This window comes from Ictalurus punctatus, chromosome 2 (assembly GCF_001660625.3).
Source record: "Ictalurus punctatus breed USDA103 chromosome 2, Coco_2.0, whole genome shotgun sequence".
NCBI lineage: Eukaryota > Metazoa > Chordata > Actinopteri > Siluriformes > Ictaluridae > Ictalurus > Ictalurus punctatus.
The window spans coordinates 17,165,054-17,237,142 of NC_030417.2; the positions used below are offsets into that span (position 1 = coordinate 17,165,054).

The 72,089-nt window shown below is 39.0% G+C and overlaps 4 protein-coding genes across 4 annotated transcripts in view; 1 reads left to right on the plus strand and 3 right to left on the minus strand.

Annotated features, from left to right (window-relative positions):
* The first annotated feature begins 1,664 nt into the window (after positions 1-1,664).
* Positions 1,665-9,424, plus strand: cckb (cholecystokinin b). The gene is made up of 3 exons (XM_017484277.3): positions 1,665-1,747; positions 2,474-2,670; positions 9,009-9,424. Exons 2-3 carry the CDS (start codon positions 2,475-2,477, stop codon positions 9,143-9,145), a joined length of 333 nt encoding a protein of 110 aa, XP_017339766.1. The 5' UTR covers positions 1,665-1,747; position 2,474; the 3' UTR covers positions 9,146-9,424.
* A 10,819-nt stretch (positions 9,425-20,243) lies between these two features.
* trak1b (trafficking protein, kinesin binding 1b) lies at positions 20,244-35,608 on the minus strand. Its single transcript, XM_047160398.2, has 16 exons — positions 35,445-35,608; positions 33,600-33,794; positions 31,331-31,407; positions 30,301-30,417; positions 28,262-28,359; positions 27,949-28,063; positions 26,530-26,608; positions 25,613-25,743; positions 25,452-25,526; positions 25,221-25,358; positions 24,469-24,545; positions 23,826-24,038; positions 23,362-23,591; positions 22,912-23,187; positions 22,623-22,725; positions 20,244-22,479 (listed from the first exon to the last, which is right to left on the minus strand). The coding sequence occupies exons 3-16, from the start codon at positions 31,379-31,381 to the stop codon at positions 21,726-21,728; spliced, it is 2,457 nt and encodes an 818-aa protein (XP_047016354.2). The 5' UTR covers positions 31,382-31,407; positions 33,600-33,794; positions 35,445-35,608; the 3' UTR covers positions 20,244-21,725.
* A 19,673-nt stretch (positions 35,609-55,281) lies between these two features.
* Positions 55,282-69,076, minus strand: LOC108256545 (catenin beta-1). The gene is made up of 16 exons (XM_017453526.3): positions 68,862-69,076; positions 62,856-62,905; positions 61,729-61,953; positions 61,368-61,621; positions 60,804-61,042; positions 60,312-60,513; positions 60,054-60,198; positions 59,327-59,430; positions 58,856-59,194; positions 58,525-58,683; positions 58,291-58,410; positions 58,028-58,178; positions 57,373-57,494; positions 57,233-57,293; positions 56,563-56,806; positions 55,282-56,282 (listed from the first exon to the last, which is right to left on the minus strand). The coding sequence occupies exons 2-15, from the start codon at positions 62,866-62,868 to the stop codon at positions 56,601-56,603; spliced, it is 2,340 nt and encodes a 779-aa protein (XP_017309015.1). The 5' UTR covers positions 62,869-62,905; positions 68,862-69,076; the 3' UTR covers positions 55,282-56,282; positions 56,563-56,600.
* A 701-nt stretch (positions 69,077-69,777) lies between these two features.
* LOC108258503 (piggyBac transposable element-derived protein 4) overlaps positions 69,778-72,089 on the minus strand; it is a 5,900-nt gene continuing 3,588 nt past the window's right edge. The window contains exon 3 of the mRNA XM_017457187.3: positions 69,778-72,089. This exon is cut by the window's right edge and continues 888 nt beyond it. Coding sequence (XP_017312676.1) covers positions 71,345-72,089 — 745 coding nt within the window. The 3' untranslated portion in view covers positions 69,778-71,344.

Consider the following 72,089-nt stretch of genomic DNA (forward strand, 5'->3'; position numbering starts at 1 on the left):
TTGGTCACTCAAAAGAGATCATTAGTATTTCAACAGAATTTAAAATGTATGATATTGTGAATGAGGACTTTATAAAGATTCATATTTGTTGAACAGCTGATCATCCTTATGGACGAGTCATAATGTTTAATGTTGTGGACCATCAGTCGAACAAGTTAGCACTTACATTCTAGCAGCTATAAACAGTCGTTCCCTCATCAACCTATCTTTTTATTTTCTCTTGAAGTTCATAAGACAGAAAATCACAAAACAAGTGATGTTACAGGGAAACCGCACCACATAAACTCCTCTATACTGAAGACTTCCTGTGTCAGAAAACTTCTTTTTTTTTTTAAATTTACAACATAATCACAGCACTGACACTGGAGACTCCTTCCAGGAATGTTAAATAAACATCTCCTCACAGAGAACTTCACCATATCAACAATTACACCTGGGCTATTAACGCGTTTATGTGGCACGTCTGTTGTGCAAGTCCCTGTCTTTCTATGGTTTCTATGGTAACAGTCTGTGTTACTATAGAAACGACAACGTATTACAACATTTATCCATCTCATGTAGCGCTTATCCTTACTGCGTTGTGGGGAACCTGGAGCCAATCCCACGGGGCATGGGGCACAGGGTGGAGGACACCATGGACGGGGTGTCAGTCCATCGCAGGGCACAATCACACACACACTGTGGACACTTTTTTTACATGCCAATCAGCATAAAATGCGTCTTTGGACTGTCAGACTACGCAGAGAAAACCCCCTGAAACGGGGAAAACATGCAACCTCCGCACACAGATGGCGGCGGGAAATGAGCCCTCAACCCTGGAAGTGTGAGGCAAACGTGCTAACCACTACACCACCGTGCCCCTATGTATTACAACAATACGTAAATATTTAAGTAACCCTTGGGGAAAAACTACTATCAGAGCTGCTGTTATAGGAAATTACAACATTCTGACCAATCAGAATAGAGAATTCGACCTAACTACTTAATATCCCAGGACACACTGCTCTAATAAATATAAATCGCAGAATAATTAGTTTGCCTCGCACCTCCGGGGCTGGGGCTTGGAATCCTGTCTCCACTCTGCGTATGCAGAATTTGCATGTTCTCCCCATGCTTCGGGGGTTTCCTCTGGGTAGTCCGGTTTCCTCCTCTAGTCCGAAGCCATGCGCTGTAGGCTGATTAGCATGTCCAAGTTGTCCATAGTGTGTGAGTGTGTGTGATTGTGCCCTGGGATATGTTGAAACCCAGTGATAGGCTCCAGGCTCCCCGTGACCCTGTGTAGGATAAGTGGTACGGAAAATGGATGGATGGATGTAAATACTGGAAAGAAGAAGTCCTTAAGGGAGAGATAAAAGTGGTTTATAGACATTCATAAATTTACCCAGTGATCAAAACACACGTGCCGACCCTCTCCCTCTGTTATACTGCACTTGTCAAGCATATCAATGATTATACAGAGAATTATTGGAGGAGTACATGTTTGCCATTTTCACTGGGCAAACTTTTTTTTTTTATTATTCTCTCAGTTATTTACATGTGCTGACGTACAGAGGGAGAACAGCAATAGAGCAACTGTGTGTGTGTGTGTGTGTGTGTGTGTGTGTGTGTGTGTGTGTGTGTGTGTGTGTGTGTGTGTGTGTGTGATTACGTCACAGCTGGTAGGCTTTATAAATGCCTCTCGCTTTTCTTCATGAGAACAACTGCTTTCACTCCCATACAAGCAGGACACGCTCCTCAACAAGGAAAGGTAAAATCCTTTAACTGTCTGCATGCCTCTCTATCTATCTATCTATCTATCTATCTATTTATCTATCTATCTATCTATCTATATTACATATATTATGCAAATACTGTATGGTTGATGGGAAATATTTCATATCTATAATGTGCTAACTTGCTCAAAAGTCATGATTTTGGCTGAAATTGATAGGAAGCCTTATTTAAAACAAACCGCCTACAGCAATAATGACAGATAGATTTAACTTTTTTAATTAATCTTTTTTTAATGATTAATGTTTTTACTTTACAATTACTTTATTTCTTACTTGTTTATTTTGCAGATGTTTTACACATTTTAGTGATACTTTTGAAATTAGTATTTGTATAAATAGAGAATGAGTATATATATTTTTTTTTTACAAGACAAATTTTGATTAAGTTGTTGATTTTAGTTGTTTTTGTACTTCCTATTTTACCTCTGTTTTATTTTTATCAGATATTATTTTCTTTTTTTTTTTACTTATCATGCAATAAATAATTTTCATGACTCTATCCAGCTATCTATCTATCTATCTATCTATCTATCTGTCTATCTATCTACCTCATTTGCTCAAGTTCATTACTAAATACTCCAATACTTCAATAGGAGATAACATGCAGTAAGTAGAAGAGCTTGTACTTACAATTGTTCTCTTTTTGTATCTCTAATTCCACACACACATACATAAACACACCCACACACACATACACACAGGATGAACTGCGGTGTGTGTGTGTGCGTGCTTCTGGCCGCCCTCTCGGTCACCTTTGCGGCTCGCACCCGCTCCTCTCCAGCGCAGCAAGAGAACGATGCTCTGCCCTTGCAGATGGACTCCAGCGTGAGCGCGGGACACGACGCCAACCCCCGTGCCAACCTCAACGAGCTGCTGGCCAGACTTATCTCCAGGAAAGGTGAGAAACACACACACACACACACACAAACTGTGACCCCATCACTAGGGTTAAACTAACAAGTATGTACTGCTACCTGCAATTAAAATTGTTTCAGGTAGAGAGAGAGAGGGAGAGAGAGACTGAACCAAACAGAGATAGAGGAAGAGAAAGAGAGAGAGCAAGAGAGAGAAACATACAGAGAAAGGACAATACAGAGAGAGGGACAGAGAAACCGAGAGAAAGACAGAAAGAGATCTGAGAGAGAGAGAGAGAGAGAGAGAGAGAGAGAGAGAGAAACTGAGAGAAAGACAAAAACAGACAGAGAGAGCGAGAGATGGAGAAAGAGAAAGATGGGCAGAAAGAGAGAGAGAGATGGGCAGAGAGAGGGAGAGAGAGAAAGAGATGGAGAGATATAGCTTTTATTTGTTAATTATTTGTTACTTGTTTTTTTTCTTTATTAACAGCTTTTATTTGTATTTTTCTACCCAAATATGTTGAAGTTATTAGATGATTAATTCATTTTGTGAAGCTGAATTGTGTTGATTTTATACTGATTCTCAATTATACAGATATTTTTATTAGTTTTATCTAGATTTGAATGACATGTTTTTCATTTTTCTGATTTCTTTTTATTTGTTTTTTTTTTTTTAAATCTGTGTTTTCCTTTTCAACCCATTTTATTCTACTCATTCTTTTTATGAATTTCATTTATTTGATTGTACAGAAATATGAGGGTTGGAATCTAATGAAAACAAAAGGAGAGGGACAAGAGTATGAGGGAGAGAGAGAGAGAGAGAGAGAGAGAGAGAGAGAGAGAGAGAGAGAGAGAGAGAGAAGAAATGCACAAAATAGTTTTATGTCTTAGTAAAGAAAAAACACTTTTAAAAGACTGATTTAAAAATAAACAATTATTCCAGATCTTTTCTTAATTATTTTTTACTCTGTGTCATGAAGTTCCTCAGTTCATTTATTTGATATTCAAAGACCAGTGCAGTCGTATCCCAGGGCAACAGCGCAATTTAGCTTAAAGTGAGACAGTAAAAATGTCCAGCTGCCGTAAACACTGAATAATGAGGTTGCATTATTCAACAACTGATACTATACTGAGAATCAGCTATACCATACATCATAACATGTAACACACAAAAACACACACACACACACACACACACACACACACACACTGCTGCTTTGCTCGACCTTTCAGAATATCACCATTACACCTGCGATCCCTCTGCAGGTACGAGGAAGAGAGACAGCTTTTGTGTTTGTTATTTTGTATGTGATAAATTTGTGTAGTGTTACACATACACACACACATCCTAAGACTGAAATTATATTTAGAGATCATTTCAAAGCTAGAGAATTTTGAATGTGGTGTGTGTGTGTGTGTGTGTGTGTGTGTGTGTGTGTGTGTGTGTGTGTGTGTGTGTGTGTGTGTGTGTGTGATGACTGAATTACTTAAAAATTCAGGGGGGGATACTATACCACATTTCTTATCAATAAAGCCCATTGTGCTTGGATTTTTCTAAATTAATTAATTTGATTGTTTCTCTGTTTTTACATCTATTTAGTGTTTTAATTTTCATTAACTGTCCTTCAGTGTGACTTTCATCAAGTTTGCATAAATGCATAAAGCATTTCAGTGCATTCAGTGCATTTCAGCATTTGTGCATTTCAGTGATAGACGAAGTGTCACTATAGTATGCTGTATTTTGGTAACTGGGAAAAAAGAGGGGTTTTTTTTCATTTTAAGAAAACATTGATGTAAATTGTTTGTTACTAGAAAATGTAATTTACTAGTAACAAACAATTTACATCAATGTTTTCTTAAAATGAAAAAAAAAAACTCTTTTTTCCCAGTTACCAAAATACAGCATACTATAGTGACACTCCGTCTATCACTCCGCCATCTCAAGTATCTATCTGTGTCCTGGCAAATTAACAGATGTTTAATCAAATGCCACATCGGTTTTATTAAATCATTTTTATTTGTTTTTGTCAGCAGAGGATTCAGAAGTCTTTCATTACCCGACTAATAGTTTGCTGAACTTCAGTATAATTGAAAGCTGTTACAGCATTTTGGTGTCATGTGTTAAGCCTTCAGGCTGTTTCCCGAAAACACAGTAACATGAACAGGCCTAAACAGGAACCTCAAACAGCTGGGTGCGCACCTGAGAGCAGGATATCAGCTCAGGGCTTCAGTGCCGTCTAATTGCGAATCCTCCCAGGGCGTAATTCCCTTTGTTCCTTCTCCTTCTTAGCGTGCTAGCATAATCGTGGCTGAGCACGAACTACATGGTGCTTCCGATAAATACCATCGCAACGGTCAACAACAGTAAACACTGAGTTGCATCACATGTGCCGTCGTGGCCCCAGGGCTTCTAAGTGAAGCGCTTAATGCTGTGGTTCTGAGGAATGGCACTACAGTGAGCAGTGCACGGAGCGATTATGTGCATGTGGGTGCAATGCACTTAGACATGAAGCGTGGGATGAAACATAACAGCTAGGCAACATTTAAAAGAAACCAGTTAGCATTAATCTCCTAATAGGCCCAACCACACACACACACACACACAAACACACACACACACACTGGCACACACACGCACATACACATCTCTACACACTTTCCCTGTGTGTGTGTCTGCGCGAATTATTGTGCAAGTGTGGGAAGTGTGAATTTCACACACATCTATAATTTGCACTGAAGCAGACTAGAAATGTGCGTGTTAAGAAGTCTCCCATCTGCTGCATTAGTATCACACCTAAAAGCATTTTCAGCGACTTTCACCAAAACTCACACAAAACACTCACTGTGCCATGACACTGAACAAAGTTGTCATCCATACCTACTAAAATATCACAAATATTATTCACAATTCTTTAGGAACTATTGAAGTTTGGCATTTTAGCATGTTATGTAAACAGAAACAGTATACAAAAAAATTATAACACTAGACAATTTCCCAAACAATTTTATTAGTTTTTATCAAGAATTTAAAAAATAATAATCCGGGAATACCAGAAATTTTGTCTATTGAAATTCCATTAAGTATAGCATAATTTGTAATGATATATAAGTAAATAAATAAAATATGAGGCACACTATTATGCTCTTTTCTACACTTAGAACAAAAAAAAACTCCTACAAACTTTTATGCATTTATTGTAAGGACTTGTGTTTTGTATATTCAATTAATTTATTATTATTATTATTATTATTATTATTATTATTATTATTATTATTATTATTATTATTATTTTAGTTTTCTGTTTTTCTTGTAATATTGTGAAAACATTAATTATACAGTTCCAGCAAGGCCAGTTCTTTTGTTTTGGCTATACACTGAAAACATTTGGGTTTGAGATCAAAAGATTTTTTCCCATAAACAGCTCTCAGGTCTTCATGATGGTTTATCCTTTTAACAACAAATGCAGTCTTCCCAGGCAAATCCTACAGCTCAAACCAAGAGTAGACATCTAGAGCTGTTAATTCTTTAAACAATCAATTTAACAGGGCAAACCTGGGAAGCAAGGAACACCTATCAGTCACATGGTCCAGTATTTTTTGATCACTTGAAAAAATGGGTGGTTTCAAACAAAAGATGCCAGTTCTTCAATGTATAGCGAAAACAGAACTGGCCTTGTTGGTCCAATACTTTCAGGGGGGACTTTATATCTAAAAAGGCAAAAATCTATGGCTCAATATTAAATGCTCCATAGTCAATAAAAGCTAAGTTTAACCAACTAGCTCCAGCTAACTCTGGCTAAGCCTGAAGCCCAAACTTGTGATCACTACTACTATACAACTGCTTGTCTTTTGCATTATTATTAGATGAACCAACATTTTACAATTACATGTTTCTTATAAGACACTCTGGTAGATACTTTCATCCAAACCTACAAGTGAGAATCAATTAAGGAGCTGAGAGTTGACAACTTTGCAGGTGCCTTCAGACAAAAAAGGAGCAAGAACTGAAAAATGTTTCCGTCTGCCATCCTCACAACCAGCGTGAGCTGAAATTAGCACTCTTTCTGCTGTTCATGTTAATTAGGCTTTAATTAATAATGATTAGTCAGACGTTTGCTCATTTTAACTCCCAAACAGGTAAAAAAAACTTCTGCCTACGTCTGCCTACATCGTTTCCTCGAAACCTATGACATGAAATAGAGAAATGATTCCTTATTGTATGTTATATGGTGGAACGATGTACTAATATTCCTTCTTCAACATGAGATGCTACATTCCTGACACATTTGTCATTCAAATGGGTAAATCGCCTAGCATAAGCTAGCTAATGACTGAAGGCACTGATGTACTAGCATGAAGTCTTGTATATACACAATGGAAAGGCGCAGTGACACTGGAAATGTGACAAAAGAGTCTGGAATAACAACATTTCCCTCAGATATCTTGGTACATTACTAAGAAAAGACTCTGTACAGCTAAAATTACAGTGTATTAGCATTAGCCATAGACCTTGTATTTTGCCTTGTGTTCAACTTAGCGGATAGTTGATAGTACAAGACTGGTACATTAATAAGAATCTTCTCATAAACACGTTGAACATGCAATTTAAATGCAGATGGCTTACTTAACACTCTTTAGGAATCATTTCTATGATTTACGTATTATTTATATATTTTATACTCTTAGGAATTCTGAGGTGTAGCTGCAAATCATATACAAAGGAATTTTTTTTTTAAGACCTTAATTGAGGTACTTTGGATATTGAAAACATATTTAAAGTGTTTTATATACAGTATGTTGACATAGTGCATACAGTATATCTGGATATTGAATGTAGACCGTATGTATGTAGGATAAAATAAGAAAAATATGCAGATTTTTCTTCAAAATGAGGAAAGTACAAGTTTAAGGTACCCCGAGACATCTCTAACAATGCATCCGAGCATGAAACAAAACCAGAGATGCAAAAGAAGCTCTTGGATGTGGGTGAAATGAATCAGAGAGAGAACATCTGGAGCAGATACGCATCTGTCATACCAGTTCCGACAGACAAAAACTTACGCTTCGTGCTTCCATGTCTGCCTCTCCTTCTGTCAAAGTCTCATTTACTGACAAGGAGAAACTTTATAAAGCGAGAGCTTTTCAAACAAAGCAAAAGTCTCATTAATGGAGTTGAGTGCAAAAGTTTTCACAACCCATGGAAGAAAATGTACCTCGAAAAAAATTAACTCAAAGAAGTTACCAGTTAAACATAAAGGATAAAGCAAAATCAGAAAAAAAAATTGAAGAAAAAACAACAGGATATCACCAGACCTGATTTGAAGAAGAAACTCTATGACCTCTGAAAGGTTTACAATGTAAATGTCAAGAATAATGTCTCGAAATGTAAATAATGTAATGTATTTACATAGAAAGGAACACATTGGATTATTTTTGCTTAAGTAAATGCTTTATCCTGATCAGGGTTTTGGGAAATAGAACTAACTAAATTCATTAGAATAGGTCACGGGAAGGTACCAACAGGAGTAGGCGGGATTGGGGTTTTTTTTTTGTTTTTTTTTAAACACACAAAAAAAAAACAGCCTTGCATCCCAGTGGAATCCAAAAAGCTGCTAGGAAATTATTTGAGAATATTTATATCACATTCCGAAAGGGCAAAAAGCAAACTAGATATCAGGCAATTTTTTTTACTATTAATATCTTCTAGACTCTTTGGCCATGTGCTAATGAAGGAATAATGTTGGTAACCCAACATTCAAAAATCGGATATATGTTATAAATATGTAAAGATTTTAGGTTTCACTGTAGTAGAGAAACAACCGAATACGAATACATTATATAGAATAAACAGATAATGTTCAAATACAGATATGAATAGGAGATGCACTATTTGGTTTTTGTTTTTTAATCATAGAACAAGTGCAAGTCACACTTAAGGACGGTTTTTACTTTCATGCGGATGCGTGAGTGGTCAGAGGACTCACAGGACAAACAAAATGCATGACTATTAATGTTAACAATGCATTTACAGCATTCCTTCATTCGTCCTTAGTAACTGCCTGGTCAGGGCTGCGGTGGTTTAAATTAGGCTACTAGTTCTACTAGTATATCACTGGCAGGTGTAAACATAAATAATAATTGCGTGAACAGGATTAAGAAAACAGTCCTTTAAAAAAATATATTTTTTTAAACCTTCTGCTTTAAGCCATGCCCACTTCAAGTTTAAATACGAATTCTGATACAGATACAAATAGTGGCATTGCATTACACCTCTACACTCTAGGCTTAACATATCATGCTATACAAATTTCAATATGTGATGTCTTGCATGAAAGTATGCAATTTAAACTTCATTTCATTCTCACTCTGGTCTCTCTCTCAGGTTCTGTTCGTCGGAACTCGATGGCGAACAGCAAGGCGAGCGCTTTGAGCGCTAACCACCGGATAAAAGATCGGGACTACCTGGGCTGGATGGACTTCGGTCGCCGAAGTGCCGAGGAATATGATTACTCCTCATGAGGGGCCATGCCTCACTCCTCACTTTCCCAAATAAAGAATATATTTATTACTATTCACCCTCTTCTTATAATGATGCTGATGTATTTGATGTACATGTTTGTAAATTGACGATGCAATATACACTTATGCCAAATTTTTTCAGAACGTTTTTTTTTTGTCGTTTGCTTTTGTGGTCTTGTGTGTGACTGAGGAAGAGAAAGCTGGTCTGGGTGACACAGTGCTGTAGATGTGTTTCCAATAAACCGGGTCAGAATTCGACTTTGGCCTCAAACCATGCAAGCTCTGTCCTTCAAAATCATTGCTCATGACACTACATTACCTACAAGTCCTAGTGTTAACGGGGGCAGGTGAAATATACAAAAAGGCCTGTGTAATAGGACCTGGGGAAAATGCTAGGAGGCGATAAGTGCTTTGTGGTTAAAGATAGATCATTGACGTGGAAATGAAGTTCTCCACATTAAATGCAACACTCAAGATGGAACACAGATGATGGATATGATGGCACTGCTTTGCAGATAACTATTATGAAAAGCATTTTGCATTTGTTACCAGAAAATGTCACATTATTACCTAATTAATGTTATCATTTTATTATCTGACCAATGGATATACAACATTTTACAATATTTCACAAACACATGCTAGATTCAAAACAGTGTTCACAGTGTTTATGAGGAATCGAATTTTGTTCCTCAAAACTTCCCATATTGGAAGTTTGGTTAGCAGTCAATGCTATGTCTAATTACAGCAATCAGATTTAAGTCTGGTTCAAAAGAGTCATGGGTGCATTTACACTTTAATCATGGATAATCTCCATCCAGATATAATCCTGATAGTCAGTACGGATAAAACAACCAAGAGTAAATAGGTCTTGGTCAAGCTTCAGAATCTTGTGGATGCAATCTGACTGGCTCTCTACACTTAAGTCTTCCAATGGGAAAACAAACATTTGGACACAGCGACACAATAAGCTTTTTTGGAGCAAGATACAGTCTCTGGATTGGAAAGCAAAATCACAGAAAGCCTGTCTTTTTAATGGTTTAAAGAGTTTTGTGAGAGACAATTAGTGGTGAATAAACAGGAAAATCTCACATTTGTGCTCCTCTTATAGCCTAATACAGAAATATGTCAACAATAACATTTTTTAAAGATTTATTTTAATAGTTAATAGTTACATTTAACATTGGGGAATGTCTGAAAAACAAGCCCCTGTTATCATTTATGTTATACTGCAGCAGACTCATTTCCTCAACAATTCAATTCAGCTTAAAGCAGCTTTACAGAAATCCAGATATAAAATTTTTATTTAACTTTATCATCAATCTCTTTAAATAAACAAAACAAAACAAAACACTGAGAATGCACAAAGACCCCAACCTGATGACTTTTCCATGTCGGAAAACTTTTAAGTTACAGCTTTATCTCTGATTGTTAAAAACCACTGACACTGGAGAGTCCTTCCAAACCTCCTCACAGAAAACTTCACCATATCAAAATGTACATATGTTCATTTAGTTTGTGTAGAGTGTCTGACATACTGTACAAGTTGTTACACTAGATAACGATAAAGAATTAGAACAAGCACATTCATGTAGACCGATCTGAATTACAACCCACAATTTTGCTATCACAAAAGATTAATCAAAACCTTCTGACCAATCATACTTGATAACACAACAGCAACATAATACTGATGAAGTTGTACAGATGGTATTGATAATTGCTCTGTTACTTCTGCAATCCCTGTATTTCGTTGCAACTCTTTTATTATATTCAATGAAAGAACACAGTGTACATCTGACCTCAGCAGTAAGCTCACACAAATCACAACCTATACAAGTGTCAGATTTATCAAAATGTGTTACACTAAAAAACACACCATCTAAAGAGGAAAAAATCTTGTAGCCGTTCAGTTGGCGAAAATTGACTACCCAAAGGAGTGAGCTCAATCTCAGAAGGTGTGAAATAGTGAGAGTGCGTGCTATTGGTGCAATTTTATAGCCATGAATCACATGGCCCACATTCACAGCTCTTTTCTATAGCTGACCCTCTAATCCCCCCACCACACACACACACACACACACACACACACACACACACGCATGCGCACACACTGTTCTACTCAAACAATATCGAAGATATTTACAACAGCAGAACTGCATTACCTCTAACCTCTGTTGACCTTTAATAAAAGGAACATCATACAAAGCGGTAATGCAATATGAACAAATGTTAATCTCATCACTGTCCCTATTAACGGATTAGCACATGTATTATACAAAACCATGACAACGTATTGCACCAAATTACCTTCTTATTAGATTGGTTTTAGCTTGACGGAATGATTGGCAGCGCAATTACCTGCCATTGCGCAATCGCCCGCAGGTCGTGAATCGTTTATAGGAATGCGGTTCTGCAGTCTCAAACTCCTACAACAATATAAGGTGCTGGTTCATACCTGTTAATTAGGGACTAAAACATTACTACATAATGTTTATATATGATTCTGAAAATGTTATTTTACATTCACTATATAGGGATTAACAGGCTTTAGTTCTGACAGTAGGGTCCAAAATTCTGAGACCACACTGAAAATCTTGGAGATTATATAAAATATTTTTATAATAATAAATATTTTCTATTTAATTTCAGAACAAATAAAGTAAATGTTCAATATCTTGAGTATTTAATATTCAAGATTCTGCAGTATTCCTAGGTCACTATTCAGTATTTCACTATCTCTGTTTAAAAGCAAATGTGTGATATAGTCCATGTTAACTGCATTGTACAAAAGGCCAGGTTTTCCTCATACCTAATCTCTTCTCTACTGAAGCCTGTGTTCAGTGACACTGTAATGGATTTGGTTTAAAATCACCCAGATGAGGATGGGTTCCTGTCTGAGTCTGGTTCCTCTCAAGGTTTCTTCCTCATATCATCTAAGGGACTTTTTCCTTGCCACCATCACCTATCAGGGATACAGTTATACTTTTAAAAGTTAAAAGCACTATAAAATAAAACTAAATGGAGTTGAATTAAAATTGATCATATTTTTGTACAAACTTGTGGAGTCCATACCAACTCAAGTGCACACTGTCCTTAAATCAAAAAGGTGAGGCACCAAATACCAAAAACTCTGAACTTGTAAAAGGTAAAAGATTCTAATTTTCTTGAAAAATATAGTATAAAATCCAAAAAGAATGTGAATTTAGTAGTCTCAGACTTCTGGACCCCTTTGTATCTAGAGAGTAGAGGGACTATTTCAAGCCCACTAGAAGCCCACCTCATAGATTCATATGCAGTCTGTACGAAGCATGGTTTTAATCCATACAAATCCCTGTGTAAATTGTTTCTATAGAAACAGTAATGTATTTGAATGACCACATTAATATACTATAAACTTTGCAGCTGGAACTACTGCCCAATCCGAATTGAACATTTAACAGCATTAAAGTATAAAAATATATTAGCCAGCTCATACAGATGTGTCCTTTAAGAATGCGTGTTTTGATCACGTGGTATACTGCAGGCACGGTTCTAAGAATTTAAATTCATTTGTTGTGCTTCACACAATAACCACCAGGTGGCGCACTGAACAACATACTGTAGCTGAACACAGTACAATAAAAATGTAATGTGTGGTCAAATGGTTCACAAAAAATATTACGTTTCTCATCAAAATTTATGATAATTTAATCCAGTTTCTAATTACAAGATTATGTAAAATATAAAGTGAGCGTGATGGAGTCCCGTGGTATAGGTACTTAAGGAGGCCACTGTATGTGTGCTAAATTAGTGCAGCAGTAATATGCAAAGTTTACTATGCCCGTGACCAGGGTTTGAAGCTCAGTTCAACTAACTGTTTTTTAAATGAGCTGGTTTTCTTTTCACTGTAGAAATTTCATTGAGGTAACATTGAATGAATTCCACGTGAATAACACTGACTGGAGGCCCATGCCAATTAGAAAGATTCAGGTGATGGACTATTAGAAAGTTATTGTCATTCATTTGTATAATTCCAACAATTATTAAGTTTTTTTCACTATTTAGCTGTCTTTTTATTTTAAGGATCATATAAATTGCATATATAAAAGTGTCATTTTTGTGATTTTTAGGTTATTCGTCATTTAGTACAGCTTCTGACCATCAAATCAAAACACACTTGTGATTTATTCAGAAACAGAAGTAGTTAAATACAAAAGTGCTACTTTAAATTTTAATTATGACAGCGTGTTTTCAGTTGATGGAGGCTCCATTTATATTTTTTGAGTTGTAGAGATATTCAAGACAACTATATTATATATTTTTTAATTTAATATATAAAATTGTTTTATTTACAAGTGTCATGTTTATGATTATTAATCATTATGTAGAATATTTAGATAATGCAATGTCCAGAAATAGTTGCATTTTTACAGCCTACTGTCACATATCAAGAAACTCTGGACTCCACTTCCCATCAGCCACTGCACTGCACTAGCTGTCACATGACCACCTGCACCTGACTTACGTTTTGTTAATGAGCACTCGTGTGTATATATAGTCCTTGTCTGCACTATTTGCTTGTCTTGCGTTGTCCTAGATGCTTGTTGTTCATGTCTCGGTGTTTTGTTTCATGCCACAGTGTTATACCAAGTTGTCTTCGTGTCTTTGTTTCAATAAATGTCATTATCTGCACTTGCTTCTGGCTCAACCTCGATACGTGACACTTACTATTTAATTTCCCAGTTTAATTTTTATTTAACTGTAGATCAATAAATAAATGAATGCTTTGTAACATTATTTTTACAATGACAGAAATCACTGTGCAATGAAAGTATAAATCAGTAAAAAAAAAAAACTGTACCAATACTAAACAATAAGTTTGCCAAATAAGTATGCTTAAAAATTAAAAAAAAAAAAAAAAAAAAACATTTCATATTTTGTACACAAACTAAGTATAGACACAAAATTTATATACATATGTAAAAAATAAGTATGCATACTATAATTTTAGAGGTGGGAGAAAACCACACAAGCCCAGGAGGAACCATGAAACACTACAGAAGTGACCACAGTTCAGCACTGAACCAACAACCCTTGGAACATGAAGTATTAACACTACCCATTAAGCCAACTCACCAATGCAGTCATTCATCAAGCCATAGGTTTTTACTATTCCTTATATGTCAGTCTGAGCATCTGAATCATGCTGAAACACTTAATTCATCCAATTTACTCATCCTGGTCAGACTTGCAGGAGCCAGCTAAAGTTTAACTAGTTTACCCTGTGGATTAATTTACTAAGCAAACTTTACCTAATGTACTGATACATAGAAGTCTTTAAGCAAAGAAATATGAAACTACAAATCAGTAAAAACACTAAACAATAATTAGATTATGTAATATAAGTACATAAGCTTTTTAAAAGGCTGTATTCAAATTAAGTATGGACACAAATTTTATATGCATACTTAAAAAATAAGTATGCATATTAGTATTTTATGTATGCATGCCAAAATTTTAATATACATACATAAAAATCGATTTGCAAAATAAATACTGTTAATACCAGCTCTATAATACATACAGTAGTGTTATATACATGTGTTACAGTGGGTAGAATAAGTGTCTCACCGCTCCAAGGGTTGATCCTGAGCTCAGATACGGTCTGTGTGGTATTTCATTGTTTTCCCTGGTTTCATCCCAACCCCAAAAAGCATGTCAGTAGGTGGATTGGCTATGCTAGATGTGAAATGGAGACAAAGCAACAAAGAAAAAAGCAACAAACATTGAGATTTATTTGTACAAGTTGCCAAGTCTATAAGCATAAAATTTTACCAAGACAATAAATCATAACCAGTAAAAATAAAAGGCAATCCTGCTGAAACAATGAAAAAAACAAAACAATAGAAACCATCATAGAATGTGTAATGGTTTTAATGGTTATAATGGGAAGGCTTGGTGCTGTCTTTGATATAAGAGCCAGGCTTTGCAATTTGAGCGTGTATTCTCGATTAATTACAGACACAAACGGAATTTGACACTAATCCGTCAACTAATGCCTCAACAGGCACTACAGACAAATGACTCATTTGTCATGAGAACCACAATAGCAAGGTGTAGAACAGAAGGTCCTGAAATAGGAGCTTAAAAAAGTGCTAGCACTCCAGCATATTGGTCCTGTCAAGTAAGAAACCAGAAAAACATTCAAGATTCTCAACAGCCAAACAGGAAATTAAGAGAATGTCTTCTGAGGATCTGCTATATTTAGACATGAAGTAGTTCAGTAAACTAAGTCATAAATAAAGTACGTAAATGTTGGATTATTTTTTAAACAAATGTTGGCTGATCTTCGAGAGAAACTGTTTTGTCACAACCGCAAACAAGGCGCATCGAATGACAATATAAAAACACAACCAATGATGTGAGCAAAGTAGTGGGAAGGTAGCAAGCAATTACTGTATATTCAAGTGTTGGTCAAATAAAGTGCTCAGCAGACTGTTTATGAGTGCAGACAAATTTATGGACTGGAGTGCTTGCGAATTGGGTGTATCAGGAGCCTCGGGCGCTGGTGATTTAGGAAGGAAAATCACGGCAATCGAGAGTCTGGAATTTAGAGTGTCTGCATTTTTGTCAGTTGGAGCGCCAGAAGATCAGGAGAGCCAGAACACTGGTGATTAGAAAACCTTGTGCCCTATTTCCTAAATCAGGATCATCACTGGAGGGTCAGTAGCACGACCAACCCTGAAGAGGGAAGCCAACAGAGTCCTCATTGCTGGTAATTGGAAGACATGGCAGCTGTGACAGACTAGTTGGCGGGGCAAGCAATGTACTTAATGCCTGTGATGAAAGATTGTGTCTTACACATTGCTTAATAATTTAGTCCTAGCCATCCCTGTGAATATCCATCCATATTCTATACCACTTATCTTACACAGGGTCGTGGGGGAGCCTGGAGCCTATCACAGGGAACGTGGGGCACAAGGCAGGGGACATCCCAAACAGGGTGCCTCCATCGCAGAGCGCAATCACACACCCATTCTCACACATGTATTTGGACCAGGGGAGGAAACTGGGAGTAACTGGAGGAAACCCCCGAATCATGAGGAAAACATGCAAACTCCGTGCACACAGGGCAGAAGCAGGATTCGAAACCCCAACCCTGGAGGTGTGAGGCAAACGTGCTAACCACTAAGCCGCCATGTCCCCCACCCTGTTACTATAGAAAGTATAATGTGTTAAAATGAGTGCATTAATATAAACCTGTGATTTGCCTTGTATCTGGAACAACTGTCAGATCTGCTGTTATAGAAGATTAATCAGCACCTTCTGACTGGTCAGAATCAAGCAGTTAACAGAGTTGTGGTATAAAATTAAAGCACACGTAAACGTAGCAAGTATTATACCGCTCCTGCTTAGAATCTGCATTATTTTGTCCAGTGAAATGTAATTGCTTTCCATTGTAATGCTTTCTGGGTACTTTCTGCTCTTGAAATCAAGTTTACTGGATGCATCAAACCTCCACAAACTGTTGATGTGCTATACAGACTCTATGCTTAGTTGAACAAATCAATATAGTAGTGGAAGAAAACATCTCATGAGTACATGCCACTACACGTGTAGTCCTGTCCGAAAACATGAGTGCCTGGACAAGCAATTACTTCTGGTATTTAATATCCAACTCAATGACGTAAATGTCTTGCAAACATCTGTGATTCTGCACAGACAAACGAAGAAGTAATGAAGAATTAGGCTTCTGAAGTTCTGCCGTGTTTTGACGTGAATCATGTCCTGCAGTGGATTAGAAGAACTAGAATATTCTAAAGTCCTGTTTTTGTTATTAATGTTTATGCCAAGATGTGGATTTCATTTGTGACATTGCTTTAAATCATTAAGTACTTCCAATATCATCCAACTATTAACCAATATGAATTACTAATGACACACAACAAATGTTACTATGCTAAATACAAGTGATACATGTAAAACTTAAATACAAATAAAAACCATTCTTAACAACCATGGTGAGCAGAAAAGCATCTCAGAATGAAAACCTAGGTGGTTGGTCTGTATATGGATACAGGTCAAAAGTGACAGATGTTCACATCAAACATCACAATGGGGGGAAAAAATTTTTATCTCAGTGACTTTGACCATAGCATGGTTGTTGCGGCTGATTTGTGTATTTCAGAAACTGCTGTTCTCCTGGATTTTCATACAAAACAGTCTCTTGAGCAGTGGTTTTCAAAGTGGGGGCCGCCAGGGGGTGCCCGGGGAGCCTCAACAATTTGGTGTGAAAAATACATTCTCACTCTCAAACAACCACACACACACACACAATCAATTCCTAATGTAATGTAAATATGTAAGATGTAATTATTAATAATAAAAAAGGGGGGGATATATTTAGAAGTCTGTATTTTTAATGTGTTTTAAATACATTTTGCAAAAGGGGGCATCGGTCAAATGTTAATGCAATTTGGGGGGCCTTGCCCAGGAAAAGTTTGGGAGCCCCTGCTCTAGAGCACTTTTCACCAACCCTGTTCATGGAGATCGACCTTCCTAGGTTCCTTCCTAGCTCCAACCATAATCATGTCCACCTGACCATCTAATTATTGCCTTAAGAAGTTCTTGATCAGCTAAAACAGGTGTTTTAGCTTTTGGTTGGAGCTGAAACCTGCAGGAAGGTAGGTCTCAAGGAAGAGGGTTGGTGACCACTGCTCTAGAGTTTAAACAGAATGGTACAAAAAACATAAAACAGTGAGCAGCAGTTCTACAGGTGGAAACACCTTGTTTTTGAGAGAGGTCAGAGGAGAATGGGCAGACTGGTATGAGCTGACAGGAAAAGTTTCTCAAAATCAAAATACATCGAACCATGAAGCTGATGGGCTGCAAAAGCAGAAATTCCACTTCCTGTCAGCCAGGAACAGGAATCTGAGGCTACAGAGGGTGCAGACTCACTAAGATTGGACAGCTGAAGAAGACAAGGTGATGTTTTTCAGGATGTCATCTGTCCAGTTTTGGTGAGCCTGTGCCCATTGTAGCAGGATATATCTTTTGATTTGTGTAAAATGCCCCTACTTTTACTCAGTGCCGATACACACTCATTCCCCTTTTGGACAATCTTCAACATGTGGCTGTGTGAGAAAACGAGTGTCATAAACCAAATATAAAACAACCAATATCCAAAGAACTTCATACTGTTCTTCATAATTCTTCTTTTTCTTGTTGTTCTTCTTCAGACTTAGACTTAAGAAGAGACTTAAGACTAACCACAAGACTTAGATCCTATACGATGTCCTTTATAGACAGACTGGAGTTACTTTTTTCCGCATAACAACACTCCAAAGTGGGATTTTTTTTTTCTGGAACACCATAGCAACCACCTTGCAACTGCATGCAATACCATAGCAACTGTCAAGCAATACCGTAGCAGCCACCTAACATAAGATAACAAACTACATTTTCACTTTTTAAACTTCAGAAAACATGGTTTATCTTTTCATGTTTTAACCTTATACCTTTTAACATTATAACCTCTTGGCCATTTTATCTTTAACGTTTTAAAATGTTAAACAGTTAAACATTTAATGTCAGGAACAAAGAAACATTGTCCACCTGAAGAGAAACTATCTTCAACATAGACAACAGTATCGTATTTCCTATTATAAGATATGATTATTAAACCTATCTCTAGGCTTTCTTGAAATATTCATGTTCTATTGGCAGGTAATTTTTTTTATCATTTCCAGCATTCATTTGGACAAATTATCTGCCAGCAGAATAAAAACATTTAAAGCTTGATATAAGTAGAAGCATCTATGACAGGCTGAATATTCTTACACTTGATGTATAATAATCTCAACATGAGAAATATTCGGTACATTTGCCCATATTTTCACTTGCTTCTTGCAGTGTAGTTTTGCTTAATCAACATTTTGTTATGTGGCCTATGAGGAAGTTTTTTTTTCACAAATTTCCCTTCTAATTGATGTTCAGTTCTTATCATTATTAGCCTGTTTGACTGTCCATCGCAATTTAATGGATTTAATCTAAACCTCAATAACTCATAAAAATATGTTGGTCTATATATAATGTTGACATGGACCGAATGTGTTCTGCTGAAGGAAAATTCAGGAATAAAAAGCTGAAGCCTCTAAAATGTAGACAATATATTTTTGTACACGTTTAAATAATGTTCATGAAATACATCTGTACTCAGGGGGTCTGTGGATTTTATTATTTATTTTTATTTCATTTATTTTACAGTTAAATGGGTCACTGGCTCCTGCTCTAGATGACGATTGGTACGTGTTCCTTAAAACACATCTGGAGAAATTTAAACATATATTCTTGAGCATTCAAATAGCGCCCTCTGTTGGGCAACATGAGATTATACAGATTGGACAAAATCACTTTTGATGATCTTTGAACATTGATACATAATTTCACCATTCGTCTGTTAAAAGTTCAAATTATGCATATTATTTGTCCTTTCCAACCTTTCAGCCTGAGCTTTCCCAAGCATTTAGTACTTTGTGATTTATTTTTGAGATAGGTAACCCTGTATTATTGTATTTCTTCCTCTCACAGGAAGAATGCAGGTTGACACTGGGATGGGAGCATATCCGTGTGTATATATATATATATATATATATATATATATATATATATATATATATATATATATATATATATATATATATGTATATGTGTGTGTATGTGTATATATATATATATATATATAAGTATATAAAGTATAACGGTCATTTTTGTATATTCGTTTTATTACTTGGTGGCATGTAGTCTTTGGCTAAGCTGTATGCTATTGCGTTTTATTTGTCTCACTAATAATACATTAGGTTACATCAGGGACGCATTAGTAAAATCTGCACCTCTGGCATTGGAACCTGCACAGGGACACTGTACCCACCCTACTACACGACCACCAAACCACAATTACAACATTATACATCCATTTATCAAAATTATTACCTGACTGGTTTCTTTCTTGTTTTATCTCAAACTTATCCACCAAATCATCACCTGTACAACAAGCTCTGGCTCAATGGTCAGGAGTAATGCATGTTGAGCTCTTTGGCCCATTTTAGTTTGTGGCTCATTTTTAATCCGGCCCACTTAAAAATGGAGGATGGCTGGCTTCTCATTTCTTTTTAAGTTTAGAGATTTCCATGTTTTTGTTCTTTAATCCATTTATCTAGATCCAGTTCTAAATAGTTAGGACATAAGTGACTATTCACCGTTTATCAATTCAGACCCACACACCAATAACATTTCCAAATTTATTTCAGAATCAGTGGCTTTACATTCATTGGTTCATGTTGTATTAACTCGCTGATGATGATTGGTGTTGCGTGTGACTTTGTGTAATGGCCAGTCAGTCTAATCAATTCAGCTTAAATGGACATGTGCCCAGTCTGTAATAGATCCCTGCTTATCATATATCATGAAAATTGGTTTAAAATATTGCTATATTGCTCACCCCTTATGTACGCTATATGGCCAAAAGTTTGTGGACACCTGACCATCACACCTATATGTGGTGTTTCCCAAACTGTTGCACAATTGTCCGCTTCCAAATTTGCTGCAGGATGACTTTGTGCGGTAAATAAATGGTAAATGGCGCACTTATATAGCACTTTTATCCAAAGCACTTTACACTGTGTCTCATTCACCCATTCACACACTCACACACCAATGGTAGCTAGCTTGCCATGGGGAGCAACTTGGGGTTCAGTGTCTTACCCAAGGACACTTCGGTATGTGGAGTCATGTGGGCCGGGAATTGAACCGCCAATCCTACGATTAGTGGACAACCCGCTTTACCACCTGAGCCACAGCCACCCCGGTCCTGTGTGCTGTAGCATTAAGATTTTACTTCACTGGAACTAAGAGGTCCAAACATGTTCCAGCATGACAATGCTCCTGTGCACAAAGATAGGTCCATGAATATACGGTTGCCAAGTTTGGTGTAGAAGAACATAAGTGTCCTGCATAAGTGGCCCTGACCTCAATCCCACTGAACACCTTTTGGATGAACTGTAGCTCTCACAAATGGTCTTGTGGCTGAATGAGCACAAATCCCCACAGCCATGCTCCAAAATCTAGTGGAAAGCCTTTCCAGAAGAGTGGAGGCTATTATAACAGCAAAAAGGAGGACCAAGTCCAAATCAATGCCCATGGAATGGTATATTCAACAAGCATATTATATATGGGTGTGATGGTCAGGTGTCCACATACCTTTGGCCATAAAGTGTAGGTGTAATTGCTGTGTTACTGGTGAAATTGCTGTATTTACGCCAAATGATAATGATTTTGCCTGTTTTAATGCTTGATGATTCTTTCTTTATGGTATTTCCCCCTAAGTGTCTGTGAGGGAAGGTGATGAAGCTCTACTTTGGGCCTTACACACTAAGGTGTGGAATATATATATATATACACAGGGTTATGTGCAGATAAGAGAAGACTCTGTTTTCAAGTCAGAGCATGCTCTAGTGCAAATAGGCTGAATTTTGCTTGTGGAGGGCATAACTTACACTTAAATACATATAATACAGTAGATTGAGTGTTTATATTTTGTCTATTTGAGACTAGTCTGCTTGGGAAGTTTCTGAGCTAGGATCAGCTCGTCTCCTTGGGGTCCAGGGCCCTTCATAGCCATGCTTGCTCCGACCACAGCTGGGTAGCTCCGATTGCGCCTTAACCCTTCGTTTAGGGGTGTAAAGGGAGAGCCCGTCCTCCTCAGGCCACCGAGAGAGCCCAGTATGGGACGCGGCCCTGAGATCCCACTGGCTCCTGGACTTGCCAGCCCAAGCCTCTTTAGCTTATCCACCAGGTTCAGGTTGTACACACTGACATCCGTCTGGCTCTCACAATCCCTCGCCTGGGTCCCCCCCGCCACCTCTTTCAGAATGGACCGTGCCGGCTTAGAGGCTAAGAAGTTCTCATAGGACGGGCTTTTGAATGAAAAGTCAGCAGGGTTGTCCGGATCAACAGCGTGGGGGCTAGGAGTGTGTCGGGCAGGGGAGTTTGGTGGAGTAGAAGGTTTCTGAGAGTCCGGAGGGGATGATGGAGGGAGGATGGAGGTGGATAAATGGACACTCCCACTCGCCCTGTCCCAGCTACGTGGCTGATAGACGGCTGCAGAGATCCCGCGCTCCTGTAGGAGGCGCACTAACCCCAGTGACGTGCTAAAGGTCTTAGTAGAGTCACGTAAGTTGGTGAAGGACTGGGACTGGGAGAGGCTTAAGCGGCGTGGTGTGCAGGGCGTGGCTGCAGGGGTGGAGCGAAGGCTGGACGACATCACACATGAGGAGGTAGGGACTGGGTTTAGACTGGAGAGAAGAAGAAGACTATGAATACGAGTACTGGCAGTTTGTTATAGATGTTTTTGGTTCTGGCATTGTACTTTAATGTAAAAACATTGACATTTATTTATATTAAAGTGAATTTAGAGAGAAAGTGCAGACTGTCTGACCTGGGCGTGACTCTGGTGACCTCGTCAGATGGGTGGAGGATCCTGCAGGTAGTGAACGTGTAGGTGGAACTGGTGTGGGCCATGCACTTACCCGGGTAGTGCACTGCAAAATACGCAATAAAATTTCATCAGAATACTTTTTTTACATAGCATAGAATTCAGATATTAATCTATACAGCATATATTATTACATGAAATACATGAGCGTCCTTGCAAGTAGCATAAAATACTATAAAGAGACACAAACTTGCATGTTACTGTATGTATTATTTAACTACAGTTACCCCACCTGAGAACTCTGCAGAGGCATGGCCAGTGCTGAGGCAGGGCGACGGAGAGGCAGAGGGGGCGTGGCCAATACCAGGATTGGCTGTAGTAGTGGTGGGAAGGTTCTGGAAGTACTGTTCTCCCGGCTCGTCCTCCTCATAGTCGCTGTAGTGATAGACCTCCTCTAGATCGAGTTCCAGGGGACGGAAACCCTTTGGGACGACACCGGGACGGGCGTCTAGAATCCCGCCTAGGTTAGGCTGAGCTAACTGCTGCCAGTGCTGCAAGGTGGCGGAGCCTGAGAGAGCGAGAGAGAGAGAGAGAAAAGCAGCCATATAGAGAGAGAGAACGTGACGGAGAAAGAAGAAGAATGTAAATTTTACGTTGAGTTGACATTTTTTTGATGGATATGGTCTGTTTTCACTTTGGTTAACGGTTTCATATGTTACCCACAATGCCTGAAGTTTCTCACCTTCCAATGGTTTGACAATCTGCAGCTTGTCTGGGAGGTACGGCCGGCTCGACCACAAGCCCAGCGACATGATGCTCTCTCCAGACACGATGCCATGAAGGGGAGCATCATGGTGCCTCCTCTCACGTGCCTCCTCAAAGAAACGTCGCTCACTCAGGCAGTTCTGTCGGCGCAGTGAGAGTCGGCGCAATGCCAACTTCAGGTCTTCTGAGCTGGAACGTTTCTCAGGGCTGTCAGAACACAGGGGGGATGCCACACATGCACACAGGAGATTTTTTTTCTAAACCAGAGTGGACAGCTACCCTATTATGAAATATTTAAGCTTGTAATTATGGTCTTGTTTATGTTATGATGCTAACTAACAGTCGTAATGTTAGCCTCATAGCTCTAGTGAAAATCTAAGGAACCAAACATTCCTGGTTGTTTACCTAAAACCTTTGGAGTCAGTGTTAATCCCCACCCACCTGGCATCTGTCGACTCCACCTCCAGAAGCATGCTCTGTTCACGGTTATCAAGGGAAGCAGTGTTGTCAGTGTTGCTGTCAGAGAGGGCGAAACTTAGAGACGAGAGCGTCTGATTGGACCCTGGGATATTAGCAGAAGGCGGAGCCGGCGAGCGCTGCCTTACTGATTGATTAACGTTTTTAACCGTCTCAAACACACGCTTATGACGCACCCTGCAAACACACACATGTATAATCAGTACAAAAAAAGTACTAAAATGTTATAGAGGTGTTAACTGTTCACAGGCTTCATGAAAAGAGTTAAGAGAGACCAAAGGATTTCCAGGGGGGCCATAAAATATTAGGGAGTTCTAATCCAGCAAAGATCTGTCTTCTACAGACGGAGCAGTCATCTACACAAACCTCAGTATGAATGCAAATCAAATTATATTTCAGAGATTCCAGAAACTATTTTGTTTTGATCATTTGTTAAGATCATAGTGCATTCTGGGTAACTTCTGCTCCTGAATCTACAGTCTTGTAGAGCTCAACTAATGACAAAAAGTGAAATGGAATAAATGGAATTCAACGATGGTATCTTAAAAGTAATATTGGAACACAGTTCATAATAAACAAAAATGTGGAAAAAATAAAAGCTTCATACTTTTGCTCCTCGTGTTCTGGTTGCTCGTGACTCAACTCCATCCTCATAGTTCCCTCAATTTCAGCAGCCAGAGAGTCCTGACACACACGCACACGCACGCACACGCACACGCACACACACGAATGCACACGCACGCACACACACGCACGCACTTGTCTTTACTTTTGGTCTCCACCAAGATATAAAGCGTGCATGTACACACAGCTTTCCCAATCATAATAATTTTTGCCTTCAGGTTTGATCTGATTGGCTGAGAGAAATAATGCTAGCTCTAAATGTAGGTACAGCATTATTTAGGTAACGTAATACACAAGTGTCCCATCCAGGCTGTATTCCCGCCACACCCCCAGCATTCCCGGGATCCGGCACCAGATCCCCCACAACACTGACCAGGATAAAGCATATATAATATAATATGTAATATTTCTATGACAGTTTTTTGACATGGACATTTTTGTCCTTTATGGACCTGAGTGGTAGGTTTTTGTAAAATCTGACACTGCATAAAAATATGAATGCATCAAAATCAATGTCTAAAATGAAATTTAAAAATTAAAACATCTGTAGCATTATATAAACAAACCAGCATTTAAAGGGTGACAATTATAATCATGTATAATATTTTTATGACAGTTTTTAGACATGGACATTTTTGTCCTCTGTGGACCTATGTGTAACTTTTTTTAATTAATGCACAAGGGTTAAGCAGCAATGCAGGATAATAGTGTGTGTGCAAGTGTGTGTTTATGCACCATAGGGAACAGTCCAAGAGGATGGAAACGCCGCGGTGTTCCAGCAGACACACTCCTGTTCCGCAGGTTCTTCAGCTCTTCCTGAGCCTCATGCAGCATCTCAATACACTCCAAATACTTTTCTCCAAGCTCCTGAAGCTGTGTGGATTGTATAATTATAACAAATATGTTTTTTATGTAAATATATAAGATTAGAAACGGTGTGTCTGTGATGTCACAGATCTGCTGTACCTCGGCTGTGAGTTGCTTCTGGGCGTCTTTGGCTGCCACCAGATGCTGAGACAGCTCCTCATTCTCCAGAGCATACTGTCAACACACATAAGCACAAATGAATGAATGTAATTTTTCTCTTTCTATCCGAGAGGTTTTTCTGTGTGAGTGCAGATGCTCACCGTTTTGGCCTTTTTCTGCAAGTCGACAACCTGCGAAAGCAAGTGTGTGATTTCCTCCTGCTGGCGAGCCGCATCCTCCGTCTTCCTGGTCAGCTCCTCCGCGATGGTGGAGATCTGCAGACTGGACTGTCCTGGAGACCATATTCACAGCTGAGTTAAGCACACCATGAATGAGGATTTAATACTGAAATTGCCCACATCTGTGTTCAGACAAAACTATAGACTTAAGCGCTGTTAAGAAGTTGCGCCAGAGTTACGCACGTGGGGCGGAGTTTGAGTAAAACAGAGGAGTGTCTTAATTATGCGCGATTCTGACCTTAGACTTACGCACATTTTTCTGGTGTAATATTGGCTCAAGCACGGAGCAGCATTAAGTCAGGCACCACTTACCATCAGACAGTTCATTTCACAAGAAAAAATAAAATGCAAAATAATTCGAAGTGCTGGATCAAGTGAAATTTTATAAGCTGGAGGAGGCCATGTTCTTAAATGAAATTATGTGATTAATGTATTATCAATATACCAGTCCCTCCAGGATTTTGCGATCGCAGACATTAATGCAAAATCAAGCAGACTCCACAATATTCGGAGGAGCTTGCAATTTTTCAAAATTCCCGCAGATTTTCCGCATCCGCATGTGACATCATCACAACACGCATTCAGCCAAATCCCTCTTTGATTCACATGAGTGAAAATGAGTACATAAGAACCCAGTCTGAGATACTTCTACAAAAGAAAAAAATCTGGCAACCACAACTGGAGTCATGAACCACACACAGGTAATTTACATCATTTGAAAGATGTGCCTAGAAAGTTGACTTAAGCGCCTGCGTAACCCGACTCAAGTAACATTCCATTCATAAATATTGATGCAACTCTTGGGGTCAAGTCACCAACTCGTGGCTTGTTTAACTTACTGAGTTCTTTCACACAGTCGTTCACCAGCTGCTGCTCTTTCTCCTCATACGTCTCTGTCTCTGACTTCAGATGGCTCGCCTAAACAGAGAAACAGAATCAGCACTTTATAACAGTCAATACATGTAACAGTGTTATGTAATCATATACAAAAAACTAGCAACTGTACTCTGTTAGAGCTATGTCAAAAAACAAAGTGATCAGATTATAGGTACATTTTGTAAAATGTACATGTGGTTTTAAATTTTCATTTAAAACCAAAGAAATGAATCTTTTGACACAATATAGACAGCTGCTTGATTATCGTTTTGGTTCTCCCTCGCCAGTCGTGACTCACATGAGCAACCTCCTAATGCATGCGGAATTCAATTTTGCGCAAAGTTAATTGGGTAGAAATTAACACATATTGTTCTCTGAAATGCTTTTGTTAGGGTGTCAATACGTCCTCTTTTTCCCGGACATGTCCTCTTTTTCAGACCTTAAAAGAGCGTCTGGCCGAGATTTCTAAATTGGAAGAAACATCCGGGATTAGTTTCATTATGATGTGCTTATGGTCTGATACTTTATCGTGTGTGTGCATATTTGCATTGCTTTAACCCCTCTCTGTAATTCCCGCCTTCTCGCACACCAATTGGTCGATTATAAAAGATTTGCAGTAACTATTGACCAAATTCCTACCTTTCAACCATTAGCCTACTCTCGGCGAAGGTGAAGCGCTGTTGTGTACGGCGTCAAACAGTTGCTTGACAATAGCAGCAAATGAAGCTGTCCAGAGTTGAAACAATGCTCATGACCATATAAAGGTCATTTTTAATTTCATGTGTTCACATTGCTTTGTATTACTTGGTCATTCAAAATTGTAAATGATGGCAGAAGGTACACTTGTGGCATCTGATATTTTATTTCATTCCATGGACATTCAAAAAAGTGTAGGAAAAAATGTGGGCTGAGTGAAACCAATATTATATATATTATGTGATGCTAATAGTGTGTCTTTTTCAGTGTATTAAAGTCTGCATTCATTGTAACTCTGTTTTGAATGCTATTCAAAAATAGCCAAAAAAAATTCAGGGATAGTAATCTTTTGCTTATTTATTTCTCTAATTAATTAAAACAAATCCAAACACTGAACATGTTTTAACCTCTAAAATAAGCTCTAAATAAAAGTATTTTAGATCCTATTGCTTTTCTCTTGACTTTATTTACATATATGACCTTGAAGTAATCCAAAAATAATCAGATTACATTACTTTCATGGTGTGATACTTGGATTACGTTATTGATTAAATTTTTTATGAAGTAATAACTGTAACAGAATACATTTTTAAAGTAACCCAGTAAAGTCTCGAGGACAGGAATTTTGAAACAATCTCTTCTCTAACCATACAGTATATGTGTCCTCCTGTGTGTACTCTGTATACCTCTGATCGGAGAGAGAGGTTCTCCTCCTCCAGGTCTCTGAGTTTCCTCTGCAGCACATCCACACTGGAGCCACTTGGGAAAGGCAACAGTGTCCTGCCACGCTGACCTCTGACCCTGCAAACACAACACAGAGCAGCTTGTTACCATAACACATTTACACAATGACATTATTACAATACTACAGTACAGCAAACAGGAATGGCAGGGGTGTACTTATTATTCACAAAGCCATGTTTAGTCTGAGAATGTTCACTTAGAAGTGAATGTGTATTTCGGTTTGTCATTTATTAATTTTTTTACAAACAGACTAACGGTGAAGATGTGGCATCCTCCTCACTCTCCTCTGCTACGTTGGTGTAGAACTGCAAAAGCTCATCTTTTAGATTTAGCTCATGATGGAGCTGGGCCACCTGAGAGATAGATAGATAGATAGATAGAGAGAGAGAGAGAGAGAGAGAGAGAGAGAGAGAGAGAGAGAGAGAGAGAGAGAGAGAGAGAGAGAGAGAGACACACACACACACACACACACACACACACACACACACACACACACACACACACACACACACACATATCACTAATGTCCACTCATTAACCTGCGTGAAGTTGGCCCCCCCACCAACGCAAAAAGCCAGCAAAATAGTCTCAATCGTTTGTGCTCTGTTTGTGCACAAACGAAAATTTTTACGGCACAATCCAGCACAAACGGGGCACAAACGATTGACACTATTTTGCTGACGTTTTGCGTTAGTGGGGGGGCGCAAATTCACGCAGGTCACACATTATACTTGCAAAAAAAAAAATATTAAAAAAAAAACTACTTATATTGTTCTCCGCTTGATATATCACTTTGCTTGTATTTCCTCATTTGTAAATCACTTTGGATAAAAGTGTCTGCTAAAATAAATGTAAATGTAAGACAGGTTTAACATCGAGAAATGGCACTAAGTAGGCCAGTTAGTTAAGTTCGTAAAGTTAGCTACATTATTTAAAGCATATAGCTGCATGTTGTATTTGTTTAGTATTAGCATTAGTGTTCTGTCCGGCGTAGCTAAATGTGTGACTATTTTCTAATGATCTATAGAAATGGATAATAGAAGCATGCAACTTCTATTATCCATTCATTCACCATGTAGTTAGATATGTACAACTGAGCAAAAAAAGTAGAATATTAATAAGAATTTAATAATAAGTACTAGTAGAATAATAAGAACTAATCAGACTCTGGCATTTGCGTTTTCAGGTTAGGCACTATTTGTGTAAACTGCTAATTTGCCAGTCAGCTAGCATGCTGTTTATAGTATCCATCCAATGTGCCAGGCTTTGATGTTTTCTCAACAGTTCTTAGTTCTTAAAATGTCTTTTATTACAAACTCTTCTGATAAACACTAACATATAGAAGATATAGCTACAGATATGAAGAAGAGACTGACAGTCTGCTTTAACCTTCTAATGCATTAATTATTAAATTTACATAAAAAATGTTTTTATGAATTTTTATGCCTTGGATTAGTTTTTAAAAATGTGGGGGGAAAAAACATTTTTAGGGAGGATAGTTGGTAAATTGTTACTGTATGGCAATGGTGGAAAGTATCTTAATTCTTTCTCTTGAAACATAATTTTTTTTTTTTCGAAAATAAGGTACAATTGCAAATGTCTGAAATTACAACAGTTCTTACTTTGAATGTAAAAAAAAAACTTAAATATACTATTAGAGAAGCCTAGTGTCTTTTTGCTATGTAGATCTATTTCAGTTCATGAACGCACATACCACAGAACCATTATCACATGTTGTTGCCATATGGCAACAATTACATTTTACCACTTAAAAAAATACTCAAAATATATAACTTTTTAAATGACAAAAAATAATTTTGGGGGCGGGGGGGGGGGGGGGGGGGGTCTGTGGATCAGGTGGTTGAGCAGGTTGTCCACTAATCGTAGGATTGGCAGTTCGATTCCCGGCCCACGTGACTCCACATGCCGAAGTGTGCTTGGGCAAGACACTGAACACTGAGTTACTCCCGATGGCAAGTTAGCGCCTTGCATGGCAGCTCTGCTACCACTGGTGTGTGAGTGTGTGTGTGAATGAGTGAATGAGACACAGTGTAAAGCGCTTTGGATAAAAGCGCTATATAAATGCACCATTTACCATTTACATTTTAACTTCTCACATTATGTTTTGATTTTTTTTTTTATTTAAAGCCCCCCCTTTCCAATTACATAGGAAAATAGTAGTTTTGTATTGTTGCCTATCAAAAAATTGGAGATAAATTAATTGTTGCCATATGGCAACACCATGCAGTAACAGGTTAAGGATTGCCAGGTTCTGACTGGTCAACCAGTCTCACCTCCTCTCTGATGTTCCCCACTTGTTCCTCCAGGTACTCATTCTGCTCAGATAAAGTCCGGTTCTTCTTCAGCAGGGACTGGCCAATCCGAGCAGCCAGTTCCAGGTCCCGTTCTTTCTGTACAGCCACACAGATGTTTGCTCAAAAAAAAAAAAAAAAAAAAGCCCTAACATACTGTACATTTAGATAAGATTAGCCACAGGATTAGAATATCTGTATTACAGACTTCACATACAAGCTGTATTTAAACTCATTTTTATTGAAAGTTTTGCTGGCTCCAAATACTCTAAATTCCTTTTAACGATAAATACTCGTTTTCTATTGGCTGCCAGGTGTCCTATGATTCAAAATATACATTCTAATACATTATTGTTTCTAACAGCTCATTCACGAGGCTTGTGTAACAGACGCCTAATCTAAGACTAATCATAAACCGATTTTTAAAATGTGTTGTTATTTAATATTTGAAAGATATGGTGAATCTTCCTTCAAGATGTTTATTTAACATTTTATGGAAGGAGTCTTCAGGGTCAGTGCTTCATAACAGGCAGAGGTAAAGCTGTAACTTTAGGTTTTCCACCATGGGAACGTTTTCGATGTTGAGGACATTGAGTTTTGCAGTTTCTCTCTATCAAGCTGCACTTTTTCAGCCTTATTAACTTAAAGTTAACTTAACTTATTAACTTCTGTTTGAACATGAAATGTAACTATAAGTGGATAAAATGTACAACGTGTCATTCTTTAACAAAGAAAAATTTTAATTGTTGGCTAATTGCTGTGGTATAAGAAGAATAAAACGCTTCAGGACATGCTCGGCTTCCGGATGATAATAGTAACTGGACTTTGCACTGGAATGCATCGCACCACACTGGTGTTTTTTATTTTCATAGAACAGCACACACCCTAGTGTTTTATTCATTATGAGTAATTAAACTAGTTGAAAGCTGAAAAAAAGTAACTCCAAACTGCTTGGTTCATTCAAAGTTCTTGATTAAGATCAGACCAAATATTCAAAAAGCCCTCAGCTCACCTCCTCCAGAAGTCTGGTGACAGCGTCGATGTCATTGTAGGTCTTAGTCATCTGGCCCACTCGTTCAGCGCATAGCACTATGGGTAGAACCAAGAGAGACCCTCATAGAAACCAGACGTTCTTCTCTCAGGCTTATCCATGCAATAAATCTACACCAGTTATTAATTACAGCAGTGGTGAATTTCCAGTGTTGTTATGATAAAAAGTCAGCGCCTGGCTGTGAACACGTTCGAGGTATTCCCTGTGTGTCTTAACATGATCCTCGCTACGCCAACGCCGCAGCATGATTACCCCGGCAACTGCTGCCATGCCGACAGCACTCGGCAACTGCATCAGCTCAGATAACTCTGCTGTTTCAGTCACACACACAAACACACACACACACATCCAGAAGGCAGAGCCACCTCTTCGCACCCTCAAACACAACAAGCAAAGAAATTATTTCCTGTTAAGATGTTTATATTTAAAGGAATACTCAAGGACAGTTTCTCACTCTTTCATCCAAAAAAAGAAGAAATTTAAACAATTTGTATGTCTAATATAGGAAATGACAATTAGACAATTAACAGTTAGAGGAAGCTTACAGCTACCAGTTTAGCATCACACAACCTGCGCCTCAACAGATATTATTTTGTCTAAGATCCCTCTCCAGGAGGGGTTTCATCAAATATTAACTGTAAGGGTGCCTATCATTTGGAAACCCCATTTTCTGCAGCAAAGTCTCTGAAATGAATTCTGTTGTTGAACTACACTCCAAAGCATTCCTATATGTTTAAAGTAAATATAAAGAAAACACTTTCACTAGCTATAAAAAGGTGCGGATGTGCGGAAAATCTTGAATACAAAAAAAAAAACAAAAAAAAAAAACACTTTACTGCAGTCATATTTTTACTAATTTTAAATTTTTTTTTTTTTTTTTTAATTATAATGCTAATAAGCATTCTTTTTATTTTATAGAGATGTCATTTTGAGAAACTTTGAGAGAGTAACAGTTTATTTTAATCTTCAAATGGCAGAAGATCTGTTTATATAAATTTAACACATGTGTTGATGTTGATGTTCAATACAGCAGTACCCTCTGCTGGCTCTTCCCCTTCCACTATGTATATGTTGCGGCTGATTTGGCACAACAGACAGGTGAATAATAATAATAATAATAATAATAATAATAATAATAATAATTTTTTTTTCAATTATCAAGTTCATACATTCAAACACTCTGAATATGAGAGAGAGAAGACAGCAAGACAGAAAGTAGGTGATACAGGTATAGAGATGGGGAGAGAATGAAAGGGAAAAGAGAGGAAAAAAGACAATACCCAGCATAGAAGAAAAGGAACAAGATAGAGAGAGAGACACAGATTGAAAGGACATAAAAACAAATAGAGGTAGATAGCCAGACAGAAAAGGAAGAGAGATGGTTACGAGAGACACAGTGAGAGAGAATAGCAAGATGGAAAGAGAGAGAAGATGAAAGAAAGAAAGAGAATAGCAATACAGAAAGACAATAATGAGAGCCAGAGAGAGAAGACAGCAAGACATGCAAAGGACATGTCCAATACACACACGCACACACAGAGACAGACACCCCCACAGCCCCACACATACCCACCCACACACAGACACACACACACACACACATTACCAAAGGTGCAGTCCATGATGAAGCATTCCAGCTCTGTGAACTCATCCCTAACACTCCTGTACATCCTCCCACTCACTCATTCTCTCTCTCTCTCTCTCTCTCTCTCTCTCTCTCTCTCTCTCTCTCTCTCTGATGTACTCGTTTTCTATTCTAAAACACACAAGCTAGCTAAAGCTCTAAAGCTCCCCTGGCAGTACATTCATGTGTGTACTGCAAGCACAAGATCCACACAACACCCAAGTGATGCAAGGAGGGGAGAGAGAGAGAGAGAGAGAGAGAGAGAGAGAGGTGATAATTAACCCTCTGCATTAGATATGTACGTACGTTAGATATGTAAGTTCTCTACCTATTTTTAGCGCCCTTGGCAGTCCTCTTCCCCCCTCCATCACTACTGCTATATCTGTACTTCACATCCTCTGTCCCGATTACACACCAAAATATCGACATGTTCTCATTTCAGCACTAAATCATTAAAGCAAGAAAAAGCCCTTACTTCATCTCTGCTTAAAGTGAGTGATGCGGTGGCGCTTTAGTCCTTTGGTGTGTGCATTCTGCTCAAACAGATCAGTGATGGTGGATAGAGAATGAGGAGACCGTGTACTAGGGTGACCCATCCGTACTTACAGAAATAGTTGAGGGTCTCCTCGATCTGCTCGGCAGTCAGATCGATGTGTGTGTCTGGAGAGATGAGAGGAGTGTGCAGCCAGTCGTCGTGCTCATAGCCATACACACTGTCAGCCCTCAGCTTATACACTGGGAGCCTCTCCTCCAGCAGGCTGATGATCTCCACCTCAGGGAGCTCGGTGCTGTTACACACATCTGCACACAGATACGGCAGAGACAGAAAACAACTGACATTACTGACATACTTATATTCCTTAAACATAACTGTGTAAATTCACCTTAAGGTAATGCTCTGTTCAAAGTCATTGAACAACAGCGCTGCAAATACAGGAGGAATTCAATATATCTGAGCACACTGGGTGCATTCCAAAATTCTAATCGATGCCTTGTTGATTCCACAGTTATACAAATACAGCCATATGAAAGACGACTACGTCTGAAAAAACGCACAAAAAGACATAAAACTAGCTTAAACTGTAAGAGGAGATGCTACACCACCCACAGCCAGCAGAGGGCAGCAGCGCAGTGAGAGCAGCCATGAGGGTGAACTCAGTTGCCCAGAATTCTCCACGCTGATTAACCCGGATTGTCCGCGCCTACCAGGCAGATTACGGTGACTGGTATAAATAAGAATTATAAAATTAAAGCAGAATGAAACTGGAGGAAATATGGACAAGAGAGACCTAAGGCATGGTCAGGAAAAAAGACAGAACTGCTGAAAAGATGTACCTCTGAAAAAAAAAAATTAGAAATACACACACACACACACACACACACACGCATACATATATAATCTCAGTGAAAACTACCCCCTGAAGATACCAACATGAAATTGGCACCCTTTGAAATTAAATAATCATCAAACCTATGCCATTCATTTGTGCTTCATTTGTGCTACGTTTGTGCTGGGATGGGATTGTGCTACAGTATCAGATTCAACTAGCCGTGTTAACATTTATTGGTCTTCCAAATGCAAAAGCACTTCACTCGAACAAGCAAAGACCTGCTGTGATGTTATATGATGTGTGCCTCTGACAGTGACTACGTTTACATGGACAGCAGTAATCTAATTATTGACCTTACTCTGAGTAATATAATAATGTGAAATAAGGTGTTTACATGAGTCGCTTTTAGAATACTCCTTTCATGTACCGTTTTACATGTTATAGAACATAATTAGATTAACGGCACACGTCATTACGTCACCGCGCCACGCCGTTCGACGTCCCTCCAGAATTTCCCATATCAACATACAGTTCGTCTTCATTATGGTACCGTATACAGTTTTGGGTGTTTTTATTTATTTTATTTTTTTACGGACGCTTTAAGCGCAGTTAATTATTTGTCAAGCTGTACGTGCAAATAAACAACTGCTTGAAGGCGTGGGCTGCGTCCCAAACCGTGTATTTACCATCTATAGATACATGTATTTTTCCCCATTACAGGCCTATTGTAGGCAAGTATGCGGTTTGGGAGGCAGCCGTGCTCTCTTGTTCGCCGTAAAATGTTGAGCACTGCCGTGTGTGATCATTTCCTGTCGCAAAATGCGGTGAAAACTCTCACACGATGTTCATAATGTGATTAAGGTGTTTACATGTCTGTAATACACGTCCATAATGCGACTAAAACAGGAGTACTCCACATGTCTTATTTTGGTTAGTGCTTACTTCGAGTATGACCTTAATCAGATTAAGGTAATTAAAAATTTGCTGTTTACATGGTAGTTTCTTAACAAAACTATCATCTTAATCGGGTTAAGAGTGGATTATTGTTGTCCATGTAAACGCACTGAGTGACTAAATTAAAGGTTTATTAAAAGCATGTGCACTTGGAGGTTACACTGACCGGTGATGGTCTCTGCGTCCCGATAGGCAGTGTGTGGCAGCAGAGGGTCAGCTTCCTTGGTTCCGTCACCTACATACTGCTCCTCCTGAATGGACCCAAGAGGGAGCGGCGTGTGAGAGCCTGTTCTCGAGCGGTCAGAGCCCAACTCGTCCAGCTTGGCAACTTCTCACCGAGGACCAAGAATGTCTGCCATGGGACACTGGACTTCCTGACACAGAGAGAGATATTCCTTTATGTTAAGCCTGAATTTGCATTTGCATTGATAAACAAATGGTTGGTTTGTAGTGGTTTTGACAACCATGCTGGAGAGTGAAAAGAAAAGCATAGTCATCTCCATGAATGGGAGGAATTTGATTCGTTTCTAATGGGATTTAAGGGTCCTTCAAAATTCTGCTGGTCTCTGATGGTGACCTTGTGGTAAGAAACTGTAAGTGAATGGACTCCTGAGATATTTGCTGTAATCAGTAGTGATTGTGCAGTTAAAGAGGAAAAACCGTGTTGATGTAAAACAACTTTTCTAAACATGGAGTCCATGAAGCATAACCAAGTGATCCATGAGGTTTTTAAAAATAAAATAAATAAATAAAAAAAACATAATAGGAGTTATTTTAGTTTTTCCTCATTTGTAAGTCGCTTTGGATAAACACGTCTGCTGAATAAATAAATGTAACGTAGTTATTATAGCCTAATTGGATAGCCACATGAATGGGTTTAAAATAAAGCTAACCCAAAAGTGCAACCAAGTTATTACCTGTAACTGGTTTGGGTTCTGTGGGTAGAAAATATAAGAAATAAAAATCTATCACCACTAAAATAAATAATTGATGGTAGCCGTTTGCTTATGGTGCATATAAACAGTTGGGTTATATTTATAATATTAACATGAATCTGTAAAGGGGTCTGTGGCTAAAAAAATGTTAGAACCTGCCCTAAATCATGTCTGTAAATTCATGGTAGCATCATTGGATTGTGTTTGATAGTTTAGTAATTATCATTATAAAACAGTACATCACACTGAAATCATGCACAAGTAGCAAATTGAAATCGGGCCATTGTAAGGCCAATGTCTGCTGTTTGCACTCAATGTTGGCCCAATGTCATTTTGTCTTTTGGGCCATCAGGGTTGACAAATGTTCAGCCACTTTTAAATCCACCTTGGACCAACCTTAGCAGAGTTTTTGTAAAAAGTGTGCATTTGGCAACATTGGTGCAAAAAGTGAGCCTTTGCTGATGTTGGCTCAACACTGACAGGGTTGTAATGAAAAATGTGCCTTTGGAAACAAATGTTATCAAAACATTATTTAGAGAATCCCAGTATCGCCACCCAATAGAGACGTTGGGCCAACATAATTTTGTCCAACTATAGCAGACAAACTGACAATTATAGCTATATAGTATGACTACTACAGTGTATTGTACCACAACCATTGTGGTGTATTAAACAAAACAAAAAAAAGCAGTAATATATTTTATAATAAAATCATGGCATTCTAATACCATCATTTATCATACTAAAACTATATTTCTGGGGTTCTTCATAGAACACTGAAGGACAAACTAAAGAATCCATTTATCTGACATGTATTAAACCAGGGTTAATAACTGTAACTAGGTATGTAATTAAAAGAAATCCTTATAAACAGGTATGCAACTACAGCCTCATATGAGACAGGTGGTTATTTAGCCAAGTTTAGCCACACGCTAACGCCACCTGTAGAGCAGGTATTTGTGGGAAGTGTACTTTTGAGTAATGGAATGAACCATAGTAACAGGTGCCATAGGTACTGTATATCTCATTAAAACGGTTTTGGTAAAAAAAAAAAAAAAAAAAATGAATAAATAAGGTATAACCGTGAAGTAATTTACACATATAATCACAATAAATACCCAAAACTATGAATAAAAAATATACACATGTACATATAAATGTCTTCATTTCCGGTAGATGTGCAACGTCAACACGTCGGCGCGCTATCGGTGTGAATGTGACGTCATGACGTCGTGGCAAGGATGCTGTGGCTCACCTTGCGTAAACAAACCGATTTCAGGCGATCAAGCACAAATTCAAAGCAAAAATTCAAAGCACAAATTCAAAGCACAAAGTCAAAGGGGTTGTGAAAATGTAAAGAATAAAACGTCTTCTTTTTTATCTTTCCGGTTAGAGAACGGTTTGGGTCACTTACGACAACGCGCAGTTCTGTGACACCCAGTGATGTGTATATAGCGTCCTTTCAGGAAAAAAAAAAAGTCTGTATATAATAAGGCTTTAAGACGAAAAGAAATAAGCAGGTGAAAGTTCTTCAGTCCTGGGCTCGATGATGGACAGATGATCAGGTCACATATGATGGAGGTTGCTGATGCTGAGCGCGTGAGGTTTAATACTGCTCAATTCCGACACAAAGAGATGGCGACATTTCCGGTATTCCAGTTCCCAGAACACTCTACACACTCGTCTTGTCCCGTCTTCCACGTTTCCCCTCTCTGTCATCCATCCAGATCTCTCTCTCTCTCTCTCACTCTCTCTCTCTTTCTACAATGAAGGACAGAGCATCATCCACAGCCGCCGCACCGGGCGTGACGTCACGCTCGACCTTACACTCCAGATTGTGTCATAATGCAGCAGACTTGTTATTTCATTTGGTTTTATTTCATGTGCATGCTTTTCCTTTTATTTTTCGGGTGCTGTCATTAACTGTTGTGCACATACATTAATTATTTATTAAAACACTTAATAAAAGTTGTTTATATTTGATTTCTGTAAACTAATATGGAAACAAAAACAAAAGAAGATAAGGACTTTGGAGGGACAGTAAGCTACATACTGTACATACTACATACATGTCCTTTGTAATTAATCTAAGATTAAGTGTTTGTGATCATTAAGCCGCAACACATATATTTCTCCTCCATGCTGTATTGTGTATTGTTGCCAGAAATTAATCTAAAATTGTATGATGACCTTAGAATTATAAAGTTGCATCTTTGTGAGAAATTTTCACTTAAGATTTTATAAAATTTTAATTCGTATGCACAACTGCACACTTTTTTTGTCACCCCCCAAAAAGATATCCAGAAAAATGGATTATGTTCAACTGCGAAGTGAGTAAAGCATCTGACTAACACTCTAGTCTTGTCTACCAGAAGGGAGTAATCTCTCTGGAGTTACAAAATGGAATAACAGAACTTTGGGAGGAAGGCCATACCTGAGGCTCCAAGCAGTATAAATAGTCCTTACTGCTGAAGCAGGGGGTGGAGCTGGATCTGACCCAACTCCTCCTATAAACCGAACTCTAATCCTTAACCCCTAACTCACACGACACATATCTAGCCTGAAACATGACAGGACTTTTAGCTAGACTCCGCCCAGCTTGATCCGGTCTGACTCCACCCCATGAATTTTTGCTCTGAGGCAATTTACAGCCTCATAACTCAGCCACCACCTCCCCACATCCTCCTTTCTGAATGTTTGAACATTTCTGAGCTCTTAAAGTTGGCATGTGTGACTGTATCTGGAGCTCAACCATTCTAAATGTGCCTACAATTAAGTACAGACACAAATACACACAACAGTAGCTTTGTTTCTGTCCATTAAAGGGGTGAGGATAACGTTTAAAGGTAATGCTAAGTTGACACTGCTGGCATTAATGATTACTAATAGTATAATAATCTGCTTAATCTCAGAAAATTGTTCTTGAAATATTCTAAATTTGGCCTAGTACAGACATGTATATGGACCTAGATAGCAAATAAGGGACTTGGTATCCCATGACTCTCACCTGGCCCACATACAGCTGTTGAACAATGGTGATGAGCACATGGATATGGCTGCCAGAACAGACACAACTCATCCTTGATATCTCAGATATGGATCAAATGGTCCAGAAGTTACAATCAGGCCACTTTATTTCCCAGACCTCAAGGCTCAGGTATCAGATATTGGTGGTTAAATCTTTTGATCCTATTTCCAAATGCCTTGTAAACATTTTGGCCCACTGTTGTGTTATGTCCCTAAACATAGCCATATGTATTCTGGAAAAATATGATAGCTGGGACGTATAAAATCAAAACATGAACAAAACACGTAAAAGCATGAAATTATGAATAAAACACGTAAAAGCATCAAATTAAATATTTGCAATATTTTTGCCTATTTCTATCAATTACATTCTAAGAAAAAAAAAAGGTTTCTTCTCTTCTTCTTTCCTTCTACCTTCAGTCTTTCTTCTAAAGCTGTAGTTACTGGAAAATGTATACATCCTTATAAAAGGGTTTATTAAAAGTATTTTGGATGGCTAAGGTTGATTCTATCTATAAAGTTCTAGCTCTACTTCTTTAAGTCTAGAGAAGAATACACTAGGTTGATAAGTAAGGAATGAACCACTGAGAGAAACTTTGAGAACCCATGCATTTTGGGCCAACATTAAATAATTATAATACTTACAATATGAACCTGCACAATACATCTAACAGATCTGTCCAATCATTTAGATTCATATAGATCTATATTACTCAGAAGGTTGGCAGAATTAGGCTTGGATGATAATGATGATGATCATTATCATCATCATTATAATGATTTTTAAAAAATGGTGTAAGATGTTTATTGTATGTTAAACAGTCACCAGATGGCAGCAGTGCATAGAAAACCCCTGTGTTGGACTGTCACTCCATTCCCTAATTTCTTACAAACATCACAATGCATTATGGGTAATTGGATCCTCGTTAGGAATCTGTTGCAGTGCATTATGGGCACTGGATATTTTCCACAGAGCATTTGGATATGTTTTGAACAATTACAAACCTCTGTAACTTCAGATTCCTGCTCCTTATTATCTGAGGAAAGAGGATTCACAAAACACAAGGATCCAGGAAAACTGTCGATCACACATTGAAAAGCAATGTCTTTTATATCCTTATGACACCTCAGACTAGGAGTGATCCTCTTAACGACCTAATTTTAAAAATAAATAAACCCAATTAGCACTCAGCTTCATTAGGTTTTTGCTGAAGCTACAAAGCTATCTTTATGATTACTACATGTGCAAATCTTCATGCTTTTGTGACATTGTTAAGCTATAAAACTATTTTGTTAGAAATTGAACTTCAATTTGGAGCCATGTTCTTATCCATATACATTTCTGTATAAACGCATGTAGTTAAATTTTTATAGCCACCTGATATGCACAATATGTACAACATAACATGAAACTTATTTCCTAATTATGAAGATGCCACAACAATGGCCCGATGCTGAACCACTGTATTAACTTTCAACACTCTCCCAATTTATTGATGATGAGGAGGAGGAGGAAAAAAATAAAGAGCATGTGTAAGTCATTTTGAAGAAAATCATCTACAAAATGACAGAGATGAAGTTCTCACTCCTCACCAGTTACAGAATAAATAAATTGTGAAATCACTCACAGCACTGTATGATTCATTGGATTCCCTGCCATAACACACCTTCTTGAGACTCATCATCTTGCTCAGCTCTGTACTATGTGCTTTATGCTGACTTCAGCAGTACCTTCCAGGCCAGGCCTCGATGACATCACTCCTCAGGGAATGTCATGGTCGCACGCACAGTTCTGGAAACCTTCCTGTTCAGCAATACTGGCTCTTTACTATTACAAAGAAAGACCTCTATCTATCATATGCAAGAGTTTAACTATCCCTTTCTTCTTCTGATCTGCAATGATTTTGAATATTAGTCTATGAACTCTCCATATCATGGTGTATGTTGATGTTGTAAAGCCACCATGTTTAAACCTGACACATTAGCTTCATGATAAGGGAACTCAAATATGCCTCATTTTTGCTGCTTCCATCAGGACCTTGAAGGGGATTAATGAGGGCAGATGGAATTGGGTGGAATTGGATTGAAGCATGGCTGAACAAGATTTGCATAGGAAATTGATGAAAATGAATGCCTTTTAGTTTGACCAGGAATTTATAACTGAGAACAAGGGCTTAATGGAAAAGTTTTAAACATTTGGTGAATGGGGTGTAGATGAGGTTACAGGCAGACATATATCTGTGTTTTTTGTTTTTGTTTTTCTTGTTGTTTTTTGTTGTTTTGTTGTTTTTTTTTTTTTTTTTACATTATCAGCAATTTTGCATACAGAGGGAATATGGCAGTCTAATTTATACTCTAGTCAGCCATATTGGCCCACATTCTTCTCTCATCTGTAAAATTAAATTCCCTACAGATGTAATGTAAACATATTCATAAGTAATACAAATCGGAAAAAAAAATCAGGTATGTATTTTTCCCCAATTTAGACATTTATAAATATCGTCAGAAATCAATTCCAGTCTAAGAAGGACAATTATTATTGGATCTGTCTACTTCTGGGTGAATTCTTGAATCTGATTGGCCAGAAGGTGTTCAGTAATTTTCTATTATAGTAGTTTTGACATTCTTTAATTCCAACCAGAGGTTTATATTAATGTACTTGTTGTAATATGTTAGCATTTCTTAGTAACACCTTCATTTATGGACTTGTATGGCGGATCAAAGATCGGAAAATCTAAGAATTTACCAAACAAAGTTATTTAACAAAAAAATTAATTGTTGATGTGGTGAAGGTCGGAGTATCTGGTGTCAGTGCTTTGTATCATGGACAAGTCTTGAGAAAGGACGAGTTGGCTTTTTTTTTTCAGCCGTGGATCTATGACTGGTTAAGTGTAAGCGTAAGCACATATATAGTGTAGTTCCTTACACAATATATTTATATTAATACATATTAAGAACAGTGTTGGTGCTGTTCAGAAGCTCTGACTTAATTGATTTAACACCATTATGATTTACTGAAAAGAATATACAAGAATATTCATCTCTTATCTCACAGTCATGGTATATATATGTGTGTGTGCGTGTGTGTGTGTGTGTGTGTGTGTGCGCGCGCCAGGGGAAGATGGGGGTGTCACCTGACATAAAAGAGACTCAGGTTCCTGCAGGTCTTTATCCCACCTGTGCTGCTTTAAAAGGATGGGAGGAGGGGGGAAAGGATTGATTTAGAGACTGAATGAGTCTGCTGTCAAAGCGAGTGAAACAAAGAAAGAGACAACATGTCCAGACTGATCACATCCCTCCTCCTCCTCCTTCTCCTTCTCCTCCTCCTTTTTAAATAAAAGGCCTTTCCTTCAATCACAATCTGACTACTTTTAGTCTTGGACTGTTTTGTACATATCGGTGAGATAAAAGACAATATAATCCATCAATCTCATGCCCAAACAACGCAGCCTCACAAAAAGACTGACTAACGTGGTCTGACTGCAGTGTGGGTGTACAGGACGTGTGTTTGGGTCTAACCCTTATCAGGTACACCTGTCCTGGCTAATCAGTCATTCAGTGTTTTACTATTAGTAAGGTGTTGTCAGCGGAATTAAAAGCACAGCTGCACTAAACAGCATGGATTTTAAAGTTGTTTTTTTTAAATGGATGCCTGATTCCAGTTGATAGTAGGGTCAGGTTTTGCTTTAGGAGCAGTATGTATGAGCTCAGTGAATTATTTACATTCACATTATACATAAAGATACAGTATCTCTCTCTATTTTACAATTTATAAAAATTTATCAAAACAATTTAACAAGAATGTTAACCCCTAATGTGGCTTCTACACAGCTCACATGTTCTACTTCACATTTTCCACATGTGGACTTATTTCTTTTACTTTTTCTATGTTATATATTAAATTATAACTTATATTAAATTATTAACTTGCAATTAAATCGAATTTGTACCACATAATTTTGTCCCAAGGGTGCCAAACTTTTACACTTTTAGTCTCCCCTCCTCTTCTCGGTGAATGATGGAGGTCTGCAGCTTTTTCACTAAGTCATCACAATGTCGCTGCACCACACAAACACTGCATCATTACGCGTGACTAATATTCCACAAAGCGATTTATATGCAAATCGGCTTAATCCATATTTAATCTATGTGTGTGTGTGTGTGTGTGTGTGTGTGTGTGTGTGTGTGTGTGTGTGTGTGTGTGTGTAAATCTCAGGCAGGCGAGATTTACAACAAAAAAAAGACTTGGTGTCTACTGAGGTGTTATTCTCATGTGTGTGTGTGTGTGTGTGTGTGTGTGTGTGTGTGTGTGTGTGTGTGTGTGTGTGTGTGTGTGTGCATGTTTGTTCAGCAGTGTCATCGCTCGCTTTGCTCATTCTATTTATCGACGAACTTCATTCAGTGACAGTAAAAGAGAGAAACACACACAAACACACACACACACACACACACACTTATGTATACTATCCTTATGAGGACCTTCCATTGACATCATTATTAATCCAGCTAATTAATGTACTTAAATCTAACCCTTATCTTCTAACTTATTAAAGGAAACCTACAAATTATTTTGTGTAAAAGAAGAAAAAAAAAAAACAGTTTCATGTGGGGACCAGCCAAATGCAGCCACAAAATTGGTCCCCACAAAGAAAACACACCCACACACCAAATAGTCACAGATGAGTTTATATGACGAATTGAAAATTCTGTACTCCCTTTGTTCCTAGATTTAACATTTTAAACCTTCAAAGTCGTTCTTTTGTTTATAATTTTTACTTTATTTTCTATGAGAACATTCAAACTAATAATTTCATTGTACAGAAAGCTTATGCATATATGACAACATTCTTGAATTGTTTTGTTGTGGAACATCTCCAACTTTTGAAAAACACCTTCAAGTTTTTTGTTTTTTTTTAACTTGTTACAGAAATATTTCAACCCATTTTTAAAGCTTAAGCTTTTTTTCCCCATTTAAAATTTAAAGTTTTCAAAGTTTAAAAAATTTAAAACAAAAAAATGAAATGTTCAATATCAAGATTCTGTACCATAGTTTAATCAGATTTTTATGCTAACCATGTTAACTCCTTTGTACAAGAGGTCAGATTTTCCTTGAGTCTTATCCCTTCCATTGAAACATGATGGATTTGATCTTCCATCATCAGGATCGTCAGGTTTCACACAAACTTGTGTCTAAGCCAACTCAAGTGCACACTGTCATTAAGCAAAACTTTAAAGCAAATGCAAAGAAATTCCTAAATACGTGTAAATATTTCTAAGATTTTACTTTTCACTCAAGTAATGGGAAAAAAGTGCTACATTAGAAAAGAACGCAATATAGAAGTGGTTTCACTAGCCTCACACTTTAGGACCCCATTGTATATCACATTTGTAATTTCTTTTCCAATACTGATACTGAAAACTGATACCAATACCCATCTGTTTTCTTTCATGCTTGGAAATGTTTTTTTAACTGAAGCACTTCACATTTAAACTCGCATACAAAAAAAAAGTCTTTGATATTGTAAATATAATAACAAAGTATAAATAATATAATAAAATCAATCCTAACAAAATAAAAAACAGTCATGTCTCTTTATACTGTATGTAAACATTTCCAGTACCAGAAAGAAATTTCTTTTCCAAATCCAATTCCAATCACTGCTATTTGTCACAGAATCTGATATCCTATATCAGATCCATCACTTTTTGTTGATATTGGATCAGTGCCATCGTTAACAATTACCAAGGACAGTAATTTCACGTTTCATTGTAGGCTACTGTAGAAAGCCAACTCCAATCTCACTTAGCATGGTAGTCACAGGGCAGTTGTTAGTTCTGTATTTTTGTAGAAGGCTCTTATAAATCTTTCTGTTAGAGGAAACATCTGTAAAAATTGGTCCCTTCAGATACAGGACTTATTCAGAGGTTAGAAATTTGTAGTTGAGCATGTCCATGTGTGTGTATGTGGTTTGATCGTGCATGGATACTAGAACTCCTTTGAGAAAGAGTGACTTTACTGTAATACAGCCATCCAAATTGTCTCGAAAAACTTTACTGTACCTTTTGAATTTACATATTTGGAACATTTACTGGCACATTTGCCTCACACCTCCGGGGTTTGGATTTCAATTCTTGCCTCTTCAGGGATTTCCTCCAGGTACTCCAGTTTCCTCCCCATCCAAAGGCATGGGTTGTAGGCTGACTGGCATTTCCTGAATTGTCCGTAGTGTGTTAATGTGTGCGTTTGGACCATGCAAATGATAGGAACCCCATCCAGGGTGTCCCCCACTTTGTGCCACGAGTTCCTTAGGATAGGCTTGAGCCTCCCCTATGATCCTGTGTAGGATAAGCAGTACAGAAAATGGATGGATGGATGGATGGAAGGAATATTTACTGATGGACTGCAAAGACATCCTCTTAGACTTTCTTTATAAGCTAGCTTGATGCAAACTGGTTTTCTGTTCTTTAGGCAAAGACGTGTGTTAATGTTCTTGTATACTATGTATGAAGTGTTTAAGTATTTCCTTAAAGCACAGGAATCAACCATCAAAATGGTTGAAATAGAGCCTGCTGTGTCATTTCCTCTACTCGATTTTGCAAAATGTACATGTACATTCAAATGTTTGCTTTTCAGTGTTGTCTTCATGTCACAAATGAAAAGCATTACCACCTGTGTAGTACATTTCATGTTTTCCTCCATGTTTCTTTAGCACACAGTGTGAAACATGGCGTAGTCTGTAAATAACTGGACAGTTATGTTTTCAAACAAAATGTATGGACGATGTAACAAAAATGGATATGGGTCACTAAATATAAATATTAACATTTTCAATTGGAGTTGTGCCAAAATAACAAGAACCGAGTCCATGGCCAATTATTTATTTACTGCAGTGCACTTTGACCCTGCTTGAAGTTGATAGGTCTGTTATTCTATGTGTGTGTGTGTGTGTGTGTGTGTGTGTGTGTGTGTGTGTGTGTGTGTGTGTGTGTGTGTATAGGTACACATGGTCCCAGTCCTCCTAACATTCATTATTATTGACTGTGCAATGTGTTTGTATGTGTGTGTTTGTGTGTGTGTGAATGAGAAACGGACAGATTAAAGTCTCAAGGGAATCCGGTAGGTGTCCCAGTGGTCCTCATTATCCCCCTATTGGGCCTTGCTGTGGCCAAACATGAATATTTAAGGGTGTACCACCGAATGAGTAACCCTGACTGTGTGTGTGCAGTCAGCAAAACAAGCAGAATGAATGTATAAAATGAATTACACTTGCAGTGATGGAGATGAGCTTAAGTATATGGGAACGTGGTGTTTCATTTACTCTCCATCCCATCTGCCCCCCCCCACCCCCGCCCCCCCAAAATGTTTTCTGAAATAGCTTCATAATATTTTGTGAAGCATTCCCTTGTGAGAATAACAGCACTGAGTCTCTTCCTGTAATGTCAAACACAGTTTGAGACTCGTGGTCCACTACTCATTGCAGAACATTTGAATCTGCTTTATATGCTTAAGGTTGTGGATGTTAATCAGTTTTCAATAGCGTTCAATATCGGAGAATCAAATGGTCATTACAAATCTCTGATAGATTTTTTTTTCCTCAAATAACCATTTCTATGTTTATTTGGATGCATTTAATGTGGCCATTATTATTATTTATTGCCAAGTCATAACCTCCTTCCAGAGGTGACAAAGTATTCCATTAGGGTGTTTTCACACTTGCCAAGTTGTTGTTGTTGTTGTTCTCTGTTGCACACTGTAACATAACAACCCTCTTACATATCCTAGTATGTATCAACTAAAGCGGCAGTCACATTAAACTTTCAGTATGCGAAATTTCGTCGGACACCACAGCAAAAATATGGGCCGCAATCGCATAAGACGCCAATGTTAAAATATACCATCTGTTCCTGTATGCAGTGACACCACAATCTAGGCAACTCATAATTGCAAAAAACTAATTGTGATGTAAAATCATAACTATGAGAAAAAACAAAGTCAGAGTTGCATGATGTAAACTCATAATTGCGGGGAGAAAAAGTCAGAATTGTGAGATTTAAACTTGCAATTGCGATAAAAAGTCAAGATTACTTTTTTATTTTATTTTTTTCTCCGAGGTGAAAATGGGCTTCCATAAACAGCTGCATTATTTAAAGCTGTGTTGTATAAAATGGCATAAAACGGGATAGTGCAACACTGCTATAATCATTCTGAAGAGGTCACGCCAGGGGCGTTGGAGCAAATTTTAAACGGGGGGGATGCTGAAATGCTAGAGGGGTTCGGGCACTGCTTCCCCGAAAATATTTTTTATTTTTTTTAAATAAAGCACTTAAATGCTCATTTCTAATGACTTTGGGGAGCAGAATGTACTTATTACTGTGGTTGTAAGAGGGTATTTGCAGTGACAGAAGATTAAGAATACTGGGGAGGGGAGATTATAAAGACTTGGGTGCACAGTCAGAGAGACAGACTATAATATAAAACAAAAACTACTACATACCATAAACTGCATAATATACTTTATTTAATAAATAACATTTTCCAGAATCACGACAGAAAATGAAAACACACAGTGTCCAACTCATAGCCCCAACTCACCAACAGTGGGAGCGATCCTCACACGATGGTGCCCCCGTCTCAAACATCCAACACGGTGTAACGTGAACTTGCTGTCTAACTGGTAGCTATACATACAACTTACAAGCTCGTCCTCCCCAGTCTTTTCTACTCCTATGACTTGCTGTTCATCCTCCTCTGTCATCTTCCTCTTCAAATATTGTAGGATGTTCATCTCTGTGTGAACATTTTGACTAACGTTACCATTAAATTGTTTATGGACACATAGCGGTGGCATATACACACACTTTAGGTGTGCTAGCTAGCTTGCAAATCGAGTTTGCATAGTTGGCAGATTCATAGGCTAAATAATTATTTTGACAACAAAATTGTCGATCAAAACCAGCAAACAATCAGCAATTTCATGCACTGAAATAGCTATGATATCCTACCTAAAATACAAAGTGGGAAATCTTTCATCTATACGTTAGTGTGCTCAATAGCATCTGAATGATGTGTCATAACTGACCTCACCTCAGGACGAGGTTTTTTCCATTGATCACGGTATATTCGAATCATCTCCAAATTAATCCATTCCGCTTTCATTACGTAAGAGTAGCCACCTTTCTGAAAATACATACCAGGGTTTGCTTGTTACCTTGCACTGACAGACATTTTGCTCTGGTCAAGCTTGGCAACAGGCAGAAGGTTCAGCAAGCCCTAGCTACTCGAGTCTGACCCCTGCGCTTATTATAGCGAAAGTTAGCTTTTTTTTTTTTTTTTATTTATGTTTCTAAAAGTTACAGAATGGAATCATTTGGAGACTGTCCAACTCAGAAATCCTCTGAGACAGGCAGGCAATGTGAAATAAAATTTGAGTTTAGGAAAAGGGGGGGACACCTAGATTTTGAAATGTATAATGGCTCAAACACCCATGGACCACCCCATGATGTGTCAGTCTTCTATTGGTCACACGTCTTCAGGTGATACAAATTCGCAGGTCAGAGTTCACCAAAAATGAACAAACTGGAACGCAGCAAAATGTGAAACTTCTTCGCATGAAGCTTGCGTTTCCTGTCTCCACCATTCACATGCGTATGAATGGAAGTCAATGGAACAAAAAGTGTAGCATGACCGCTCCTTAACTAGCTACAATAAGCTTGCTCTCGAGATTTAATCGTATTATCCAATCCGTGTAGGAGTTTTGCTGAGTTTTTATTTTGTGATTGTAGCGGCCAAAAATGCTTGAATTTGCTGTGCCTTTTTATTTTAAAAAATTTTGTGACGCAATTTGCATTTTTTTTGGGGGGGGGGGGGGGGGGGTGGCACAGTCTTTCACACTGATGTTTGTTGGTAAAGGAGCCCTTTTAGCTGTACTCATGTTCGACGCACATGAATAGAAGAGGGCTTTGGCTGAATGCACGTCGTGATGACGTCACATGACGCATCTTGGCCCAAATCTGCAAAAAATCTGTGGTAATTTTGAAGAATTGCAAACTCCACTGAATATTGCGGAGTTTGCTTGATTTTGCATTCGCTTCTGCGATTGCAATATACTGGAGGGACTGATCCATGAGTTATGTACGTGAATTGAAATCTGTTTTAACTCGATGTCAATGAGGAGGTTGTGTTTTATTCCTGGTAGATGTTTTGAACTTCATTTGAACTGCAACTGCTCAAATAATATATAGATTTTAAAAAAGAAAGAAAGAAACCAATTTTTAAAATGGAGTATTTTGAGTACTTTTTTGAGTTTGTATGTTGGAGATATCAAATCAACATTAAGCTATTATTAATTGCTGTCACACAGGCAGTGTTCTCTTGTTTGTGCAGACTTCTTTGTAAAACTATAATCAATACAACGTTGTCAATCATTTTTCTTTTAATAATCACTTGGGCATGATGTCAAAGCACAAAAGGACTAGGGATTTGAAATTAAGGCAAACAAGTTTTCTGTGAGTTGATGTTAATCATGCAATGTTTATTTTTCCTTCCAGAAGCTAGAATGCTATGTCTACGTCAACTGATGATTTCAGTTGATTTCAGATATAAGACAGCTGTATCAACTATTGGGTTTCATTGTTCTGTTGTTTATGTTAAAAAAGTATTTGGGAAGGGTTAGTCTGTCTCGTGGGCTAAAACGAGTCTCACTCTAGCTCTGTAGGCCATCAAAATTATTGTTCTTGAGGTAAAAAAAATAATAAAAAATAGACATGACCATTTTACAATTAACCTGCTTAGAGGTAAAATAAGGAATTGTGGTAACTTTTCTTCGGTTCTGTACAAAATATTATATTTTATTAATGATTAATATCTGTCGCACTGTTTTTCCATGTTTTTTGCGAGCCAGAAACAAACACCATGTGAGCATGCGTGTCTAGATCTAATCTTCACAAAGATGTGAGGATTATATTTGCATGTGAAATGTCTTTCACAATAATTGCGCTCTTGTACACACAAGGAAATCTTCTGAATAGGTTGACAAGGGGTTCTAGAGGTCATCGGGTCATGAGGTCACAAGGTCGCTGTGTCTGATTTCCCAGGGAGAGGTCTGGGGTCGAGGGGGCGGAGCTACAGCTCAACCTGCCTCTGGCATTGAGATGGAACAATGGCCTGGGGCGATGCGTGATTGGCAGATCCTTGATCCCTTAATGCTGCTTGAGGGTGGAGTGGATCACGTTCACAGGATGTCTCATCTGACCACCTCTCAGTCAAATTCACTTGAGAACACAAGTGCTTCAGAATCACATGAACCTGCTTCATTTTTGTGTTTCCCTGTGTTTACTATGCCGTGTTTTACACCACAGCACTATTGAATTCTCAATTCTGATTGGTCAGAAGGTGTTGTATAACAGTAGCTCTGACAGTGGTCATTCACAGCAAATATACGAATACGTTTAATATAGTTCTATAGTACTCAGACAGGAACTTGTATAAACTTTGTGTAAACTTTGATATGGTCATAGTTTTATCATTTATCAAGGAGTCTCCAGTGACAGTGCTTTGTAATAGTCAAAGAGTCAAAAACAAACAACATGTCATAATCGTTTGCAAATCACAGTGGTGGAAGAGGAATAAAACACTCCAGTACCAGTAGCTCAGCTTTATTCGTCGATTTATTTTCCTGTAACAATATGCCTCCTCACACATCATTCCATCTTTGGATGTATATCAGGAGTCACGAGGACATCTCCACTTTAACGTAGCTCCATCAGTCCTAATGCTGTGACATCATTTAGTCACGACATCACACATGACATCACTTATGTGACATCGAGCCTTCAATTCTGTGTCCTGCATTGGATAGTGCCAAGAGTTAGTGTGTGTGTGTGTGTGTGTGTGTGTGTGTGTGTGTGTGTGTGTGTGTGTGTGTGTGTGTGTGTGTGTGTGTGTTAGAGAGAGAGAGAGTGTTCACTTAGTGTTAACCTGCTTAGAGACGAGCTTGGAGTCTGTCTTATTGGATTTTTACCTCAAAGGTGATCTGTTTGATCTGTTGACGTTTGGCTTTCATCTTCCTGTTCCAGCTACCAGCGAACACCTGCCCATATGCAAGGCTGTGTGTGTTTGTGTGTGTGTGTGTGTGTGTGTGTGGACAAGTACCTCTCAAGGCCATGAGCCTCTGCGGTTGCCAGGCAACAGTTCTCTTGTTCTTGTGAAAGTAGTCTGTGGTGTGTGTGTGAGAGAAAATGTCACCACCACCACCACCATAAAATCTTAGCTAATATACTGTATACTCTCTATATATCTTATACATATATACTGTGTATTCTAGCTTATATCACTATATAGACGAATAAACTCTTGCTAACTTTAGACTGCATTTATTTATTTTCACGAAGTTCATTTCATAGTTTTGATAGACATTTTGCATCTCTAACATCTTAACACTCAAAATAAATAAATAAAATTTGTAATTGCCCGTACACTATGCATTCAGGTCGATTATATGTGAACCACGTTCCCCATATCTGACCATTTGCAGAACCACTCCGCCTCCATTAGCCGTTCTCAATCCTGATTGGACAGAAGGTGTTGATTCAGTTCCTTCAGTTCTAAGCCAGTTTGAATAAAAGTTACTGTCAAATGAATGGATGTACTTGTTTTCCAGAAAGTGTTAAACAAGTCTCTGTCTTAATCATGGAGCTCAGAAACGCCGGGTTGTGACCCTGTCTTCACTAATGTGGGCTTCTGTCACACACAGGTGCAGTGTGTAGCCTCCAGCAAAGTGTGTGTGTGTGTGTGTGTGTGTGTGTGTGTGTGTGAGAGTGTGAGTGAGTGGAGGTCACAGAGTTCTCTTGTCGTATTTTCCTCCCCCTCTCTTTCTCTCGAGAGCTCTGTCTAAAATCTCCTTCCATCTCCCTTATCTCCCTTCCCCTCGCTCCCCTTTGATCCACTGATATATGACTCCGGTGTGTTTCAGCTTGTGTGTGTGTATTTAAGGGGCGCTGCTAGAGAGCTGAGGAAAAATCTCCGAACCCTCACACCTCTTTTTGCGGCACAACACAGGCTCATTACAAAGACAAACAGACGACCGCCATTCGGGCCAACTTGGACGAATCCTTCTTCTTCTTCGGTCTGAGATGGAGGGATGAGCGTGTGGTATTTGTTTGAAGTCGCCGGCAGAGTCAAAGCGCCGTGGCATGGCTTCAAACCAGAGCCGGCCGCTTTGGCAAGGGCTCAGTGGAATTCCTCCCACCACAACAAAGAAAGAGTGAGGGGGGAAAACTTTTTTTCTTTTCTTTTCTTTTTTTTTTTTTTGCCTCGCAAGTATGAGCATGTGCTACAGTGCTAGCAACATCAGCATCTCTGCTTTCAATAAATAATGCAAATATTCAGACCATTACTTCTTTTCATATATTAGTGGTGTGTGTCTTAACTGTTATTTGTCAAGCGACTCATGATATAATTTTTTTTTTTAAATAGCTAAACTACACTTTAGGTAAATAAAGTTGCTAGCTACACTACAAGCTGCTAAGGCCTAACTAGCCGCTTAATCATTTTCAAAATAGATAGTGCAGGTTTTCTGAACATTAATCTTGAATTGTATATTCATATTCTGTTTGGCAATTGTGGCTGAAAATTCTCACTGAATGAATAACCAACTCTTCAATGTGGTGCCATTACTTTAAGGCACTGGAGTTATTGTCATGGTCATAAGCACAGGCTGTTGCACCACTGAAAGTAACGCAAATGATATGGGGTGCGTCTCAATCGGCTCCAAAGTTCAGTAGTTAGGCCGCTGAACAGGGGGGCCGCCATTTTAAGGGCTGTCCTTCCAGAACTCTGGAAAATCCCACAATGTACAGCAAAAGCCAGGGCGCATCGATGCCCATTATGTTTCCTTACTAGAAATGAAGTCATATTTTCTGAAGCCTCTCCGCTCGAAAAAAAAAAAGGCAGACAAACTTTCAGCCAACTTCATCTACAAACATAAGTAGCTTATTATCATTGTTGTAGCTCTCAAATGATTACTTAAGTTAGCGACTTTAACGTTCTATATACAGTTTGTTTGAGGCTTAATGACTTAAGTGTTTAATGATTTTTTATATATATTTTTAAATCCACTAGTTAGCCACTACACACATTGTTTAATGAGTTTACAAAAATCCACTAGCTAGCTAAGCTAACAAATTTATATGACACATAATGTCAAAGTTATCGGTTCTACCTCTTGTTGATAAATGCCAGTGGTGACGTTTTACAGTACGAGTACGTAGTCATGTTGCCAATGTGTCCCAGTCTGTAATGAGCCAGGCTCCTTGCCCAAACTTGTCTACACCATATTCAGATTAACCACCTAGGTAGCTGATTGACATGCACCCATATTTCCATTAAATGTGCATTTCCAAAATGGCTTAAAAGCATCTCAAAGCACACATCATTAATCACACAATCATCAATAAGTGATTCAATTAAAATTCTTTTTTTGTGTGTGTAACTTCAATGATCTCTAAATTATCCCCAACAAAATACTGAATTTAATAAAAGAATTAAGTTCAATTGTGGAGGGAAACTCTGGTGCTGGGTGAACAACACTTGTGACACCAAACACATTGACAAAGGTTAAGGTTTTAATTTATGTCTATTATTCAAACCCTGTTCTATTCTGCTAATTTACCTATTTGATGGACCTCATGATGGATAAAACTAGCTAGTTTCACCATGCGACACTGCAATGAAAAGTAAATACTTCCAATGCTACTAAAAATTGTAGTTAAGCTAGTAGCATTGGCACATGTAGTAAAAGCAACTCCTTATTACCAATCTTCTGTTTCTTCTTCCGAGAAATCACAAGTCTGACGTATCGCTGATGTATGAAGTTACATATTCAAGGTGCTCACGGTCGCTATGGTTTTAAGTTACCGATTTGTTTAGATTTACGGGAAATAGAACCAACTGAGTTCTTTGACAAATGAGGGATGAGAAATAAATTACAGCTGCTGCATTCGCATATGTGAACATGATTTGCTCATACATATTTATGACAAAAAATTTTTTTTATTAATTTACCTGTCATGTTCAGTATACATCTGCTTGGACTTTTGCAGCAAAGTACAGAGTTGCAACACCCGATTTTCGACGTTTATTTTAATATGGCTACCGAAAAGCTTAGGCTCTGTTCTATTTAAAAGAGCTGGTTGGAGCAACTCACATGTGCCCACACTCAATTATGCCTCCCTTTGAACACACACGGGATCATTTTATTTCCCTGAAAGGCTGATTTTGTAGATGAGTGACCTTAACTCAAATTACACGCAAGGGCTTCAAATCGGATGACAACACAACCCACCACTCTGTGATCAACAATCTGAAGCATGAAAGACAGGCTAAAATATGATGCTATACAATTTAGAACACTGTCACGAAGATGTGCAAATAGTTTGATGAGGACACACTGACAGGAAAATGGAAACATTAAGGAAGACTCAAGCCAAAGTTTTACTATAAAGTGCATGCTTATAAGTGCTGAATGGTTTTACTCCTCAAATAGCACAGCAATTGGGCAATGAATACAGTTTCCATTTATTAAAGAAATGTCTTACTTTTGATCTGTTTACAAGTATGCTCTCAAAAGAATGCAGCTCATGTTACAAAAAAAAAAAAAACCCAAAGCATGAAACATTATCCATCATTCACAATGGTATTTTTTTTTCAGGTCTGGAATCACAAGATCTTACTTAAGGGTATAAGTAAATATTACTTGATACTTTTGAAACTGGTACTTTGTGTACAATACCCCTGTGTATTTGTGCTCAAAATAACATGTCCTGCAGTGATTCGTATTATTAATCTATATAAAACCTTCACAGGAGGCCAATAACGCTAATTATTGATAATGAGAATCCTCATTTCTCCTGTGGAGGGGGAAGGAAAAACTACAAAATTTGTCTGATCAAAATTGAGAAAACCAACAATACCATACAAATAAGCACCTCATGGTAGTGAAATCCAATCTTGGAGGCATAAAAATAAAGTCCTGGGATACAGAGTGGAATAAAAGTCTTTTATTGTTTAGCTATGGCATTATCCATGTTCCCAAAAGAAGCTGCACAGGCAAACAAAAACAATGACGTCGCTTCAATAGAGACTACCTCGAGATAGCATTTTTAAAAAAAAAATAAAATAAAAAAAAAAAAAAAAAGCACAAAGATCTTTGTCAAGCCCGTGCCCCCCCCTAAACTCTCCATATTTCACCCCACACCTTATTTGGAACAACTGTGACACTGAAAAGCGCCTCTGTTGGCGTACTTTTTTTTTTTTTTTTTTTGTCTTTAATAAGAATGCATATATTTCTCCCACCCCAATACTCCAAGGTTTAACAGCTGATCGTATAAAAAAAAAAATAATAAAAAAAAAAATAAAGCTACACATCGTTACACTTTTCAGTCAGATTACATAGAAACCGATTATTAGTGTTCGACACCATTTACGTGAGAAAGATTTCAGAAAGCAAAATGAGGCAAGTCCACTATAACTCAAAACTACAGAAGACATAAAAAGGAAATACAAATTACCGCTGAAACAAAATAAAATAAAAATAGTGTGGGGGGGGGGATGAATACATACTAGAGGTCAAAACCAAGCTAGGAGGGTCAGTACCATAGACTGATCATCTTTATATATATAAAAAAAAAAAGGAAAAAAAAAAAGGTTTACAGTTCCATCTTTAGACCTTCCTTCTCCAGTCTTAAAAAGCAACCGCTCCCAAAATCCCTCTCGACTTTCCTTCCTCCATCAGGGCCAAAAAAAAAAAAAAAAAGTCCAGAATAATAACAATAACAAAAAAGGGGTGGGGAGATTGGCTTCCCTTCCTCTTGTTCCTCGTAGAAAACTCCCTCTCATCTCCAACAGGTGTAGGTGTGTGTGTGTGTGTGTGTGTTTGTGTGTGCGCATTGTGTCAGGCACTTTCCGATATGCTCGCCCACCCACCGCAACCCTTCCACGACTCCTTAGGCAAATATCACAATGCAGATTCATTCACACAATACAGCTGCAAACAAACAAAACAATTCAGCATTATAGGAACAAGTTGTTACCAGAAATGAGTGTAAAAATAGAAATTTGCTAGATCATGGAGGGTACAACCCCCAAAGACCTTATAAAGAGAAAGAAGTTAAAATAAAAAAGTAGCATGCTAACCTATGTTAACCTTGCTCCTCTCTGAAGGAATTAATCATTACACCACACCAAAATGGATTCTAGACGGTACAAACGTAAAACCTGGTAGCATAGCCCCCACCCTTCTCTTCCACCACTTGGGAGTCTCTCACCTTCTCTACTTGCAGACTGTGTGTGTGAGAGAATGTGTTTAGAGGTCCGTGTCGAACCAGGCCAGCTGATTGGAGTCTGTGGGAGGAAGGCCGTCCATCAGGTCGTGGCTGTGGCCGAGGTCAGGAAGCCCCTCCACTGGGTACTCTGCTCCAGGATGGTGGCCAGCCAGCTCATGTTCCAGTATGCCATCCATGCCCAGCCCGTCCTGACCATAGCCCGAGTGGAAAGAGCGGTAGCTGGGGTCTATGACGGGAGGGGTGTACATATTTAGACATGAATGATATATTTAAGCAGTGTAGTGGTGCAGGCAGGCAGGCAGGCAGGCACACACACACACACACACACACACACACACACACACACACACACACACAATGTTTAAATACAAAATATTAATGATGCATTCAGGTAAAACTTGAATATGTTCGCCTCCATATTTGATACATTCACCAATCTAGGGGTTGATGATAAAGATATGGTTAGAATTACACTCTGAAATAAAAGGCTGTTTCAGTGTGATCATACCATCAGTCCTGAGTTTGCTGAATATTTGTATGAATGAATCATGGTTTTTAATACTATAAATAGTATATAAAATAAATCAGGATCATTTTTGCCATCAACTGAGTCAACCTGATGCAACAAGGTAAACATGGCAGAACTCCTTACCGTCTGGTCTGTATCCAACAGGCTCTCCCTGAGCTCCTATATCCAGACCCATATCAGCAGTCTAAAAAAGATGGACAGAAAATCAAATACAGCCATATAATTAAATCATGCGTGCGTGCTCCATTACCAAGTGTGTGTACCTCATTCCAGGCCATGGGCTCTGTTCTGAAGAGAGAGCTGGTCAGCTCAACGGATAGACGCTTCTTGTAGTCCTGAGGTTTATCCTCAGACATGCGAAACAGCACAGCTGCCGCATATGTAGCTGGAGAGAGAGCGAGAGAGAGAGAAAAAGAAAGATATTAAAACCTTAGCAACATGTTCATTTCATCAGAATAACTGTCCGGTCTCCATGTCCGGTTTATTATAATAGGATATATTGTATTCGTGTTTAACTGCACATTTCAAGTGAAGCGTCAGAGCAACGCTTGTTTGCAGTAAGTCTGAAACTTTCATGGTCCGATGAAACAAATTATGGGATTGCCCTTTTCCAAATGAGGACACACTGTGCTACTTTGGATTCATCCAAAGTAGGAAACCTCAGATGACAGCTGTCCTTATGCTGCCTTCCAAATAGAACAGACTGTACCTGACTAAAAAAGCTGAAGCAAAGAAAAGGCCATGAAGAATGTTTTGTACTTTTGAGCGGAAAATGTCTCGAAATGCAGCAAAAATTCTCATTTCTAAAAAGCCAACGAGCGGAAAAACGAGGGCAGTATGAATAAAATTGGGATTAATCATTTATCTAACATTAGGAACACAGTTTAGATTGGACCACCCCGCTAAATACACACTCACCCACTCCCTCGTTCCTGGAGTGCAGCAGTTCAGTGAGGGGCGCAGTGGCTCCCTCGGCTTCGATAGCCTCGGCCGCTTCCTTGTCCTGCGCCAGTTCACACAGCACGCCGGCCGCCACACGCTGGATGTTTTCGATCGGAGAGTACAGCAACTGCACGATGAAGGAGAGAGGCAACTCTTGAGTATTGGTGCTTTTAATTCATGAACTTAACTATAAGATTAGTGCATTGGCATGATATGCAAAACATTATGCTGTAGCCTACCTGAACAAACAGAGGGATGGTGTTGAGTCCTCGGATAACAATTCTGTTGTGCACATCTCTGGCCAAGATGTGGAGCGCGCCAGTGCAGCCCTCTACGATCTCCTCCATTCGAACACCCTCCTGTAGAGCATGCATAAAAAAAAAATGAACTCAATCACAATCTTAATTCTATGTTTAAAAACAGTTTGCACAAAAAGAGTCCTTTTAACTCGAGGCATTCGCCAAAATACTCACCACAAACTGTTGCTGTGTGCCTCCCATGGATGTGCGTCTCTGGGTGTCCTGGTGTGCCCTCACGAGCAGCTGGACTAATCGGGGTATGGCACCCTGCTCACGCAGCGGGGCGTGATTGGCTGGACATAGCGCCAGGTTACGGATCAGACCAACTGTGGCCTGGGAGGGGGAGCAAAACGGAATGATCAGACATGTATAGCTAACTTGAAGGCGATTAATCAATAAATTTGCATAACTGGTTGACATAAGTACTTTAATAATCTAATTAATATTTTCTCCCCATAATTCATTTAAATAAGCAAATTCTGAACAGTTGGTGAAAACCTTTTACCTTAATAAGAGGCCAGTGTGAGGGTGGGTGCAGCAGTTTGACCACAACAGGAAGGCCGTAGTGCAGGCGCACAGCATTCTGGGCCATTTCAGCATCCTGGTGTCTGGAAGTGAGATGGCGGAGGGCGCACACAGCCGGCTCGGTGATGTCCTCACGGTCTCCGGCTCGGAGCACAGTGCGCACGAGCGACTCGATGCCACCGACCTGGCACACCATCATTTTGTTCTTGTAGTTGTTGCAGGTAAGGTTGGACAGGATGCCAGCAGCGCAGGTCACCACATTGATGTCATCTGAGCCAAGCAGCTGGACCAGGGTGCCCAGCAGGCCTTCCATACCCTCCTGTAGCACGCAAAAAAAAAATTACATAAAATAAAGCCAGGTTAACAAGACTGAAAATATAGAACGGAAATACCTACATACAACAGGTTTTGTTCGTTTTTATGTAATAAATTACAAACGGTGTGTTTATACCTGCTTGGTGGCAGCGTCCGACAGGTTTCTGAGGGTCCAGAGGCAGTTCTGTACCAGTCGCTGACTGGGGTCGGTCAGGTGAAGGCCAAGAGCCTGCATGCCTCCTGAAAAGAAGAAAAAAAAGGTGTGAAAAACACACAGACTTGCCAATTTCTGCAAGCAGGGTGTGCACATGTATTCGAAAACAAAGGACTTTAAAATATAAAAATTAAAATAAATAAATAAAAAAAAACTTTTCATATAAGATCTAATTTGCATTACACACAATCACATTTGCTATATGTATAAATTCATTGCAGATATACTACATGGTGAAGTTCTATGCTTCTGACAGTCCAAACAGTTTGGACTATTTTCTGTTTTCCAGCCATGTCTGCTCGATTATTGCATTTACTCAAACTGTCCATGATAGCTCCATGAGCAGGAATCCTGACCGAGCTCAGTGCAATACTAAGTCACTCTGGATAATTACATCTTCCAAGTACATTTCTTGATCTAATAAGAATGAAAAAACAGGCTTTTTTTTTTTTTTTTTTAAACAAACAGCCTAAAAAGCGCTCCATATTAAATTTAAGGCTTTGCATTTGTAGAGTAATTTCAGACAAACAAACGTTTTCTAACGAAACACAGACACTTTGCAATTGTGTGGGCATTCAAGGCAAAGCCAATAAAAACCTGAACACTTTGATCATTGTGTGCGGGTGTGTGTTTGTCTGTATAAACGCACCAGCCTCCACAATGGCAGGTTTGTTACTGGAGCAAACGGACAGCACTTTGAGAACACGGCTGGTTGTCCACAGTAGCTTTTCGTATGTGTAGGTCCTCATGATGTTGACCAGAGCCTGAGGGCCGCCGCTAGCCAAGATGATCAACTAAAAGAAACAAAAAGGCAGCTTGCTTAGACACCCGAAATAGGCCAGGATATGGTGCAATGACAGTACAAAGCAGCCACAAACAATCGTGTTTTTATGGAATCCCTTTTCACCTTGCTCTCCTGGTTGCCGTAGGCCAGGATCTGTAGACAGTCTGTGGTGATGGCCAGGAATTTAACATTGGTCTTGTTCAGCAGGGCAACCATCTTCTGCAGGCCACCAGCCAGGCGGACGGCCATTTTAGCACCTTCCTGGTGCAGGAGGAGGTTGTGCAGGGTGGTGATTGCGTAGAAAAGCACACTGTCGACTGGAGATCTGCCCCCAACACACACAGACCATTACTCAAGCAATTAAAAATAGCTGTTAATCTATTGAATTGTGATCATTTGTATAACTGAACACTATAAAATGTGATAAATATTTAACGCATTTTATTATACCAACAAGTTCAAGGCACGTAAGCAATAAAATGCTTTAGAGTGTAGTGTTAACACCATTAAGACTATTTTGTAAACTTATTATAAGCTAATATTTGAATAAACTACGCAAGATCATGTGGAGATTCCACAGCCACTACAAACCACTTTCCTCAGTCTTGCTCTTACCCGAGCATCTTGACGAGAGCAGGGATGCCGCCAGATTTGAAAATGGCGAGGAGGCCCTCCCGGTGGTGGGAGAGGTTGTGCAGTGTGCCAGCAGTGCAGCGTGCCGTCTCCACGTCAGCCGTGTTCTGCATGGTCCTCACGATGGCGGACACCATCTGAGGGGAGCGCATAATGGCGTGCCGCGATGCTTCCTTCTTCGACAGCTGATGCACCATGACGGACGCCTTGTTCACCACCACCTCCAGAGAGAAACGGTAGATGGTTAAGAAATGAAACATGCTGCTCCAGTTCTGTGAAAATTTTTACCTGAAGTCCTTAATGTCCTTTTTATTTTTATTGTGAAGCTGTGACCGCAGATATTTTTCTGGGTCAAACTTAAAATAACCAATTTATTTTTAAATATACCTAGTGTTACTTTAAATTACCCCTATATAATAAATAAATAAATATATATAAATAAATAAATAAATAAACAAACAAACAAACACACACACACATACACACATCATCTTTAGCAGAAATAATACCAACAAAAAAACACCACCACAACTAAGCAATCTTCACCTGGTCTTCATCATTGAGGAGCTTGGTGAGCTCTGGAATAGCCCTGGTGGCAAGTTCGGCATCATCCTGGTAGTTGATGAGGTTCACCACGGCATGTTTGAGCATCTGGGATGGCTCAGCCAGCCGCTGCACATTGGTGGGGTTAGCGGAGTCAAACTGGGTGGTGGGGATCGGCATGCCCTCGTCAAGGGTCTCAGGGAACATAGCAGCACGCACACGCTGGGCACGGGTCATGGCGTACTGACCATCTATGTCTGGAAAGAGCACACAGGTGTTAGCATCACACTAAGGCCTGCAATCCATGGATATTTGACACAAACGCCTTCGGTGTCTCACCTAAACCACAGAAACTAATTCATACCTGCCACCTGCTCCGGTGTAAAGGGCTGACTGAATCCCTGCTCCCACTCATACAGCACCTGGTTGTCCAGCTCCTCGTCCTCTGGGTTCCCCTTGCCAGAGAGGGACGGTGCTGTGGTGGTGGCTCCAGAGTGGATACCAGAGTCAAGGTAAGACTGCTGCTGCCAGTGGCTCACCGCAGCCTTCCGGTCCTGCTCCATCGCCATGTCCAGCTCCATCAGATCAGCTATACACCCCCAACCACAGCAAAGAATGGATGTTAATCAGATAAGACAATTTTCTTAGACTAAAAATTAAGGTGGGGGGGTTGAGAGGGTGAGAAGAGAGAGACAACACACTGTGCAATCTGCGCAAAAAAAAAACAAAACAAAAAAAACCCACCATTAAAATGACTAGACTGCAGCATCAAGCATCATTAATCTTGAGTCGACTGAGACACAAAAAGCAGAGATGCCGACACAGTCACCACCCCCTGACTAAAGGAATGCATAACTAAGCCTATAAAAGAAATTTGACTATTTGCCTTAAGTTCAGTTAATAAACTGAAACTTGCTTGTCAAATACCTGTACTACCCTAACCAGCATTACTATTTCTTACAGTTCAATCACTATGTACGTAATAAAACTACTGAGTCTGGAAGTTCCATCCTGTATGTATTCCCAGACTGGAATTGTAGTTGGGGTTTGGATGAGCTTCCTGTGAGTCATTTCTGCAGACAATCTACTTGATGGAACACTTTAGATCCTGGGGGAAGAGCTTTATGAACATCGGTGGGAAAAGGGGGATGGGTTCAAGGAGCCTCAAAAAAACCCATTCATGTCAAACCACCCTAACTCATTTTTAAAATGATGAGAATCTAACCTAATGCATCTTTTAATTTGAATAGCTGGACACGACATGCGTTACAGATACAGTAAGCAACGACTAGTTTCTAGTCTTTTCAAGATCTTTCTACATGTTTAAACACATCCTGCCTGGGTTTCAGTCGCTGCGTGTGGTATCGTTGGGTGTACGTAGTAGGGGGAGGGCACCGTCTTTTCTGGAGATCGCTCATTACCATGCAAACCCATTCATTTACTTCCTAGCTATAATAAGAATTTCCAAGACTGTGGAAAACGTGTACTCACACTGGGTAGCCATCGTGATGCCGAGCTGTCAGTCCGAACTACTTCCAAATCTGTGTGGGAGAAACAAAGCAACGTGATCGTGAGCGTACAGAAAGAAATCAGGCAGAGGCACAAAGTGTAACTTGGCAAAGCTGTGAAAGAGGACATGCGATACGGGCTCTTACAAACTGCCTGAAATCTGATCGTCCGTATTCAACACTCCGTTCCTTTCAGACAACAGCTGTCTCTCTCTGTGTGTGTGTGTGGGGTGGGGGGTCTCGAGTCATACAGCCTCAAGCTGTGTGTGTGTTCTCAGGGAAACTCCCAACATTCAAGCAGCTGTGTGTATATCTGTGTGTGTGTGTGTGTGTGTGTGTGTGTGTGTGTGTGTGTGTGTGAGTCATACTGGCACTAGCAATAAAAACATTCCTGGGGGTTAGTCCACGTCATTCATCAGCACTTGATGAGTATCGAGATGTGCAGAACAAGGTGATGGAGATCAACAAGCTAATTGAAAATTAACAGCCTTGGGACAGACAGATGCTCGTTTCTACCAGAAACGTTTAAATGCTTATGGACTAAAAACTAATACATGGCAAGCCCACAACATAAAAGACATGCGTTTGCTGGACTTTTTTTTTTGTTTTACACACAGAAAACAAAATGACTTTGGTCAAAGTTGTAAAAGTAATCTCGCAGCCACCTTCATATCATTTCAGCAACAGACTTGACTCTTCATCGAAAACCCTAAGAAATTTCATTCAAACGTGGGTCAAGGAACTAGTCACCAGTAGAAAAGTCTACACACCAGAACTAGCTAGGATACACCATGCTTATTCCAGTATACAACTATTTATTTTTTAAATAACCAGGTTGGAATGTAAAACTTTTTAGAACTGGCCAAGATGGCTGCAATCCACCTAGTTCTTAAACAAGACGACAGAAGGAAGTAGGAGTGCGACAGATGGGCTAATTTTTTTTTTTTTTTTTTTTTTACAAATACATTTTAAAATGTGTGTGTCTGTGTAAGCCAACTAGCTGAACAAATACTGCACTTTTCCCTTTTAAAATAAGCAGAATAGGGTGCATTGTTAATCAAGACTGACCTATGATCACAAGACTTGTAGTAACAGGACAACATTTTTTTTATGTAAGATGGGGGAAAAAAACCCATAATTAACTATAAACAGCACACTTATTCCATCTCTTTGGCTTGTTTTTAAACAAAGCTGTTCCAGCGAAATCATATTTCACACTTTTTTCTTTCTCAATAAGCTGACTAAACTAGAACTTGTACAAACATGTTAGCCGGAGCTTTGAAATCAACACTAAAAATTTAGTCAACAGCCACAAACCTGCCTTAGTGTTTCTGCAGAACGAGAGAGGATGTGGACTAATCCAGGACAACGGAAACCACTTTTAGGTATGGCTTCCTGAGCTATGACTCGGGCTGAAGAGTGAGCGAAAGCTTTGGTTAGAGGATGATTTAGTCCTTTTCATTAAAAATAAACAGGACGAAGTCCAAAATCTACTTGAATTCACCATTACCTTGAATTCCCCTTGAGCTACCAAGGTAGAGATAAGAGATTAATTAAACTGTGACTAACATGCAAATCCTTTTCAGTATTGCTGGGTTTTTTTTCCACGGTATTACCAAAGCAACCACAACAGGATGAAAACACACACGACCTGCTAGAAAAACAAAGTCACTGTCGTGTGCCCTGTATCGCTCGGTACACCGCGTAACATTTAATAATGAGTTTTCACGTATGTGCAACATGAGACTATGTTCATACAGGTCTGGCAAAACCATCATCAAATCTGAATCATAAGCTTTGTTCAAATGGGGTTATGGAGAAAGTTTGTATTTTACAGGTTCCTCTGTGAGACTTCAACATGGAGCGATTAGCTCCCCCCCACTCAATACCCAAATGAGAAAATTACAGGCAGAATTAATTACCCGTTTTTTTTTCTTCGACCGAGATTTTTCCATGCGGCTTCGATCGTGCATCATAGAGGACAATCCGCCCCCCCAGAAAAAAAATGTGTTTGACTGCTGCTATTTAGTCCTGTGTGCGTGTTCGTTCCCCTCCACAAGACGATAAACACTTCCCAAGTCTCAAAACTTAAAAATGGATGCTTTTCCAATTTTGTGTTCCCAAATTGTCTCTATGAACTTTGTTTGCCCCACTCTGAAATAAGAGCTATAATAAGAGCGTTTCTTCTTGACTCCAGTGCCTCGTCGACTGCTTGGATACCATGTTGTAAACAGAGTATGATCATATGGCTGCATCCAGCTTCTTCAAAAATTCAACCTGCTAGAAACTTGCTGTGGTCATTATGTGCATTGCACTTAAATTAACTTATTAAATTTGGCTTCAACTGTCTTCCGTTTTCACTCCAAGGCATAAATCTCAACTAGTCGACTTCTAAAAGTCCCAAATTAATCAAACATACCAAATTTTAGACAAGAATTGTTCTGACTTGTTAAGAGTCTTTTTCTAGAGCCCCAAAGTTTTGAAAAACGAGCACACAGTAAAAAGTTTGGGGAGAGGAAAAAAAAAAGAAAAAGAAAAAAAGCATGAGTACAGGACTTTGAAAGTTGTGCAGTTTAGAGCAAATCAGCTTCCATTTAAAACACAGCTGAGTGAAAATCAGGACACAAGCCAGACTCAAATAACCACATCCAAGAGAAAGCTGTGGCTAATAGCTGAAACATTGGCCGAAGACCTGCTGTAGTTACGCTTTGTCAAGACAACAGACTTGAGGTGTGAGAATGATCTCTGTTGAGCACTAGAGCTATTGAAATGAAAAACAAGCATCTGTAGAATGTTTGTTTACCTTTTTCCACCACAACAATTTCAAAGCCCAAATCCATAACATCATAATCTGCATTTTTTTAAAAAATGATGAAATCCCAACATAGAGCTTGGTCAATGCAAAAAGCCTTCAGTGTTGGTTTGGTCTTGAGGAATTAAGGAAAAAATGCTTCACATTAGGTCTTTGCATTTTTATATACACACCATCAGGTTTTTCATGCATATTAGCCATGTTAACATTTGAGAGGAGCTTAAAATACAGCAATTCACACCCTTACTCAGGCTTTAAAAAAACAAAAAAATCATGCAGCTCAACTGAAGCTCCTACTCAGAAAAAGAGCCCCTTTTACACACAGGTAATTACAGGAACCCACATTTATGAAAACATCCTGCAGTCAGCGTCGGACATTCCACTGTGTGTTTGGCTGCCGGGGAGGTACAGTACGGCACTTCAGACGTCTGCCTACACCAAACCAGACAGAAAGATTCTTAATAGGAGGAGGGAAACTGTAGCGCTGTGAAGTCGTGCCAAAGTTAATAAATCGGTCTTTTCCCGCCCCCTTCAAACGGGTGAAGGGGGGGTGGTCCTGTTCAAAAATGCTCCGAGTACACACAGGAGCAGCTGTGGCTATGAAAACACACTTTGTAAGCAGTTCATTCAACATCACTCAGATCCAAATGAAAAAAAGAAAACATTTCAATGCTGAACTGAAAACGTTTCCGTGACTGCCTCAGGACTCGCTCAGAGTCAGAGAGGAAGGGAGCTATGAAGCCACAACATGATAATCAAACCCTTAATCACACAATTAAATATTACTACATTATACATCTGCCTTTCAAAGACGACGTGAACAGCATGATGAACAAACCTTAAACAAGAGCTCCTATCTTTAAACCAAGCACCAAGACAGACCGCCGTTGTCCACATGGAAGCGATTTAGAAAAGCCGCATCCTCAAAGCAAACGTAGTACACCGCCTGAGCCTCCTTCACGGGTTTCCTTCACTATAACGATCACTATCACTAAAGGATTCCTTCACTATGACAATAGCAAAGGATCGCTTTTCACGAACTGCACAACTAAACATGTTGTTCTCCAGCTACATTTTCCGTGCAGTGGCGTAAAGGAAAGCGGATGCAGTGTTTCTGGGGTCCCCCCCCCTTAGCGAGACGACACGCAGCTCTCCGTCTGGCAGATCAAAGATGCGCTCTACAACAGTTTCATAATCCTGCTGCTCCTTTGGTCCCCTGTTCCTGTGCAAAACACTCACGTTTCCTCCTCACCTTCCTGAAAAGGTTGCTGAAGAGCTCGTGATGAATCAAGGCTTGTGTTAGAGAAGGGATTACACTAAAACTGAATCTATAGTGGAGGAAAACTGCTGTCTTTTTCAGGAAGTTAAAGAGTGCCGTAAGCTGTCCTCATATAAAAAGAGTCAGAAAAAACACACTCAGAGGAAACTTCATTTGTATGAATTCCCATGAAATTCAGGAATTAATTTACATTAAACAAACATTTTTGCCAAAGTAGCACACAAATCCCTAAGCTGCTTCCACACATGACTCAAACCCTGGTGTGTTTTCTGCTTGACACAGATCTTATAAGTAGATCAGAACACAGCGATCCAACACTCACAGCGTCCGAGTGTGGAGCAGAGGAAGCGAATCAAAACATCTCGCACATTTCTGGTTGCTGCGTTTCCCACCACCCTCCCTTGCTGAACTAAACCAAAAAAACAGAGCTGTAGTACCACAGAGAAAACAAATCAAAGTTGAACTGCTAAGTTTTCAACCCTGGATGTCTCACAATCGTTTTTTGAGCCCATCTCTGGGATAAACCAAACCACTAGGCGGTCTGTTCTAGGTGGAAAAAGCGCCATAAAGTTTTTTCATTTAAAAGCATTTATTCAGCTTTGCCTTGCTAACACGTCAGCAAATCACAACTGCTTTATTTTCTCATTAACCCAAAGACTGAAAGTCACTCATTAACAGGTTTAAACAGTCCACGTTGTTGCAGAAGTATGTAGGAGTCGGCTCACCGAGGGCATAACTGAGGGTTAAACACTGAGGTGCAGGGGTTTTGTGATCACGTTTCAAATAAACAACATTAACAAAACTTTTGATGAAGAAACAAAAATACTAGCAAATAGAAGAATGTCTGTTGAAGACGTAAATCATTAACCTTGTGCTGAATGAGTGAGTGTCCTACACTAGTTACATAATGATTACTCTAATTACTTAATGTATTATACCCTAAACAGTAAGTAGTTTACCTCTGTTTATAAGTAGAATTACAAAATACGCTTAATATTTTAGGTTTCAGGCACATTTCATAAGCGTGTTGGTCCTGTTGTGGGCGAGTTGTGTGAATTGTGGTAAGGCTTGAAGTAGTCCTCCATTTTGTGCATTAAGATAAACCGGTTGTAATTAAACGGCTAGCAAACTTCTTATTGTAACCTGAAAAACCCAAAAACACTTATGATATCTTTAAATGTATTGTAATATTAGCAATGTTTGTGCAGTTACACGCACCTTAATACACAAATTGGTCACACTCGAGGGGAAAAAAAGAAGGGGAAAAAATAATAATAACTAGCATGCTAATCAAACGTAAGCTTATTAAATAACACTGCTAGCAATCGCAATCAGTTCACACCTATACTCCAAAGAAATCCCACCTCGTCGCACAGGATTGGCTCACATCCAAAAAACCTGTGCTCTCTCATTGGCTAGGGAGTATATCTAATTAGCAAACTGTTCACGTGTACGCATTGTTAGCCAATCCGGCACTGTTTGTCAGAAAACGGGTAGGGAGAGGGGGAAAAAAAACAATTATGTAGCTATCTAAACAGCGACTCTCTCGCGCTCGCTCTCTCACACCTGAAACGTGCGTGTAGTTGTAGAGTTTTGGTGCAAAGCATGTGAATCTAAAATACAAAAACCTGTTCCCAATGAAAAATGCCATTATTTCGAAGAGACTGTTGGCTAATTAGCCAAGTTCTCATCAAGCTCAGTTGCGACGTTGCTCATGTATAACATGAGGAAAAATATAAAAGTTAATCATTAGTAAGTAGTAATAAGCTAGAAAATCAACCCGACCTTTACACAGACATGGACACATTTTGCTAGTCAGAGGAAAAAGTCAAACCGTTTCGATGGTAAACAGAAGAAACGCCTAAACTTCTATTAACTCACACACATTTTAAACGTACCTGATACAAAAAAAACGGATAACCCGTTTTTCCCCCCTTTTCTTTCTTCTTTGAGCGGCGTGAGAGCAACCTTTTCAGTATCCAAAACTGGAATGAAAACAGCAAGATCACCGGGAATTTCTTCTTCTTCTTCTTCGTGCCTCCTCTCCGCTGCGGCTCGCTGCTATGTTAGCTGGAAACTGGAGCCTCAAAATGGCGTCCCGTCACTGTCGCCCCTGCCCGAGTCATACTGCGCATGCGTACTGCTTTCACGCACAACGCACACCTCAGAGGAAGTTCTTATTACGGTGAATGCGGTTAATGTATCCTACCGCGTGCTTAACAAAATATAAACCGCTACCTGAGGTGTGTGGGTTTTCGACATGCGTGGAATAATTATCAGACTGTTTTCATGATCAACGTATAATATAAATATTGATAAATATCTTGTTATTATTAATGAAAACGCGACATTTTTTCCACATTTCCTTCGAAGAAAACTATGTGGTATGCGCGGATGGATATGGTGTATGTAGTCAGGACGGGGTCCATTCATTAGTATGGAATGTGTCTGATTTGGGAGAACAACTTCCAAACACAAAGTAGCTTTTATATTAGGATTACGCGTTATTCAATGCATTATATATATATATATATATATATATATATATATATATATATATATATATATATATATATATATATATATATATATATATATATATATATATTAAATACTCGTAGTAAGTTGTTTTTAAGAGACTTTTTTGTGGAGTTAACCTATATAATTTTACATAGTGTTATAGCAAAAATGGCACACGAATTGCTTATAAATCTTGTATGGCCTACTGATTTCTCCTCAACCAGTATAGACGAAAGGAAGTAATTCCGAACCTGAGTATTTGAACTAAAAGAGAGCACAAGCGCTACAAGTGTATAACCATTTCATACTTTATTTAAAATATACACTCAATGAGCACTTTATTCAGAAAAGCTGTACACCTACAAATTCATGCAATTAACTATAATCAGCCAATCATGTGGCAGCAGTGCAATGCATAAAATCATGCTGATACAGGCTAGCCACTTCAGGTAATGTTCACATCAACCATCAGAATGTGGGGGAAAATGTGATCTCTGTGATTTTAACCATGGGATGATTGTTGGTGTCAGCTGGGATTGTTTGAGTATTTCAGAAACCATTGATCTGGGATTTTCACACACAACAGTTTCTAGACTGTACTCAGAGTGGTGTAATGAAGAAAAAAACATCAAGTGAGCGGTAGTTCTGTGGACAGGAACGTCTTGTCGATGTGGGAGGTCAAAGGATAATGGCCAGACTGCTTTGAGCTGCCAAAGGCTACAGTAACTCCGATAACCACGCTGTACAATTGTGGTGAACAGAAAAGCATCTCAGAATGCACAACTCATCAAACCTTGAGGTGGATTGGCTACAACAGAAGAAGACCACGTTGGGTTTCACTTCTGTCAGTCAGTAACAGAAAGCTGAGGCTGCAGTGGGCACAGGCTCAACACATAGATGGTAGGGTCAGAATTTAGCACCAACAGCATGAATCCATGGACTCAACCTGCCTTGTATCAACACTCCAGACTGGTGGAGGTAGTGTAATGGTGTGGGGAATGTTTTCTTGGCGTAATTTGGGCCTGTTAATACCAATCAATCATCACAAGAATACCACAGCCTATTTGATTATTGTTGCTGACCATGTGTATCCCTTCATGGCCGCAAGTTACCCACCTTCCAATGGCTACTTCTAGCACCATTTCACATAGCAAAATTCATTTCAAACTGGTTTTATGAACATGACATTTGAATGATTCTTACCTATGTTCACAAGCTCTTTGGTGACCTGTATAGTGTCTATAAAATGACTGACAGGATGCACATCCAAACACAAACAAGACCAAGCATTCCGGACAGGAGGTCAGTTTTCCCAGTCCAAATGGGTTTCTCAGCAATCTTGTTAAACCATGATTTAACCCATTGCTTTTTATCATGTACAAATAACCTGGAAGTTAGTATAAGTTAGAAATAAAAATATTGACTATTGCACCTTTAACACTGAAACATTTTGGACATATTCTTGAAATATTAGGTTATTAAAAGTGTCCTTGTAAAATAAATAAATACTACTAATAAATATACTACTTGTTATTGCTTACAAATTCAAATGATCAAGTCATTATCAGCTGTTTTGGATAAAAATGATGTTCCATTCAGGCTGTACCCTTGGCCTCACACCCGGTGTTCCCAAGATATGCTCTGGCTCCACTAAGATCCTGTTTCAATTGTTCATTTTCATGACACAAATGCATGTTACCTTTAACAGATATTTATATTCAAATCTCCACACAAGAAAAATAAAACTAGTGCACACCAGTATTACTTTTGTGGCACACAGTAGAATAGGTCATGAGTATAAGTTAATGGCATAACAATTTATGCCAGTTTAGGAATCAAGATGAAATTATTCACCACTCAATTATAGGTGGCAATTGTTTTTTTTATGCCATTCCTCAAAACAGTTTCTAGTCAGCTGCAGGCAAAGAGGAACGTTGCACTTCCCGCACTTCCATGGAGTGTTACTCTTTTTGGAACGTTGGAATCGGCAGAGGACGCAAGTCCTGCGACCTTGCGAAGCCACTTGTCTCACGTCTGTAGACAGTTTGGCCACTGGCACCGGTACATGATCACAGCTGGCCCGTTTTGAAGGGATTTTCTGTGACATGCCGCACAGCTGTGCAGTCAGCTCCTCCATGAACACTTTGTGCGTCAAGGCATCACGTAGTTGTTTGGATGCAAGCTCTTTGTGTAAGATGTATGCATTAGTAGCCGCAATGTCCAAGAAGTGCAAAAACAGCTTCCGGTACCATTTCATGGTCTTCTGCTGTGCTGTGTAGTACTGGATCAGTTGGTCGGACAAGTCCACACCTCCCATGTGTTCGTTGTACTTGAGGACAGGAGTGGGGCATGAAAATTTCTGCGTGTCCCAGGTCCCTTTTGTGGTCTTCACCTTCCGTTGTATCGTCTCGCCGTTGAAGGCTGAGTGGATTGTAGAGCAGACAGAGACTTCTTGAGCATCCATCCACTTCACAAACACCAGAGGACCATCCCTGATCCATCTGAAGTCTCCCCTGCATGATGTTCTACTGAGAGCGTTTAATGTAGTACTCGGGCAGTCCTTACAAGCCTTCTTGTTGTCCCTGTACGTCCCACAAGCGCCAAAT

Coding starts and splice junctions, on each gene's coding strand:
- cckb (XM_017484277.3), top strand. CDS start 2,475: ATGAACTGCGGTGTGTGTGTGTGCGTGCTTCTGGCCGCCCTCTCGGTC. Junction 2,671..9,008: donor CAGACTTATCTCCAGGAAAG/GTGAGAAACACA, acceptor TCTCTCTCTCAG/GTTCTGTTCGTCGGAACTCG.
- trak1b (XM_047160398.2), bottom strand. CDS start 31,381: ATGACTAAGACCTACAATGACATCGACGCTGTCACCAGACTTCTGGAG. Junction 23,188..23,361: donor GATTGTCAAACCATTGGAAG/GTGAGAAACTTC, acceptor TCGCTCTCTCAG/GCTCCGCCACCTTGCAGCAC. Junction 22,726..22,911: donor TGCCTCTGCAGAGTTCTCAG/GTGGGGTAACTG, acceptor CGTATTTTGCAG/TGCACTACCCGGGTAAGTGC.
- LOC108256545 (XM_017453526.3), bottom strand. Junction 61,622..61,728: donor TACACCGGAGCAGGTGGCAG/GTATGAATTAGT, acceptor TGCTCTTTCCAG/ACATAGATGGTCAGTACGCC. Junction 56,807..57,232: donor TGTTGGATACAGACCAGACG/GTAAGGAGTTCT, acceptor CTCCCGTCATAG/ACCCCAGCTACCGCTCTTTC.